At 42.0% G+C, this 72,089-nt stretch overlaps 1 pseudogene; it reads left to right on the forward strand.

The window, feature by feature from the left end:
- The first annotated feature begins 25,724 nt into the window (after positions 1-25,724).
- On the forward strand, positions 25,725-26,778 carry LOC100773368 (annotated as a pseudogene).
- The last annotated feature ends 45,311 nt before the right edge of the window (positions 26,779-72,089 follow it).

The raw sequence follows: 72,089 nt of genomic DNA on the forward strand, positions 1-72,089 counted from the left end.
TGTCTCTGTGTCTCCCTTTCCTACTTGTAAAGTAAGATGATAACAATAAGGGTTTCATCTGGTTGGTGTGGACATTAATTACATCCCTCCATGTATTTTTGCATAAAAAGTGACTCCTGACCTATTAATAAAATACATAAATGACTATTAGTAAGCAATGGAGAAGTGTTAGTTGCTATTATAATCACTTCTTTCTTAAATTACTGTTTTTATCCTGGCTTCTGAGGTCTTGCATGAACTCAGTTTTCATCTCAGCAAATTCAGTTTCTCAGGTGTCAGGCCGAAACCACTGTCTGTTTGAACCCAGTTCTGCTCTCTACCTGACCTCTGTTCTGGTCTTTTCACTGCAATGAGACCTGCAGATAATATTCCCCAGGATTTCTTACCATCCCTGGCTTTCAGTTTGATTCCGCCAATAGGAAGCTCAGGCTGCATACTAGAAGGCAGAAAGGATGGCTTCATTTCTCCCGAGCCTCGGCTCTTTTTTGAGCCTCTCTTCCCTTATGGCTTTACCTCCCTCCAGGGTGCCCCACCTTTCTGAGCTCCAATTCTATTTGGACAGCCTCTATTCCTGGCCTCTAGAGTGACCCTTCCTCTGACCTCCATCAGCCCATCCTCAGGTACAGTAGCTGCCTCATGTGGTACCCAATCTAAAGATGCCTAACTTGACTGCTCTGGGTCTTACAATTCCCAGTGCTTCTAGCCACCAGCTCATCACATGGAAATCCCATTTACAGATGGCCCAGCTGCAACCTTAACTGGTACAAAAGTAGTCTGTGGAGAGAAGTCTGAATGGCAAGAATGAAAGTGGGGCAGATCCAAATCAAGGAAGAAAAACAAAATTGAAGACCCTCCAGAAACAACACCAAAACCCAGTTATTACAAACTCAGAAGTTGGCTATGATCCCCAGTGATGGGGGGTCATGGACATCCTGCATCTCTTTCCAGGAAAGGAGTTCAGTTCCCAGTTCCCCAGGCAGGACTGAGTCTCCAGGCTCAGGTCAGTTTTGGTTACAAGGAAGAGAGGAAACTAGGCAGAGACTGTAGAGTTGGATGTTAACCACATTTTGGTTAATTTAATTACACTGTAAATGCTGTTGGAGAGCTCACAGTTTAAGGAATCCCTGTAGGGAATCCTTTTGTTCTGCAAATAATGACTCCCCTAATTTATTTGCTTATGTTTGGATTTCCATATATCGCACTTGTTTATTTATTTATTTATTTTACCCAAGAACAATAGGGCCCAACTCAGCTGGGGATGAACAGTTGCTTTGAATTAGGCACTGTTTGGAATAAACCACAATCAGTTTAGTCAAAATTTGATTATATTAGCCTTGCAAATAGGCTAGCCCAGAGTGAGCAGAAATGTATTCTGGGTAAACATGGGAGGCTCATGATTCTAGGACATATGAGATCTGGAAAGACCCTGGAACTGCCAGGAATAATCTAAAATGCCTGATTCTCAGACAGAGTTTAAAGCCCCTTTGCCTAGTGTGGACCAAATGCAGTTCTGAAAACTAACATTTGTCTAATGACAATTTCCACTTGCTGGTCATGGTCTCACCTGCTGGGACCACAGGAAACAAATTTGCTCCCCTCTCTCTACACATCCTATTTTTAGATATCTTTGCTCTTAAGCCCAACACTCCTAATTTCTTCAGCCTTCCTCCTGTGACACTTCTTGAAAGCTGAGGAATAATGAGTTACAATGTAGATGCCAGGTAGGGTAAAACAGAAGCACAAACACAGCCTCTCTGGAGGCAGAAAGAAACCTTAGTGCTAAGAGACCAGAGCAGATTATGATACTGGAAGGAGCTCATTTCCACATTGCTGAATCCTTAGATTTTTTTAAAGTGCTTTGGCATTTACTAATGGTATGAGTAATTTGGCAACAGTACAAAACATCTATGATATAGCAGAAAAAAAAAAAGTATCTCCAAGTCCCCAAGAGGCATTTGCCATACTGAATTAGATCTGAGTGAGAACTGCCTAAAGTCCGTCAGAACTGGAGATGCCTGCACCCTCTGTGACTTGTTGATTCTCCGAAGGTGAAGTCTGGGAGCCCCTCACTTCTCCTCTGCTTCCCATGAGGGTGGTGACCTGCAGTGGGGCAGGGACTCGGCCTCTTTCTCACAATAGCAGTGATGGTTTCTCAGTTTCCTTCTGGTCTGTTTTCTCTTGCGTTTGCTCAATTGCAATGACAGCGCTTGCTCGATTTTTAGACACACATCTTCTTGAACAGTGAAAACTGAGTGTCGTGTGAACCAAGCAAGGTGTGTGCTTAACACGGAAAGACATGTAAGCCTAGAGAAGAAGCAGGTCCCCGAGATTCCGACCATTGATAGAACACTTCATAGACTATTTTTATTTTGCTCATTTTCATTGGGATGATCATGGTGCAGTTTAATACTAAAATCCCTATTTTTATCTGAACAATGTGCTGGCATAATTTTTCCACACTATTACATAAGATTTGGTCACTGTCCTCTTTATTGTTAGTAATGACTCCACTCTCAAATAATTCTAGGATAAGCATCTCTGAAAGGCATTTTATATTGGAGTCATCCCTTACAAAACATGCCAAGAAACAGAGTTATTGGCTAAAAAACATATGAATATTTAAGACTTTCTTGTTTCAAAAGCGGATCAAGGCATCATCACTACCAGAAAGTTCTAGGAAGTAGGTCAGTGCACCCCTCAGCCTCACTATTTCTAGAATATTTAATTGTAGATGGACTAAACTAAAACTGGCCCTGAGAATGGAAACTGCTCAAGATCACCAACGTGTAAAGAAGCCTGCAAAGAGCCACACCAAAAGCTCATTATAGGCCGAGTCTGAGATATCCCGGTGGTGGCGCTGACAGGCCAGAGACACTTCGTAATGAGGGGCTCTCCATATTCCCACGCACCTCTGGTGGGTGGGTCTGTGACAAGGGCACCCCCCACTGCAGCCTGTTCCTTGTGAAGGAGAAAATCAGCTCTCCCATGCATCCACTTCCTGGTAAGGCCCTCCCCGAGTGGATGACAGGGTGGGAAAGATGGCACTGGCTCCCTGACAGAAAAAAAAAAGACACGCCGGAGTGAGCCCTCATTACTGGAGGTCTTGGATGCTCTTGGAGAAATAATGAGCATCAGCCGAGCACTGTGTGTTCCTCCAGGATGCTTCAGGAACAAAGCAAGCTAGGTTTGATGAGGCTGATTCAACAGCGGTAGTCCACAGTGGGAGGACAGAGGTTGAAAGACAGGGCTAGAAGGAGTGGGACGTTTCTTTGGCCGTGTGGGGTGGGGGAGGAAGGCATTGCAAAAATGTAAGAACATGGTGTACTTCAAATCCCTGCCATTCCATCACATGTTACATTAACAAATCATCTTACTTTCAAAGAAACTAGCTGACACGACTCTCTTCTGTGGCCCACCTCAGAGCCTTCCTGTTGCCTAGCCTTCAGTTTCCAGCAGACTGTTAGCATCCATTCCAAGTCTGTGTGTCACACTGTTCTTCTGCTGGGCTGTCTCCAACATCTCAGGGGTGGGACAGGAAAGCAGTGTTTGCTTGGTTACAGAACTTGGAGGATGTGAATCCCCCAGGATCAAACTTCAACCAATAGGGGATGAGGGCAGCTGTCAAGCTTCCAACTCATCTCTAGATAGTACATGAGGTCCATCCTTCAGGGCTCCTCAGATGAGGATCCAGCAAGGTTAGGACCATCTTGTCCACAGAAGCCTGTTACTAAATCACATAGTCTTGCCTTGTTTCTTTTCTCTGTCTTGCTTGCCCTATTCCCTCACTTCCATTTCCCAAGGACATCTCCCTAACAACCTGGGTAACCCAAGATCCTGTCAAGTGCCTAGCTACCAGACAATAGAACAACAGAGACTTTTTAATGCCCATTTGTCAGATTAGAAGATTGAATTCCGAAGAACCATCTCTGACTTTCCCAAGGTCACCCCTGTCTTACAAGGTCATCTATTTTTACAAATCAAATAATAATTTGTCATTGGGTCACAGTAGTCAATCTGTATATGCAGAGAGAGTTCCATGTCCTGTGAAAGGAGAAGAGAAAAATTATTCACAATGAGTCAATGTTTGAGTAGCAAACATCAACACCAGCCCCATTGTATATTATTCAGCATTGATTTAGTACCCACTGCATCCAGGGCCTGTGACCTAAAACAATGAGATAACCTGGTCTGTGTGCCTGAGAAATTCAGAATCTAGTGGTAGAATACATGAGGCGAAGGAGAATCATGGGCACAGATGCAGACACACCCCCGTGTACATGGATAGCTGGGGAGCATGGAGGGGATCCTCCAGGAGCAGAGAGAGTGACAGCTGACCTAGACCCAGGGATGGTTGTCTATAATAGTGTTTCCCCAGAGGAGACTCATTTGTTCCTGCAGGCAAGTAGTGTCCCAGGGTTTATTCTGCAGTCCAAATAGTATGCTGGAGCTTGGGTTACACTGGTGAATCAATCACACAGCTGATGTCCTTGCCTCAGGCCAGAGCTAAGTCTTGAGAGATGCTGGAAAGTTAGCCAGAGAGAGGGGAGCTGAGAAAATCCTTCCAGATGGTGGGAGAAGCATATGCAGTGCCTGGCAAGCATCAAGCAACATTTTGGGGGTGAGATGCGTTTCTTGCGAATATTTGTAGGCACTGAAACAGCACTGATCAATCACAAATACTGAGGGAGGGATAGTAGGAACCGAGCAGCAGGCTGGGCCATCTAAGAGAGGGCACAGGCTAACAGGACATGATGGTGAGCTCTGGAGACACAGAAGGGCATAATGCAGAGCATAACAGAGGCAACAGCTCGGGAGCGAGATTAAACAATGAAGAAATCTAGCTCCACGTGGAAGGCCCATTCTGCGGTGCAATTGCTGTCCACCAAGCACATGGCATCCATTCTAATAGTGTTCCTTCAGAGTGAAATTCAGCACAACTGCCCATGTCTGTGTAACACCCAACCCAGAGAGCAAAACCTGAGGTGGAAAGAAAGCCCTGACCTCACAAAAGATTGCACACACCCCTTCACTCAAGCCTCTAAGAGGTTTTCATGATTTTGATTGGAGCCAATTGTCTTCAACGAGTCTTAATAAAGGCAACTTCCAGGGCAGGAGCAGCCATGATACCTGACATCACAACCAGCTGTCAAAGGTTTAGAACCAATAGACCCAACTTAACTTCCCTCTTTTCTTCCCATGCCTGAAGTAATTTGCCCTCATCCATAGGTTTTCATAGTACAGCCAGGGGTTAAGCAGGAGAGAGGTCAGCAGGTTCTCCAGCAGCTGCTTCCCTGGCAACCACTAAGGAGTCCCTTGCTGATTTGTTCCTAGTCTTCAAATTCCCCTTGCAAGGTTCAACAGCCTGGGGGTTAGTCTACTTTCGATGTTGGCTGACAATATGTGTAGAAATTTCTTGACCACTTGGCTGTGGGTCTTGATCCACAGGAGATATCCATTCTTACCACTTATGTAAGCCAAGGATCTACTCATTGTGAGTTTCTAGAAGTTTCTATGGTGTCAGAGTCTGCCAGGATCTGTCTCAAGAGAAAAAGACAACATCTAGTCCTTCCTCTGTATTGCAAGCTTTTATGGGCATCTGCTCTGTGACAACCTATATGGCTGGCATCAGGAGCCTGCAGTTGGGTGAGTACGTAAGTGTGGTCTAGATGGGAAAGACTAGAGCTGAGCTAAAGAAGGAGAAAAAAAGATGAGGGAAAAAAAGATTTAGCCTCAGAGACTCTTTGAGTATTTTCTTAGCATTGTTCTGGTGGGGATGATAAAGATCTGATATAATGTTTTATTAAGCAAGTGCAGGTGTAGATACTCATATGCAATCAACCTTGTGAGTGATATTCCCAGAGAGGACCACGGTGGATCAGGCAATGGGTTGTGGATGCTTCCTTAGTTTTTTGACAAATTCCCCACCCAGAACATGTTTCTTGAGCTCCTCATTCTTAATTTTCCAGCAACAATACCACCCCCCCCATTCTTTGAGTACTCTTGTGGTGACTGTCTTAGTTAGGGTCTCTATTGCTATGATGAAACACCATGACCAAAAAGCAACTTGGGGAAGAAAGGGTTTATTACACTTACATTTTCAAAGCGTAGTTCAACACTGAAGGAAGTCATGGCAGGAATTAAGGAAGGGACCCAGAGCTGACACAGAAGCCATGGACCAATGCTGCTTACTAGCTTGCTCCTTTTGACTTCCTCAGCCCGCCTTTTGATTGCGTCCAAGACCATCTGCCAAGGGGCAACATCACTCACAGTGGGCTGGGCATCCCTCATCAATCCTCAGTCAAGAAAATGTACCACAGTCTTGCCTACAGGTCACTATGGTGGAAGGATTTCCTCAATTGAGATTCCTTCTTCCAAAATGACTATGTCTCATAGCAAGGTGACATAAAACTAACCAGCACAGTAACTGTGGTAGTTTGAGTAAAAATGGCCCCCATAGGAAGAATAGAGGAGAGCAAGATAAGAGATACCACAATACAGGGATTCATTATAGGTTTAAAGAGAAATCAGGTGCTAGGGAAAGGTCTAGAGATCTACAACAATGACACCAACTAACAATCTAAACAACAGAGGAGAGGCTACTTTAAATGCCCGTCCCTGATGATAAGATTAATGACTGACTTATATGCCATCCTATGGCCTTCACCCAGGAGCTGGTGGAAGTAGAAGCAGACACCCACAGCTAACCACTGAACTGAAATGGAATCCAGTTGCAGAGAAGGAGGAGAGATGAGCAAAGGGGTCAAGACCAGGCTGGTGAAACCCACAGAAACAGCTGACCTGAACAAGGGGGAACTCTTGGGTCCCAGACTGATAGTTGGGAAACCAGCATGGGACTTATCCAGACCCCATGAATGTGGGTGTCAGTGAGGAGACCTCGGCAATCTATGGGGCCTTTTGTAGTAGATCAGTACTTAACCCTAGCATAGGAATAGACTTTGGGAGCCCATTCCACATAGAGGGATACTCCCTGAACCTAGACACAAGGGGGTTGGCCTAGGCCCTATCCCAAAGGATGTGACAAACTCTGAAGACCCCTCATGGAAGGTCTCACCCTCCTTGAGGAGCAGAAAGGGTATGGGATAGGTAGGGTGTTAGTTGGGAGGGGGCAGGCGAGAAGGAGAGGCAGAAGGAATTGGGATTGACATGTAAAATAATCTTGTTTCTAATTTAAATTAAAAATGGAGAGAAAGAAAAAATGGGCCCCATGGACTCAGGGAGTGGCATTATTAGGGGTGTGGTCTTGTTGGAGTAGGTATGCCCCTGTTGGAGGAAGTGTATCGCAGGGGGTGGGCTTTGAGGTTTCAAAAGCTCAAGCCAAGCCCAGTGGCTCACTCTCTCTTCCTGCTTCTTGCCAATCTGAATGTGGAACTCTCAGCTACCACTTCAGCACCATGTCTGTCCTCCTGCAAACCATGCTTCTCACCATGACAATAATGGACAAAGCCAGTGCAATTAAATTCTTCCTTATAAGAGTTGCTGTGGTCAGGGTGTCTCTTCACAGTGAAAGAAACCCTAACTAAATAGTTACTAAAGGAGTTCACATACACATTGTGCTTAGAACACTGCCTGGCTCCCACCAAGAGTGGTGCCAAATATTATTTCTTACTTATTGCTCTTTTTTAGCCTTAGCTTCATCCTAGTTAAACCCAAGATCTTAACATGACTCTTTCCCAGGTCCTGACTCCAACTCTATGCTCTCTTCTGTGGGATTTTCTAGCACCGCCTCTTTAAATTAAGCTGACCCACTGATAGTTTATGCAAACAGAACCCAGTGAGGCAGAGCTTTGGAGATAAGCCCTGGAGCTACTGTATTGCTCAGGGAACCAGAAGAAGACAGATGGCACTATCAGTTAGGATAGCAAGACTATTTACAAAGCTGTGTGCAGAGCACAGGAAAATCATGGAGCAAGTGCAGCTTTCTTGTGCTGGGAATAGTAGGGTTCCTGACATCTCTAGGTCCACAGGGGCAAAAGGGAATGGTTGCCAGACACAGTGAGTTCTCATGCTTGCACAGCAAATGCTCTTCTCACTGAGCCACTTCCCCAGCACATATTTTTCCATCCTCTTTTCTGGCTTCTCACAGCCCCAACTCCTTGGCTTATCTCTATCCTAGTGTTAATCTTGATCTGTTGGCCTGATTAGAAACAAAGTGTTCTGTTCTTGGTAATGCCATCTTGTGTAGTATCTGCTCTACTCCATCCTTAAATTTTGCCTTTGTCCCATTGAGCACTCAAAGCAGCCCATAAGCCCATTGTCTGGTTACTCTCATTTGTAGCGTTCTAGTATTTGTCTATACACATAGTGGTTCTCTTCTTGCCATTTGGTGTGCTTTGCACTCTGATCAGCTGGCACTAAGGGTTGACTACCCACATGGCTCCTGAGATACCAGGATCCTCAGCTTTTATGCTTTCTACCATTTTAGAGGGAAACTCCCCAAAACTTTGACCTTCCTCACATCTGGGACAGATGCTATAGCCTCAAGATCCAGAAGCACAGTCTTTTGCATGTAACGGTTTTATTTACTATCAGAGAGACTTCTCCTGATCTCACTGGATCTTTAAAGCAATACTTGGAGATGTTATTTTTCCTCCAGTTTAGTAGAGTGTCTCTCTGTAGAGTGAGGTGATTTGCCAAATAGCACACATTTGGTAACTGTGGTAACTAGGCATCAGGCTACCTTTTTTGTAGATTATCTCACCAAAATTGAAGTACCATGACAACAGGGAGTTTTGCCTGTTTTGCTCATTATATTTTCTTCATTAAAAAATAGTTATGTGTCATAACTAGATAGAACACCATGAAAGCAAGAGGTTTTGAGAAATTGGGGCTGGAGGCACAGAGGGGAAAGGGTCACATATGACTGTAAAGTAGCAAACAGGATACTGGCAGTGCAAGCAAGGGCCTATGGGAGGGAAAGGAGGTAAGAAGTGGAGTGAATCAACAATAACAACAACAAAAATCAAAGCCTGTGTTTGATTTCACTATAATGAAATCTAATTCTTTGTAAGCTAATAAAATTTTTAAAATAAAATAAATTTCAAGAAAAGTATCTGTCACAGCAGAAGCTCAGAGCAAATGTACAATAACTAGAACCCTTTCATCCTCATCCCGACCCCATAAAGAAGGCACTGCTATTGTCCTAATATCACAGATAATAAAGCTTAGGAGGTTGAGAAGTTAAGCACCAACTTCCCCTACTCCATGTGCCTGTTGTTGTGAGTCTGAGCTCACAATCTAAAACAACACTGGTCTAGGAAGCCTGATCTAGATTATATACCATTTGTTTAGAAGCTGAGGGGAAGTTTCTAGAGATTCTTACATCAGTCTGGCAGTACGGTGATTTCCCAGCATGTGACCAGTGGCTTCGGCTCATTGTACAGGATACAGACTAATTAGGATTTCTGATACTCAGAGAACCAGGTTGTAATGGATGCAAAGTCTGTACTGTCACCAATCTTCAGTTGGTTAGAAAGATGCAAAGAATCCAGGAGTCACAATAACCCCACTCCATCTTTGCAACTGATTAACACTGGGCTCCCTGACAAGAACATGGAGAGTGGTGGCCTCCATTTTTGGTTCCTCATTGCATTCATACAAGTCTATAGAGCAACTTCCCCATGCTTGGTAGTGGGTGCAGGGTTCAAGATGAGTACAGTCAACTCTTGGAAGCATTTATGTGTAGTTCATATGTGCTTATGGAAATGTTCCATGGATGGAGTGTGAGCTGATGAAGCAACGGAAGCTGTCCCTACAAAGGAATTTCCGGTGAAATTCCTTTCCTGTCAGGAGGAAAAGACAATGGCCCTGAGATGAAGACATCAAAGAGGCAGGACATGAGCTGATACACAAAGGGAAACCAGTCTTCATTAAATCATGGAGACATTATGGTAAACCTGCAATGCAGAGATTCGGACATTCCCCAGAACATTGCTGGCGTGTGTCAGAGACTGTGGTTAAGTGGATGTAGTATAGATGGATAATCCTTGGGAAAGAATGAGGATAATCAGACCAAAGACAGCAAATGATCAAAGCATTGAACTTTCCACAAAGAGCCACAGTTTGGAATCAGCAGAGAATGGTTTTACTCCTAAGTCAGCGGTGGGCTAGTCCTATGTATGGCCCATTGTAAGAACTCAACTTCTATAAAAGACAGATTCCTTCTCTATAATGAAACAAACTCCCATTCTTTAGTGGCTTGGTAGGAACTGATGCTACAAATTCAACTGAAGAATTTGGCTACAGTGTTCAGTAAATGGTTGTAGCTTTTTCTTTCCTTACTGTTGTTAGAAATATAAGATACAAAACAGGGCAGGAAGGCCTAAGTTTTGTACTTAGCCTTGTCAAGTACATCAGACTAAGTTTGAATCTCGGTTCTGCTGCTCACTGGCATGTAGCAGGTGTTTATTCAAAACTAAATAGTGGGTTTGATCTTAACAAGGAATGATAATCTAAGTTCATTTACAGAGATATATTGTGAGTGGGGCATTGTGCTGGGCACTGGAGACACAAAGTGAACAGGGCTGGAGGAGACTCTGATCCCTCTAGAGCTAAAGAGGAATCCTGACACAAGGAGACAAAGCTTGTATTCATTAAAAAGAACCCACCCTTCAAAGATCACAGACACCCTCAGAGTAGCACTGCATGGTCCCAGATCTCACTGCATTTGTTGTGTTGCCTGTCTCTCAGTCTGTTGTCTATTTGTCCAACTGGAGTGGATCCCCATGAAACTGGAATCATCTGTTTCATCAAATCCTCCACCATCTCCCCCTGACCTCACACTTGCACTTGGTTTGTTCTTAATAAGTAAGTAAATGAGTGAATGAACATTCTAGCTCTCCTTGTAAGAGTTTTCCTATCTGGAGTTGTATAATAACATTAGCCAGGACATATTAATCATTTTGATGGTTCTATGCACTGATATCCAAACTTTCAGAGTGGGATGTTATTTCAATCATTCCAATAATATATAACCAATGAACTAATTCATCAAAAATTGTGTTTGGAAGCTGACAAATACGGCCCTAAATAGGTGCTGGGGAGAGAAGGCAGTGCTGTGTCTGCTTCAGGGCTCCTTCATGTGCCTCTTATGACAGTCTCCTCCCTGCTTTCTCTTCTGCTAAGGTTTGATTCATTCTTAGGAAATTCAGTCAGACTTCCTCTGCCAAGAAGCCTTCCAGGATTCCCCAGAAGCTGGGCATTTGCTTCATTGCTCTACTTTGGAAGGTCTATGCTCATACAGAATAGACATTTCTAAGAATGGCCCTCAAGAGCCCATAGCCTAAGCCCTGGACCCTATGACTATGGTAGGAGCTTATACCCAAGACTGTAAGGTAAAACACATGAGTGAGCTTGAGAAAAGATCAGGGTGCATTGGGTCAAAGCAGATGATCCCTTAAAGCCTCCACTCTTGTGTATTCCCAACACTCGGAAGGCTAAGACAGGAGGCTCCAGAGTCAAAGGTCAGCCTAAGCTATAGAACAAGACCCTAGTCCAAGAAATTAAATGAGTAAAAGGAAAAGTATACAATCACTGTTCTTTTTTAGGCCAGTGGAAGACTAATACAGGAGAAAGTCAAAGCATGAGAAGAAAGGATTTGGCCCTCTGTGACCATCTGTGGCCCTCTATGGCCAGCTGTGGTTAGCTGTGACCATAGGAAAAGGCATCAGGTGGGAAGGAGAACAGATGACTAGGGACACTGTGTAGCTCCTTACCTGAAAGCCAGGACAGGGAAAAGGAATGGATGTTGACAATCACCTGAGCAAACATGGAAGTAAAGTCTCCTCTAAGCCTACAAGGAAGAGCCCAAAACAAATGGATGCCTTGCTTCTGGCCTGATGAGTCCCCAAGAAAAGACTTCATCCAACTAGGAACTGTGGACTTGTTGTATGCTCATGATCAAATGTGTTTGAATCTGCATGTCTGTGATGCTGTATTGCCTAACAGAGAGATGGCATACATCTTAGTGTTTTCTGTATCCCTCTCCTAACTCCCAGCTTCACAGAATCAGGGACTATATCTCTTCATCTGCTCCAGGATGCTGGAAGACAGAAATTCCCAGTAAATATTTGCTCTTGAGCCTAGAGAAATGTAAGCAAAGTTAAAGGAACTATCTAGGCATACATAGAAAGAACCATTTCAAGCAGCTGCCTGACCTAATGCTAGGCTGTGTGGCTTAGACCAAATCTGCTCTAAGGAAATGAGTATAGGATTAAATCTTCATAAAGCCATTATCTTGTTTTATAGTCAATGAAAGACTTCCTTACTCCCATGTTTTGTCCTTCCTAATACTAGTGGAGCTGAGTGAAGTGTGCCATCTTGCTCCCTCCCTATAGCTTGAAAATAATTGGTTGGTGATCCTAAGTAAGGACATGCCCTTTCCAATTCCTCTATGAACTCCTCTGACCCACATGAATCCACACAGGTTTCCATGGCTCCCAAACCTTCTTTATTTGCAAGTATATTGCCTTACAATGATCTGCTCTTAAGTGATGAGAGAATTGTCCTGCTAGGACTAGGCCATTGCCATGGAAAGGTGCCAAGCAGCTGTTGGCTGCAGAGAGAATTACAGTCAGCACATCAAAAAGGAACAGAGATTTATAGCGTGTGCTTGGATTAGCTAAAATTTCATTTTCTCTGTCTTTCAGGTCTTAAATTTTGAGATGAGTTAAGATATGGATTCTCTAGCAAGGAATAAGAGCCTAGGACCATGAATCAGGCCAATGCTAGAAGGCAGTGATAGGCATAGAATGGAGATTTGGAAGTCAAAGCCTGGCTACAGGCCTAGCTAACCTGTGTTTTGAACCTTAGGCTACATTTCTTTTGTAAACTTGCCAATCAGTATACAAGGTCTGGTATTTGAGATTCTATGTAACTGAGCATGTCACAGAGGTCGGGAACATGGTCTAGGGCTGGGTCACAGTCTCTTGGGGTTATTTCACAAGGCTGTCCTTGTTTCCCTAGAGCAAGCCAATCAGTAGATTTGAGGGAAGACCATCCATGTTTCTTAGTCATGGCCAAAGGCTGTGCATCTGTGGGTTGCCACTCAAGATACAGCCTCAGCAAAGGCACAAAATGTGATGTCTTGAAGAACCCTCCAAGATGAGGAGGGTTATAAAGTATTGCTGTAAGCCATGATAGTGAAATCCATGAACAGAAGTGCAGCAAGGACAACCAAACTGGGAACTCAAATGTTCAACTACTCCCTCTCTCTACTGCTGTAGGTAAAACTGTGTGTGTCTTTATCTTCTTTTTATATCAGGAGAAAAGTGTGTCTGCTTTTGAGTCTTCCATCTTGCATTTTCAATCACTTCATAGGTTCTATTATAAAATTCTGCATGCCCATAATAGTTTTAGTTCCCACCTGGCAGGCAGGCTAGTTCTAGCTACACTCAGATGCATAATCTCATCCCTTAGGTAATCACACTTTCTCTTTCTATTTTGAACTGATATGGGCTGCCTGGTTTTAGTAGCCTCTCAGTCACCTCACTGTCTCCTTTGTCAAAGTCTCTATTATCAATGGAGCAAATTAAAATGTTCTCTAGTTTATATGCTGAGAATGTACATAGTTCTGGTTTCTAGTCTAGCTTTACTGATTCGCCCTCCTTCCCTGTGGTGGTTTGAATAAGATATTTCCTGTAACCTCAAGCATTTGACTGTTTGGTCCTCAATTAATGGTGATGTTTAGGGGGGGTTAAGAGGTCTTGCTAGAGGAAGTATGTTACTGGAGGCAGGCTTTGAGAGTTTAAAGACTTGCTCTATTTTGAGTTGGCTATCTGTTTCATGATTGCGGTTCACGATAAGAGCTCTCAGCTTTGTGCTTTTGACAACATGTCTTTTCTCTAATATCCATGTGCTCTAACCCTCTGGAGCCACAAGCCCAAATAAACTTTTTCTTCTATAAGATGCCTTGGTCAGTTTCATCACAGAAAATTAGTTAATAAATTCCCCTTCTCAGAATGGCAGTGTACTGACGAGTCATTTTATACTCATCATTATTTTTGCCCATTGTCACTATTTGATAGCAGATTAAAATCATCTCTCCAATGAATTTTAGAAGAATTAAAACTTTTGATTGCCTAAATTTTCAAGCATGCCTCATTGCCTGCCTTCCTTTTAGAAGTCTGCATCATAATATATATACATACACACATAAATAAACATACATATATATATATATATATACATAAACATATATGTGTGTATGTATGTATACATATATACACATACACACACACACACAATAAAATCACCAGGAAGATGTCTTATAAATTTCACTTTTCTGAGAAATGACCCTGCTTTGTCTCCAAAAGCCACCCTCATGCTGCACATCCCCACCAACAGTGCGTCAATGACAAGCTCTCTACGGCCCATCAAATGTGTAGCATGTATTCTGATGGGTAACTATGGTAGTTTCAATGAGAATGGCCCCCATTGGCTTGTATATCTGAATACTTGGTTCCCAGTTGGTGGAACTGTTTGGTTAGGATTAGAAGGTGTGACCTTCTTGGAGGAGATGTGTCACTGGGGACAGGCTTTGAGGTTTCAAAAGACTCACATCATTCCCAGAATGCCTCTCTGCTTGTTGTCTGTGGGTTCTTGAGGTGTGAACTCTCAGCTGCTGTTCCAGCCAACTTGTCTGCTGCTTGCTGCTGTGCAACCCCACAGTGATAGTCTGTTGACCTTCTGAAGCAGTAATCCCAATTAAACACTTTATTTTATAAGTTGTTTGGGTCAGGGTGTTTTATCGCAGTAATAGAAAAGTAACTAACGGGCTGGAGAGATGGCTCAGAGGTTAAGAACACTGACTGCTCTTCCAGAAGTCCTGAGTTCAATTCCCAGCAACCACATGGTGGCTCACAACCATCCGTTAAGAGATCTGGTGCCCTCTTCTGGTGTGCAGATATACATGGAAGCAGAATGTTGTATGCATAATAAATAAATAAAATCTTTAAAAAAAAAGAAAAGTAACTAACAATACCTGAGATCTTAGGATACGTATGACCTAGTTACACCTCTCAGGAACTTGACTGTTGAAATATTATTGGAAATTAGAACCAACAAAAAGTTTACTTTTCCAAATTGTAAAGATTTCTATTTTGTAGTACCAACATTTTACTTTCCATGAAGCCCTTTTACACAGCCTGCCAAGACGCTCAGAGCTAATCCCAATTATCTATCATAGTAACCATAGCATCCTATGTGTAACTATTTTTTGGCCTCTGCCTTCACCCAGATATTGTTTAATTATATTTTAACAGCCTTGTTTTACAAGTATTTTTGATGATGAATTCCCCTCAAATGTTTTCATTTGTAGATTGGGTGCCTATTGTATACAAAATACATAATTCTCCTTGAAGAGGACCCTGGTTTCCAGGTATATGTTAGAAGTCCAGTGAAGAACTGAGTTATTATCGAAATCAAATGGCAACATAGGTCACAATATATAATATAGAATCTCATGCAGATGCTGATGTATTCCTAACAATTGCTTGTACAACAACCTTCGGCCTCAGCTCATTGAGTTTTTCCTCATCATAGTAAAATAAAAGCCTTGTTTCTTGGTCCCACTTAAGCCGTCTCGATTGCCTCTCAAGAAGACTAATTGTCTCACTTTGTCCAACAGAGCACTCGGCAATTGGACCCCATGAGGCCAGCCCCAGGAGAGGGAGCATGATTTGAATCACCCTCATCAGTCTTGGGAAAGCATCCATTTTCCTGCCTCTACATATTCAACCCAGGGAAAAACTCAATTCAAAGGGTTTTGTTTTTCTAACTGAGCTTGTCTGTTCTCTGACACCTGCCTCTTCGTGGATCACTCCTAAATGTGAAGACGAAACAACTTAGAGTCCTGTGAAGAGAAGGGATGTGGCCGACTGCTGGGTGCCATACCTGTGCATGCTGGGGCCTCTGACAAAATTCAGCTGCTTCAGTCTGAGCCTCATTAGAAAAACACTCTTCCACATATTCCCCGCCCAAAGGATGACTGGGGGAACAGCTGGAATAATCAGAGTGGGAGGCAGGCTCAGCAGCTGCCACACAGACACCCCGTGTCACTATGCTGGGGCAAGCACAGATGCAGTGATTAGCCCGGCTTCACTCCTCCTGAGCCCCAACGAAACCTCTGAATCATTCCCCACCTGCAGGCCAGGCAGCCACCCCCAGTGGGCTTGGCATGTGAAAGCTAGTGACACATGGTTCTCACCTTGTATTGAGTTCCCTGACACCTGAGGAGAAAACCTGGGCCTCAGGGGTCACCTCAGAAAGCAGGGCAGACTGGGGACTCTGCACTTCAACCAGGGCTCCTTCTTACCCAAGAATCCTGTGTGACCTGAAGGCTCTTGGGATGTTATCACTATAAAATCAGAGCTAGTGTTTCTTCAGATTTTATTTCTCGGTACTCATTCTTCCTGGTTGTGAATCAGCCACCTCTACTGGGTGACTATGGAGGAATAAGCCAGGGCTCTTTTATCTTGAAAAATATCTACCTTCCATATCTCTATAAGATGATGAGACTGTCACTCGTGCAAATTAGCACAGTATAAGAATGAGCACCATAATCTCTGGGCCAGAAATACATACATCGACTAAGCTATGATCTGCCAATTTCTATTTATGAGACTTGAGAAAATCTCAGAAATTCTTAGGACCTCAGATTTGTCTGATGATGATGATGATGATGGTAACGCCATCATACTGACTTCATAGAGGCAGTCTAAAAATTAAACTGATGATGTATATTAAGGGCTTATCATATCCATGAGAAAAGTACTTCATGATTCTAGCTGCTATGATTATTTTGATACCTGGCTTCCAGCAAATGTGTTTCAAATTCTAGTTTCCCTTGGTTCAATTTCTCTTTAATCTCCTCTGTTAATTTACTCTTAGAATTAAAGTAGAGGGTGAAGTTCTGTTGATCTAAAAGGAAGTAATGGGCCTGATGTCAGAGCAATGACAGCCCCCACCCTCCTACTCTCCCCTGCCACCCTCACTCCCTCATCCCCCACCCCCTCCTAGAGGTGCAACATTGTGGCCTCTGCTGCTCCCTCTGAAGGTGACTGGCCTGTGACTAAGGGAATCTGCTCCCTCAGGAGTCTCCAGGAGACAATGTATTCAGCCTCCTAATTACATGCTTCTCCCCAATCACATAGCATTATACACCCCATCACCATGCTGCTGAAAAAAAAGCCCCAAATGCTAATTACTCCTCAAATTATCATTGATTTGATTTGATGTTGAATAAGCTTTGCCATTTATATTTAGGCAAGAGCTTCAGATTGGAGAAGCTCTCTCTGCGTTTGGGTTTTAAATAACTCCTTGGGGCCTGTCTTGCTTGTGCGGTGTGTTTATGTCAAGAAATCAGTCCCGCTGCTCTCCACGGCTGCAGATGAATTCTGGGATGATTGAGTTTGAGGGAGGCATTCTCCCCTCAGCCACGGTGCACAGTGCCAGAGACCCGGAACACAGAGGTCCCTACCTTGCGGGAGATTGGGGAGAAAGAAGATAGACTCTGGTCCTGAGCACTTTCGAACAGGAAGGAATGGAGTTTGTGAGTCATGTTCAGCAGATGTGTAAGTCGTTATCATCACAACAGACCTGCTCTTCACCACTCTCAGTTCTAACAACTGATAGCAGAAACCAGGGCTCTGCCACAAGAGACACAGGCAGTGATGGCACAGCGAGAAAGCCTACGCGAATATCCAGTTTCCTCTAGCCCTAAGCCCATGAAGGAATGTTCCACCTCCTTCCCCACCTCTCACCTCCCCTCTCATCCTCTCCCTTCCCTGCAGCCCACCTTCAAAGTCCCCCAGTCGTTTTCCCCATTCCACACACACTGTCAGCTCCCTGTCAGCAAAAATGTGCAAAAATCCCACTGTGGCTTTGTTTACAAAGCTGAATTGTTTACATGTTTGAAATTATCCCTGTGGAATTATCCTCAAAGTGATCAATTCAGTTAAGAAAAATAAAGAGTGTCTCAAACGTGAATGTACTAAGTGACAATCTAAGAACTGACCATTACTAAGCAGGGTCTCCAAAACCATGGATAAACTTTTTTAAACAATTTTTAAAATATGTAGCAGGGTACATTTTCTCTTAAGCTTGAGCTTATTTCCTTAATCCCTAGGCTGCGCTTTGATGGAGAAAGCAATATGTACTTCATGGAATTTTCATTTCCCTTTCAGGATGACCAATAGTGCATGAAAAACAAAAGAAAGAGAGGAGAAGAAAGGGGAAGTGAAGAAGAGGACAGAGGTGGTAAGAAGGCAAGCAGGCTAGAGATGGAGCTAAATGGTTCTGTGTTTATTCAGCATGCACGAGGCCCTAGCAGTCAATAAACACAGAGAAGAAAGGGAAAAAAAAGAGGAAGAGAGAGGAAGAGGAGAAGGAGGACAATACTCAAGTTCCAGGATGGCTCAACCTCATCACTGGCTCCAGACCCCACTCCCACTCTTGCTGACTCTGTCAGTGATGGGTGTGTGGATGTGATAAAGTCATGGGCACTAGAAGCAAACCTAGGTCTAATTCTGATTCTACTTCTTGCTAGTTGAATGACCTTGGGTGTAGGAATGGTAACAGTGCCACTGACATGGTAGAATAAAATGAGTAGCACAGAAGGGTTCTAGTAGACAACGTACCACTGTCACCTATTGTAGAGCCCATGATTGACTCTCTAGACAAGCCTCAAAGGAATGCTTGTCACCAACCCTAGTTGTCAGTACACTGAGAAATTACCCCCTCCCAGGTTGCCAGTGGCTGAGTGATCTGGGATAATGACTCAACAGACTGGACAGGCTTTATATATCTATATCTACATCTGTATCTGTATCTGTATCCGTATCTGTATCTGTATCTGTATCTATATCTATCTATATGTGTGTATACACATACATACATGCAATAGCAATTAATAAACAATGAGGACATGAATTTGAAAGAGAGGATGGCCTAGAAACTAGACATCACCAAACCAATTAAAATGGGGTACAGAGAAATCTCAACAGAGGAGTCTCAAATGGTTGAGAATCACTTAAAGAATAGTGCAACATCCTTAGCCATCAGAGAAATGCAAATCAAAATGACTCCAATATTCCATCCTACATCTGTCAGAATGGTTAAGATCAAAAACACAAGTGACAGCTCCTGATGGAGAGGATGTGGAACAAGAGGAACCCTCCTCCATTACTGGTGGGAGTGCACACTTGTACAGCCAGCCACTTTGGAAATCAATATGGCAGTTTCTCAGAAAATTGGCAACAAGACCCAGATTTCTTGGGCATATACCCAAAAGGTGATCTACCATAAGGAAACTTGCTCAACTATGTTGATGGCAGCTTTATTCATAATAGCCAGAAACTGGAAACAACCTAGATGCCTATCAACCAAAGAATGGATAAGAATGGTGCATTTACACAATGGAGTATTGCTCAGCTGTCAAAAACAACGAAATCATAAAATTTGCCACCAAATGGATAGAACTGAAAAGATCATCCTGAGTGAGGTAACCCAGACACAGAAAGACAAACAGTATATATTCACTAACAAGTAGATATTAGCCATAAAGTAAAGGACAACTCTGCTACAGTGTGCAAACCCAAAGAAGCTAAGTAGCCAGGAGAGCTCAAGGAGGGACACATGAGTTGTATTGTGAAGTGGAAATAGAATAGACATCACAAGTGGACAGGGAGAGAGTTCTGGATGGAGTGGGTGGGCATGGGAACAGGAAGGATTGAGCAGGGGGAGGATGGAGGGAGAGAGTACTGGAAGAGACAACTGGAATAAGGAACATCTCTGGGATGAGCTAGAAATCTAGTGCAATGAAAACTCCTACAAATCTATGAGGGTAAACCTAACTAAGACTCCTAGCAATAGGGGATATGGAGCCTGAACCAGCCATCTCCAGTAACCAGACAAGACTTCCAGGAGAGGGATTGGGAATCCCACCCCAGTCATATAACCTTTGAACTATAATTTGTCCTGGCTACAAGATGTCCTGGGTAAAGGAGGCACAGAAATGTGAATGGTCAACAAATAACTGGTCCAGCTTTAGAACCATACCATGAGAGAGAGCCCACCCCTGACATTGCCTAGATGGCTAGTACCTGAAGGCAAGATAACCCAGAGACATAGAACCAAACATGACTAACCAAAAAAAAAAGAAAAAAAAAAAAAGGTCAGTGAAAAGATTCCTAATGGTATTCTGCTATACTCATAGATTGTTGCCTAGCCCAACTGTCATCAGAGAGGCTTAGACAGATGCAGAGACCCAGAGCCAAACATTAGGCGGAGCTTGGGGAATCCTGCAGAAGAGGGGAAGGAAGGATTGTATAAGCCAGAAAACCACAGAATCAACTAACTTGAGCTCATAGGGTGCTCACAGACTGAACTACTATCCAGGGAGCCTTCCTGGCACTGACCTAGGCCCTCTGCACATATGTTACAGTTGCATAGTTTGGTCTTCTTGTGGAACTCCTAACAGTGAGATCAGGGGCTGTCTCTAACTCTGTTGCCTGCTTTTGGGACCCTTTCCTCCTACTGGGTTGCCTAGTCCAACCTCAGTAGGAAAGGAAGTGCCTATTCCTATCCCACCTTAATATGCCTTGGCTGACTGATATATATGGGAGACTTGCCCTTTTCTGAAGACATAGGAGGAAGAGTGGATGGAGCAGGGAGAGAAGGTCAGGGGGAAAAAATTGAAAGGAGAGGAGGGAGGGAGAGAAAACTGATCCAACTGGGAAAGATAACTAATTTGAAAAATAGAATAAATAGTCATAAATAACAAAAAAAGAAAGAGAGGAAGGAAGAATATATGGGAAGGTTTGGAGTGAGGAAAGGGAAAGGAGAAATGTGATTATATTATAATCTAAGAAAAAACCACTCAGCCATTTGGAGTCAGTGACATTTAGCATTGTGAGACCCTTGCTCCAGGGATCCAACTACTTTAGTCATGGCATGGCCAAGCCTCCCTCACAGGCCTTCCTTACAGGCCTCCCTCACAGTCTGAACTCTCTCTTTGCTAACTCTGTATATCACCCCAAGATCCTCCATGAGGAGCCACTGCTGACAAAGCTAAGCTGTGACAGCTACCCCTCTTATCTAAATGACTGGGTGAAGCCAGGATCCCAGCCCCTAGCTTAGGTCCTCAGCATTGCATGCCTGGACTTCTTCCCACACCAATCCAGCTGAGTCTCAGTGCATCCTCTCCAGCAGGCAGATAACCACCCACCCAGCTGGGACAGAGGCTCTAGGGACCTTTCCCGGGCAGCCGCACTCTTCTGTTCCTGCCCTTCTGCCTGAAGACTATTCAGCATTCCTTGTATAATTCATGCAGTTCCCTACTTGTGTTCATTTTCATCCTTTCTTTCTAATGCAATCACTTTTAAATATTTTTATTAATTTATTTCTTTTTTTTAACTCCGTGTATGTTTGTGCATTTATGTGGAGGTCAGAGGTCAAATTGCCAAAGTCAGCTCACATCTTCTATCCTGTGGGTCCCAGGAATGAAACTCGGGTCATCAGGCTTGGCAACAGGCATCTTTACCTACTGAGCCATCATCCCTCTGACCCTAATCAGATCATTTCTGCTCCTATCTCAGGGACTTGCTCAGATGTTACTTCCTCTGGGAAACATAACTCAAGCATCTACAGACAGCTGGGGCTAAAGGAAGTACAATCTTTCGTGTATTTTTTCTTGCTATAAAAGCAAAACCAATTAAGTGCAGAAATTTAGAAAAACGCAGACCAACAAAAGGATACAGTGAAAGTTTCTCATAATCTTGACACCAGTATTATGCACTACTTAAGTTGTCTGTGTATCTTTCTAGTCTTTTTGTATACATATCAAACTGGATATGCATAGTCAAAAAATGGCCTCTATATACATGCTAGTTTTCAACATTATTTTACAATTTTGATGAACTGCAACAGATTTTATTGTTTATCTAGTCCTCTGTGCTATCATTTAAAGATGCTAGTATTCAATTTTTGTGGTGGTATCATAATTTATTTAATCTTGCTTGTGTTTTATTCATATGTGTATTTTAATACCCAACATAGTTCGGAAAGGCAGTGTGTGTTCAGTAAATACTTACTGATCATATTTCTTCCATATTAAAAGAGAGGAATTCAAATTATTCACCACCAATGTATTTCTTCTAATACTAGCCCCATTTCTTGTCTTTATTGCCAAACATCATTCATACTCATGGGTTTTCAGAAATACTAGTTGCTGTCTAACCCATGTTTTCTGACTCTTGCATCCACACTTTCTGCATATCTTTAATGCTGAGAATATCAGCAGCCTCTGGCAGATCCATCTAGTGTGACTTTGGTCCCATCTTGCCTGATTACCTCAACAATGTGTGTGTGGTCCATGACCCCATCTCCACTTTGGGTCTCATATGTCTCATTTTACTATTGAGTCCAGACTCCTTCCTCTATCTACCCTTGAGATAGATATAGATAGATATAGATATAGATATAAATATAGATATAAATATAGATATAGATTTTTCTCTCAGGGTTCATTCTTTAGGACCTTTTTTTCCTACTTACAGTATTTTAAATGCCATTATGCTTTAAAGAATAACTTGTTTGCAAGAAGCAGAAATGCAACCCAAGCAACCTTCATCCAAAGAGGAAAGAATTAATTATTCACAGGATCCAAGAACTGGATTAATAATCAAGTACACTCAAGGCAGAAATGACTGGACATCAAGAGCAACCAGATGTGGGGCTTGAAAAAGGCTTATGGGTGACACATGCAATGTCTTAATCTGATTGTTTTGATAGGTCAATGTGATCGCCTCTCACCCAGGCTTTCTTCATTCTCATCAGAGGAAATACAGACACAGAGAATGCTGAGTCCCCCTCCCCTCCTTTCCTTTGTAGAATGGAGAATTGAAACATTTTCCTAGTCTGAATTCTAAGACAATAAAGCCAGAGCTTTTATTTATTAGGCTTAGATCAGATCAAATGTCCACTTGTGGGCCAATCAAGAATCATTAGACAAAATCATTCAAGAAGATAGTGACTCCTGTATATCATAGAGTTCAGTCAAGCAAAGGGGCATAGAATTCTAGAAATGTAATATAAGATCTAGTTCCAGAAAATTGAGAGGAGTTGTTGATAAACAAATAAAATTCTATCCACTAAAGCCTCTGTAGACAATATTAACTGGAGAGAAATTTTCCAGAGTTCAGAAGAAAAGATAAAAATAACAAATAGTAAAAACATCTCCAAAACTTGTACATGCTGTGTGTGTGTGTGTGTGTGTGTGTGTGTGTGTGTGTGTGTGTGTGTGTGTGTGTGTCTGTGTGTGTGTGTGTGTGTCTGTGTGTGTCTGTGTGTGTGTGTGTTTGGTTCCTTTTATTCCAATGCCTGTTCACCGAACCTAATTCAGCTTCCCAGGATGCAAAACAAAAAGATCTTCCAGACAGTATACCAAATATTTTGACTGCTGAAAAATGTGTAGTTCCAATTTTAAACGAATAATTTAACAGCTGGTTTTCACATCAGTCTTTTGTGAAGTTGACCTAAGTTTCCCTCCCCGGTGTCTCAGAGTCTTCACTGAATTAATGCATAAAAGAATGCATGAGTGAAGTCTCTCTGGAGTCATCCATTGCTCGTGGAGTAAAAATGATCTATCAACATTTGCCCAAATAAAGATGCACTATGAGTCATGGTGACTCTGCCTATAAAGACAGTGGGAGAAGTCTTTTACATTTTCACCCCATGAACCCCATTGTTTGGAGTATTTTCTCCTGTGGGAGACTGAGGTTATATTTGGGGTCTGTTCTCTATAATTCAATTATATATTCCCACCTATTATCATGGAATATGCTATACATATTGAGGAAGGAATATGCATGCCTGCCTTACTGACTTTGAACTTGATCATGTGGCAAGCTCTGACCTATGAAATATTAGGAATATGTTTGGTCAGGAATTCTGCATGTGCCTACATGGTTTGACCTGATTACTCTCATCACTGCTTCCACTGGAAAAATGCATATGTTAAATTTGGGCATTCCTTCCATTTCAACAAGCTGAGTTGCACTCAGATGAACCCTGCTAATCCACAGCCCTCATGTAATAGGAACAAGAAGTGAGGATATGAGTATCTGAGATATTGGGGTCCTATATTATTATAACAAAGTAGCTAATGTGCTATCCAAAATACACTGCATATGTTGTCATAATGTATACATTTCCCCCTTTTAAACTCTATAAACTGCCGTAATTAAACAATGGCTAGCTGGCCACTGGGTAAAATGGGTGATTACTTATGAGAGTGGGAGGTTTTTGGTTAGTGCAACCAGTCAGATAACCACCTTTGATAAGCCACACCTCAGCAGCTCAGTCTTCTTCACCACCAGGCTCTGTGAACATGGAAAGATGAGGACCACAGTCATATGGGATGAAACAAGATAATATTTGGAGGATGTCTGAACAGAGCAGTTTATTAGGGAGTGAGTGCTCAGTGAAGAAATCCATGAACCAATGGTTGAATTTTATAGTCTATTCATTTGGCTGTAATATTTATTGAGTGCTTCTACATGGTAGCACATGTAGGGAGTACGGCAATGAATCACACGGATAAAATCTCCTGCCCTTGCTAAAAGTAAGTATTTTTGAAAGAGAGACAGAGCAGCTAAGTAGACAGGTAAGTAAATAATGTAAGGTAGAATTAGTGTTATGAAGAAAAATAAAGTCAGATACATAAGGCACCAGCACATTAGCTAAACCATACACAATCAGGGAGTCTGTCTCTATGAGGGATGGTTCGGCATTTATTTGATAAAAATGAGAGTGTTTGCCATGGAAACACTTGAGGAAGGAACATCTCAGATAGAGACCAGTATAGTCAAGGAAAGGACTTGGGTTGGTTGAGAAGAAGTGAAGGTTGCTGACTGGGGGCAGTGAAAGGAAAACAAGAATTAAATGAAGGCAGAGATGTGAGCAGACCTGAGGCATCTGATAGAATTTTAGGTTTTACTCTCATAGATGGATGGGGGGGGTCAGGAAGGAGTTTCAGGGGATGTAGATGATCTAAATGTTTCTTATTCATAGATGAATTGTTTTAAAGAAAGACCTAGAGAACTCTAAGCAAAGCCAGGATTAACCTAGTCTGAAATTTAGCAGGCCTACACAGTGGAGGGTTGGCTGAGGATTCCTCACATTGTAGTCTCTGAGAATGGGGTCCCAGGGGTTATGCTAGAGCCATAAGCCTGGAGGCAAGGACTAGAATAGGAGACTAAACAAGGAAGTACTAGGGCAGACAAGAGATTGACATTAGAGTTGGTGGTACTAGACAGGTGACTGGTAGAAGTGGTTGGAATGGGGTGAGGATGGGACAGGGGTCATAGTGTACTCCAATTCCAGCCTGGAGAAGGGGAAATGGACAAGAAATCCAGAATAAATTGGGAGCACAGGGGAGGGGGAGGGGAGAGGGAGGGAGGAGAAAGAGGTGGGGGAGAAGAGTAGGGGAGAAGAGAACATGAGGATGAGGAAGATTGAGTTGGGGGACGAATAGAGGAGAGCAAGAAAAGAGATACCTTAATAGAGGGAGCCATTACAGCTTTAAAGAGAAATCTGGCACTAGGGAAATGTCCAAAAATACACAAAGATCACCCAAACTAAGAATCTAAGCGGCTCTCTGCTCCTCCCTGTTCTAGAGACAGCCGCATTTTTTCGTGCAGTGCCAGCCTCGCTCCGGAGATGCAATGGTGAAGGTCGGCTTGAACAGATTTGGCCGTATTGGACGCCTGGTTACCAGGGCTGCCTTCACTTCTGGCAAAGTGGACATTGTTGCCATCAATGACCCCTTCATTGACCTCAACTACATGGTCTACATGTTCCAGTATGACTCTACCCATGGCAAGTTCAAAGGCACAGTCAAGGCTGAGAAAGGGAAGCTTGTCCTCAATGGGAAGGCCATCACTATCTTCCAGGAGCGAGATCCCGCCAACATCAAAGGGGGTGATGCTGGCGCCGAGTATGTTGTGGAATCTACTGGCGTCTTCACCACCATGGAGAAGGCTGGGGCCCACTTGAAGGGCGGGGCCAAGAGGGTCATCATCTCTGCCCCTTCTGCTGATGCCCCCATGTTTGTGATGGGTGTGAACTAAGACAAGTATGACAACTCCCTCAAGATTGTCAGCAATGCGTCCTGCACCACCAACTGCTTAGCCTCCCCGGCCAAGGTCATCCATGACAACTTTGGCATTGTGGAAGGACTCATGGAAGGTCCATGCCATCACTGCCACCCAGAAGACTGTGGATGGCCCCTCCGGGAATCTGTGGCATGATGGCCGAGGGGCTGCCCAGAACATCATTCCTGCATCCACTGGCGCTGCCAAGGCTGTGGGCAAAGTCATCCCAGAGCTGAACGGGAAGCTGACTGGCATGGCCTTCAGTGTTCCTACCCCCAACATGTCCGTCATGGATCTGACATGTCGCCTGGAGAAACCTGCCAAGTATGAGGACATCAAGAAGGTGGTGAAGCAGGCATCCGAGGGCCCACTGAAGGGCATCCTGGGCTACACTGAGGACCGGGTTGTCTCCTGTGACTTCAACAGTGACTCCCACTCTTCCACCTTCGATGCTGGGACTGGCATTGCTCTCAATGACAACTCTGTAAAGCTCATTTCCTGGTATGACAATGAATTTGGCTACAGCAACAGGGTGGTGGACCTCATGGCCTACATGGCCTCCAAGGAGTAAGAAGCCCACCCTGGACCATCTACCCCCAGCAAGGACTCCAGCAAGAGAGAGGCCCTGGCTACTGAGCAGTCCCTGTCCAACAACCCCCACACTGATCATCTCCCTCACAGTTTCCATCCCAGACCCCCAGAATAAGGAGGGCTTAGGGAGCCCTACTCTCTTGAATGCGATCAATAAAGTTCACTGCACCCTTAAAAAAAAAAAAAGAATCTAAGCTATAGTGGAGGGGCTACATTAAATGCTCTTCCCCTATAATGAGACTGATGACTACCTTATTTGCCATCCTAGAGCCTTCATCCAGTAGCTGATAGAAGCAGAAGCAGAGATCCACAGCTACACACTGAGCCAAACTCCTGGAATCCAGTTGCAGAGAGGGAGCAGTGATGAGCAAAGGGATCAAGACCATTCTGAGGAAACCCACAGAAATAGCTGACCTGAGCAAGTGGGAGCTCATGGACCCCAGCCAGACAGCTGGGAACCCAGCATAGGACTGAACCAGGGCCCCTGAGCTTGGGTGACAGTCAGTAGTTCTGGGCAGTCTATGGGACTTCTTGTGGTGCAACCAGTATTTATTCCTAGTGCAAGAATGGACTTTGGGAGCCCATTCCCTCTTGGAGGGATACTCTCAGTCTAAATCCATGGGGGAGGGCCTAGGCCCTGCCCCAAATGATGTGACAGACTTTGATGATCCCCCACGGAAGGCTCACTCTCCCTGGGGAGTAGATGGGGAGTGGGAAGGGTATGGGACATGGGAGGATGGGAGGGAGAGGGAACTAGGATTGATATGTAAAATAAGATTGTTTGTAATTTAAATTTTAAAAAGTTAAAAAGAAAAAAGACTGTGGGCTGAAAAGAAACCCAATAATCAGTTCATTCATCTTCCTAGTTCCCACAGTAACCAGCACAGACATGGAGTCAATGCTCAAGAAATGGCTGTTCACTGCTTTGTGAAGTGGAAGTATCATGAGGTTTATCCGAGGCATGATTATTGCTAATTGAAAACTTTCCAAATGGCTGTTCACCTGAATGTAAAAACTTTGGGCCAGAATGAAAAACAAAACACAGGGTCAGATATCCTGAAACTACAAACAACCATGGAATTTAAGATATTTATTAACCATCACTCATATTCTACTACAATGTTTGAAGGTTATTTCCAAAGGACATTTTCAATACTGAGTGAGCATTTACCTACAGCAACTCTCTGAGCAACTGTGTCTCTTGATATGCAAGGTCAGGATTTTGAAATTTATACTAATATTTATTCTAGTAACAGTAGTTTATACCTATTAAGCACCTAACATTTTAAGAAAATTTCTGATTTCTCCACAAGCCACCTGTGAGATGAGTATTTTGCAATGTTCAAGCAAAGTCCATCCTAACCACAAGCAATGAGGAAGCAGATTGGCACTTATCTCTACCAGAAGTCAAACTCTGGGATCGTTGCACACATCTCAGATCTGAGAATTCAGTCCTTAACAAAACATTGACTCAGCTGGATGAACTATTCATTTTTTAATATTTTGGGATAATAACAACATCTGCCATTCATTGTTTGCAGTGGCTAATGGAAGCGTGCTAAGCAATTTTGATGCATTACTTCAATTGCTTCTCATTAGGACAGAATGAGGTAGGTGCTATTCTAATCACCATTTTACATATGGGGCCATTGAAACTCAGAGAGGTTAAATGACTCCTCCAAGGTCACCCAACTAATTTAGAAGCAAATCCAGAATGCAAGCCCAGATTTGGCTCCATACCTTAGCATTTATTGAATGCATTGGCTAAAACATGCATGTTAATGAAATTTAGAGTAATAAATAAAAATTTAAAAAATCTTAAATTGGGGAAAAGACAAAGACACATTAGATAGTGAATTTCCAAAGATGTTTTCAAACTAGAAACTAGCTTTGTTTTGAAGCGTCTTCCTCTTTTCCCAGAAAGCCAAAAGGCTGTGACAACCTCACCTGCACATGTTATCCTAGGTGAGTCAGTGGAAACACAATGCAGGGCAGAAGAATTTGTGTTCAGAAACTGAGTTCTTATCTGTGGTAGTGTGAAAAAAATGGCTTCCCAAAGGGAGTGGCGCCATTAGGAGGTATGGCCTTGTTGGAGGAAGTGTGTCACTGCAGGATCGGGCTTTCAGGTCTCTTTTCTTAAGCTTCACTCTGGGTGACAGTCAGCTTCCTGTTGCCTGAAAGATGCAGCACTCACAACTCCAACACCACATCTGCCTGCATGCCACCGTGCTCCTCATCATGATCATAATAGACTAAACCTCTGAAACTGTAAGAGAGTCATCCCAATTAAATGTTTTCTTTGTTAAGAGTTGCTGCGGTCATGGTGTCTCTTCACACCAATAAAAACCCTAACTAAGACAACATCTCAGTTTCATTCACTCTGTGTGACCTTAGATAAATCGCTATGTTCCTCTGACCTTGGTTTCTTCATTTATGAAATGACAATATAATAGCAATTTGGGAGAGGATCAAATAATGAAGTAGCACCCTGTAAACAAAATACAAAGAAAATTCATTGTAATAGAAAGAACATTATAAAAACACCTACACAAGTTACTATTTATGTAGGAAAATAGATAGTCTTGCTGGATTTAAATGGAGAAAGTTGTAGAATACCCAGTGGAAATGATTCTCAGTTGTAGAAGGCATAGGATTGTGTTAAAAAAAAATGTCGACCTAAATTCAGTGTATAGAGCTTCAGTTATAGAAGACGAGAGTTCTACAAGTCTGTTGTCCCATGCACATCTAGTATCCCATCTCTAATAAGTAGCTCTAGATTTAAAACTACAACCAGTCAAAATTTAAAGAACAACTAAATGAGAGGTAGCCAACCCCAACTGATAGATCTACAGTTCAACTCCAGTACCTAAGGCTCAGGGAACATTGCTAAACCACCAACCGTATGAGCCAGAGGGCCAGCAAGGCTGTTGTGAGATTGTTCCTAGAAACGCCAGGAAAGTTACACCCATGATATATCAACAACATGGCTACTCAAACAAGGCCTAAACAAGTATAATTTCAATGGGCATACTGACATAGAAACATAGAAGAGGAAATTCTCATGGGGCCCCAGCCCAGACAAGAACGATAGGAAACTAAAGAAGGCTGAGAAGAGAAGTAATAGTCTTCCCCAGGGCTGAGAACTCTAATTGGTTTTCCAAAACAAGTGGTCAGCCAGCCCTGAGATAATATACATACAAGTAATACTGAATGGATTCCTTAGGTTATATTTACTCTCTCTCTCTCTCTCTCTCTCTCTCTCTCTCTCTCTCTCTCTCTCTTTGTTTGTGTGTGTGTGTGTGTGTGTGTACTCTCATTAGCATGTATCAATAACAAGTAAAGAAAAAGAGACTATGAATTCAAGAGGAGAAAGGAAGAGTACACACGAGAAGTTGGAAAGAGAAAAGGGAAGGGGAAATGATGAAAATGTATTTTAATGTTTAAAAATAAAAATGGAAAGTAATTGAGGAAAGACACCCGATGTCAACATCAGGCCCACAAATACACAGATGCACATGCTTGTACACATGGAACTGTATACACTCATGCACATACCCACACTAATAATTACACACATGCCACATACAGACAGAAAAAATAAAATAAATCACTAATAAGATACATTTGTGCTATGTGTATCTTATTACCACTAACAAAAAATACAAGTAAAAAACAGTGATATCTGAGGACAACTCTATATTTTAGAAGTTTATTTTTTAAAGTCAAACTCAGTTTTGAGCATCTGGGGAACTACCTTCAGAATTCCACAAAAATGCCAACTTCTCTTTCAGAAGTAAACTTTGATGTTTGAAAATGAAATACAAAAAAGAAAAAGCTATTTCCTGGAGGCAGAGAGTGTGTCTCTGGGCTGCTTAAGTGGTTTCTGACAACTCTGTCCTTCACTGGAAGCCTGGCTGCTTCCCCGTCAGCTTCAGGCCCACCTCCCCACACTCTGCCCCCACTGTTGGCTTCCTTGCTCCTTCCCTCCCACAGTCCTTAACCCCTCTCACCACCACCCTGCAGCAGCCTTCCTAAGATCCTGCTACTCATTTTCATCTGTGGCAACCATTCCATTTTTTTACAGCCTCTGGTTCTGTGTTGCTCAAGAACTTTCAATCACTGATTTTAATTAGAATACCAAGAGACTTGAACGTTTTGTTCTCAGATATTCAGCAATAAGTTCTCTACGCTGTCTGGTAAGGAATATGCCAATGAACAAGATAAATTCAGTCCTTGCTCACAGGGAGTTCACAGTTCTGTGAGGAGGGCTAGATGAGAAAAGAGGACATTCTTGCGCACTTGGACAACTCTTCACAACAGTTCTGCTCTCAAGAGCCAGATGGTAGAACAACCCAAATGTCCAACAGCAGATTCATAAAGGAAATGTGCTTCATCATGCAGTGGAATATTACTAAATCACAGAGGGCCTGAAGTCCTAAGTCACTCAACAATACCGATAAACCTTGGAAACATTATCCTAGCTGAAAGAAGCCAGACACAAAGGACACATGTCAATTACATTACAGAAATTATCCAGAAAAAGCAAATCTATGGATTTGCAAGTTAGTGTAACAATAAGTCTTTACTCCAACCTCCCAAGCCCTTCCACCACGTGGGCACTTTCTGCCAGGCCACTCGAGTTCTGCCCCACCACCATGATAAGATCCCAAGTAACACAGAGAGACTTATATTCGGTACAAATGCTGCTTGGCCAATGACTAAGATTTCTCATCTGCTAGCTCAGTCTTAATTATCATAAATCTATATTTTATAAGACTTATCAGATGCCAACAGAAGCATCCTGTCTTCCCAGGCTCACATGGTGACTCTGTGCTTTCTCCTGCCTTTCCCAGAATCCTCCTTGACTCCTAGTCATACCTATCTTGTTTTCCTATTGGCCAAAGGTACTTTATTTATCAACCAATAAGACAATCATATACACAGAAGGACCTCCCCCATCAGGTCAGTGGTCAGGTTAGTGGTTGTCAGGTTCTAGGTATGGAAGAGTGAAGAATAACTGCTAGTTGGCTGCCAGTGTTCTTTGGGGTGATGAAAATGTTACAGAATTAGAAAGAAGCAGTGTTTGCCCAACATGGTAAGTGAAATAAATGCCACTAAATTGTACACTTTAAAACAGTTGATTTGGGTTGGAGAGATGGCTCAATGATTCAGAGTGTATCCTGCTCTTGCAGAGAGCCAAAGTTCAGTTCCTAGCACCCATATCAATAGCTCACACTGCCTATGATTTCAGCACCAGGGGATCAGATGCCATCTTCTGAATGCCACAGACACACACACTCATGTGCACATATATACACATAAATACACACACACACACACACACACACACACACACACACACACACACACACACATAAAACTGAAACTAATACTTTTAAAAATAAAATAAAATAGTTGCTTGTATTTTACATGGATTCACATAAAATATATAAATGTATGGTCTGAAAAGTGCTGTAGAATAGATGACACTCACTTAGCGTATGATTCATAGAGGAAATGACCTGTGCTGTCAGATTTTTCTTCATGCAAAAAAACATTATCAGGGTACCTCTGAACATCAGTCTCTCTTTTGAGTGCCAGGGGACAGCAGTGGGCATAGCAGGCATCTCTGTGCTCAGAGAATACACGCAAGAGGACAGGGAGACCAACAAAATTACAGCATCCTATATTATATGGGGATATGTGTAATGGAAAGCGTATGTAGAATAATGCTGTGGAGTCCAGAAAAAAAGTGGAAGATGGAAATACAGAGAGTCATGCTGTGTCATGACTTACTAAAATGTTCCTACTGACATATGGGTGACACATGATTGTCCCCCACACTCAGACAACCTATATTCATTCTTTTATTCCTAATCTCAATAGTATTGCTCTCAGACTAAAACTGTGTCCTTATTCTTAGCATATTCTTATCTGAAATACTTTAAATAATTTTCCAAACAAATTTTAGATACTTTCCTTGAAGATTTTATCTTAGTAATTCAGTTTATAAATACCCACCTAAAATTACCATTTTAAAACTTAAATTCAGGATTTTATAAAACATCCTGAAATCTAATCTCAGCAATGATCTCATTATATTGTAGGCCAATATTTTTCACACTGAATACCTCTACAATTTTATAATTGGAATAAAGAGGGAAAAGTGGCATTTGCTTTTAGAAATTCTAATCACAGCCAATCTTTCAAGAATATGTCTACTCCATAAAATAAAATAACATTGATTGTTATTAAGTAGAGGCTGTGGAAAATGAGAGATCAATCAAAGAACCATGTTCCTAACCAAATGTAGCCTCATGCATTTGTTAGAAGCCCTTTAAAAAAGGGTTCCCTGACCCCTTTCTTTTCCTCTCTGCCCTCCCTCCCAAATCCCAAAGCTTTCCTATAGTTCTCTGTTAAAGCTAGGAACACTTGCCTCTCTGAGGTACTAAGACAATAACAGAAGAATAGAAATAAATATTCAGCCTGGATTCTTGAAGAAAAAGTCTCTGGTTCAGGAGTCTCTGTCTTCTTCTCTGCTGGATCCTGCCCTTTTCTCTTGCCCATCTGACTCCCACCCTCTCTAGAGGATGCTTATGGTGAGGTCCTTGGAGCAGCCATGCCATGGGAATCTCAGGCTCTAGAGGGATGCAGCTGAGTTAGAATGGAGTCAGGACTTGACTTTTTCTTTTTATTAATGAAGCTTCATTTGACAATGGAAATATTGTATTCTGGTTACTCACCCCCCCCTCACATCTTCCCCTCACACCTGTTATCCTCTCTCCCTGTAACCCTTCTCCCACATTTATATCATTGTGATTTTCTATGTGACCCACTGAGTTTAACCAAGGCCATCTAAATAACCACGAATTTAGAATCAGAGCCTGATGAGCTCGTCAGTGGATACACAATTAAAAGCAGTGCCTTCCCCTCTCTCAGAATCTACCAGTAAACAACAGTCCAGAGAGGAAAGGCTGGACCCCCTGAGACCCTCCCCAATCCAGGCTATGGATAGGTCAAGTCTTGTGCAGGCCACCATGGCCATTGTGAGACCATGATTGTATTGGCTGTGTCTGAGAAGGTAACACTTCAAAGATCTTCCTCTGCTTGTTCTTTCCTTCTGCCCTCTCTTCTGTGATGTCCCAGAGCCTTGGAGCACTGTTATAAATGTCCGGTTTAAGGCTCAACTGTCACTCTTAGCACCTCCGAGAAGTCATCAATCTCTGCATTCTCATTCGCTAGAGAGAGATTTCTCAGCCTCGGGCTGTGAGGCGCGTTTGTCTTTGAAGGGATTTTGGTAACATCATAAATTTTAATTTTTTCATTGACTAATATATTGGCTATAAATTAGTCACCATAGCTGCTCCCTCATCTAAAGCAGATACAACAAAAATCAGCTGAAAGGGGTGGTGGAAGGTTCCAACCTCCCCAGTCAAAGTTTTATGATAAATGCCTGCTCAGATGTGGTCGTGTCTACTCCAGTTGGAAACACAGACATAAAGATCCTCCAAGAACAGAACAAGGTTTTATATTAAAATTTTGAATTGGATTCCATCACTGTTTGTATCTCTTGATGTAACCTCAGTCAGCTCACATCCTGTCCAGGTGTAGGTAGGTAAATGAATGCCTACCTCCCAGACAAGTGTCCCATGTGTTCTAGAGAATCCTGCACCTCAACAGATGTGAGCTGAAACCTGCCTTCTTCCATTTGCAACCCCAAAGGGCTATATGACAGGTATATTGTATAGCAATGCATAGTGTCCCATAATTTCAATTTCCATCCAGATATTCTGCACTTACACAGACCTAGGCAATTCTATCGAATTCCTCATATACAATTTATTGAATTACAACAATGTTTGCAATTAGAAGCATAAAAATTAAGGGTTGCTATGAAGAGGGAAAATGTCACATGAAAGTCAAGAATAATTTTTTACAACTTGCTCTTTCTGATGTATAAAATAAGAACTTACCTTCTTTTAGAAAAGTATGCTAAAAAATGAATCATAGACATTGTGTGATCTGAACACGCCACTAACATTGGTATGCGGGAAACCTGTGATTCTGAAGTCACACACCTGAAAATGACAGCTACATGGAAGCAAATCTTATACTACTACTCAAGTATCCTAATTCCCGGTCACATGCTCTGCAAGTCTACCCCATCATGCCCCTTATCAGGAAGCAGGTAGAGACTACTTTATAATTTGAACCAGAAAACCCTTAAAGCTTACCTAAGCTTGGATAAAAATAAGAAATGTTTATTTACATATACATTCTATCAACTACTGGGGTACTCAGATGGGTGGACTAATTTACCCATGATGGTCAAGGGGACCAGTGAAGGTTGAGATTTGCAACAGACAGCCTAACTCTCAGGCCCTAACTCCTCAATGATAACATCAGCAAATTCTGTTGCCTTCTGGTAAAGAAGGTATCTTAGTTAGGGTTTCCACTGATGCAAAGAGACATCATGACCATGGCAACTCTTATAAATGAAAACATTTAACTGAGGCTGGCTTACAGTTCGGAGGTTTAGTCCATTTATCATCATGGTTGGAAGCAGGGCAGCATGCAAGCAGACATGGTACTGAAGAAGGAGCTGAGAGTCCTACATCTGGATCAGTAGGCATCAGAGAGAGAGAGAGAGAGAGAGAGAGAGAGAGAGAGAGAGAGAGAGAGAGAGAGTGTTTGTGTGTGTGTGATGCAAGACAGGGCTTGAGCATCTGAAACTGCAAAGCCCACTGCTTCCAACAAAGCCACACCTACTCCAACAAGGCCACATAGCCTAATAGGGCCACTCCCTATGAGCCTAAAGAAGCCATTTTCATTAAAATTATCACAGAAGGCCACACGATATATGAAAAAAGGCTCATAATTAAGGTCAGTCACATCTGATTTTATGACTTTTGTATTACTACATGCTATCTATGCACCAGATGAAAATTCTTTATCTGGGGTGTACCTATTTGTACCTTGGTTACCACTTTATAGTCTCCTCTGTCTTTGGAGACTATAAAGACTGAAGCAGTCTATAACTTTCATTTTTGCCTATTTCAAGCAAGAGGTGTTCTGGGCAAATAGCACATGCCCCGTAAATGAATGTTTTCTGCATGGAAGGGAGTGTTAGTAAGTTATTCCTTAACCTTGGGCTTACCATTTCCTGTGATAAAATAGAAAGACTGTGGTTGATCCACAAGACCTCATTCTACCTCCATACCCCCTTTATTCTTTATGTCCAGAGAAATAATGTGAATTCTTCAGTTTGGATTGGATATTGGATTATCAAATCAAGACTTCTTAAACTTTTCTATTTGTTTTCCCTTGTCACTCAAGAAACTTTTGCATGATTACAGATGGCCAGGCTTACAAGATAACTACACAAGTCAAACATTTACTGATAATAAATCACAAATAATTTATTTTAAAACAAGGCACTTATATGCATATAATTTTACCACCTATTGAAGACAAAAGCAGAGTCACATACTAGTGAGGTGGCCATGCTTGTTTAGTTTTACACACACACACACACACACACACACACACACACATTCACAAATTAATCTTGGCTGATTATTCTATGCTGCAGGACATAGAGCACCTCAATGTTTTAAAGTTACTTGACACTTTGATTTTATTATCATGATTTCGGAGAATGCTACTTTGCATAAATATGCAGTATAAAATGATAGAAGCATGTTTAGGGCCATTTCAGAAATTGTTGGAAATTCTGTCCTAATCAATTCATTTAATGATTTTTTAAATGAAACGTATCATCAATTCACATATTAGTTTTTTTCTAAATCACTCTTTCCAACACAATGCAATCCAGGGAGACACTAATTCAATATTTCCAAACTGAAGAATGATAGTGAGAAAACATAAAGTCTTTATTTTTCTCTGACTAAACCATTATATTTCTATTTTTTTAAAAGATAACTTTGTAGGTACAGTAAACAAGCTGAAAACTGTAGCATTCAGTAGTCTAGAATCATAGCTAAGCCATTTCAGGCATGTTCATTGGCACTGGGTGGTATGGGATAGAGGGCATAGTATTGTAAGATACACATGTATATTCAGAACCAAGTCTACAGTGAAATCACATGATGTAACATAGGTGAGTGATGCTCAAATACCTTGGATTTCTTGTGCTTTTGATTTTAAATTTTTGGCCATTGTCTATTCAGAAGTCTCTTCCTGTAGCCAAGCTTTTTCACAAGCTCCACATTCAATCACAGAGCCCCCTATGGGGTTGTGACACAGAGTTTATGAACTTCAGCTCCAGATACATACATCTCCTTAAAGACACTTATACTTGAGTTTCTAGCAAACTAAGTCATGAAGATAATGTGCTTGTAAACAGCAGCGGCTAGGCCTCTGGAGGGAGCTACACAAATGGCTCGGTGGTTTGAAAGCATTTGCTGCACAATTGTGAGGACCAGAGTCCAAGTCCTATCATCCATATAACAAGCTAAACATCCTGCAAATGTCTATAACTCTAGCTCCGAGGTATCCAAAGCCCTGTCCTGGCTTCCATTTGCACATAGAGTAGCACACCACATGCATAGAAATACACTCTGGCAGATACATACTCACATAAAAAAAGAATTAAAAGTAAATATTTAAAATAGATGATAAATTGAAAAAACTGATGAATATTTGGAGAACTTAGAGGCAACTGATCTTGGGAAAGTCTGTAGGATGTGTCTCCATGGTCAGCTTGACTTTATGACCTCAGATTGCAATTGCACAGACTTACCATTGTGAAGAAAAGCCCCTGGGCTCTAGTGATTCATGGAATACTAATGAAAATGGGAATGGATCAATAATTAGGGTCTGAGCTAGATTAGCGAAATAAAGCAGATATTCCTTCTGTGTTCCCTAAAAATTGCCTTCTCTCTGATTGTCAGCCCCGTCTTAACTGGACATTTCCACCCAGAGGTCACTCTGACTGTAAAAGCTCAATAGTTTAAAACTAAACCCAACATCATTAGCCTTTTGGTGGCATTATTTCTCCCAGTTTACTCTCTATCAAAGCTCACAGCCAGAACAGAAAGCCTGGTGCATCCTGCACCTTCCTGAATCTTCTCCCATCAAGATACATTGATTCCATTCCCTAATTATCATCTCCTTCCTTCTTTCATTATCCCCACATATACCCCACTGGGGCCTCTGTATTGGATTGTTTAAACTGCTATGATTCTCTCTTATGCATTCTCTCAGATATTAATAGTAGCTGCTCAAATTCTGTCTGCACAGATCCTCTAAGATTAAAAACTGGTCATATCATTTCCAGCATGAAACTTATCCATATTTCCTTCACTGTTTTGTTCAAGCCTACCCTTCTAACCCTGACATTCAGGACATAGGCCCCACCCAGCTTTCACCACCACCCACCCACAGTGTTCCAGTTGCAGGAAATCTCTCCTAGGGGCCTGGTGGAACCTGAATGTTGGGGTGGCTGTCCATGGTTCATCTAATTTTTCTTTCTTTCTTCTAGAATTTTTCTCTAACACTAGGCAGCTGGCCTTGTTTTCTAAAAGAGCTTAGAAATCCACACATTCTTTGTTTTTTTTTATTTTCTAGAAAATGTCTAGTTATTACATAATAAGGACCATTTCAGCTTCATGTTTGCAAACGTGGAATGTTGTCTACCTTTCATTTGTATTTTTAATATTCAGAAAATAAAGAGAGCATAGGCATTTGTGTATCTTCATTCCAATATGTTTTAGTTGATTTCTAAAAACATTTATTGATTATCTGTCAGGATACTGACTGCACTGAGTCACACACTAGGCAAAGATGGGGAAAAGAGTTTATTCCCTCTGAGAGCTCTTAGTAATGAGAAGAATGAATATGTAAATAATAGTTTAGACTGTGGTGTGACTAAGAGATAGAGAAAGTGTGCAGATGGAGTTCACAGAGAATGAAAGACTATGGTCAGGGATGCTTACTAATATCTAACACTATAGTAAACGACTTAACATTGTCTCACAAAGCCCTTAGAAAAACCTCAAAAGATAAATGCAGTTATAGCCCTTGTTCAGAAGATTACACGTTGAGGCTTAGATCACCAAAGTGAGCTTGCCAAAGTCACATGATGGCTGCATGCTGTAAACAGAATTTAAACTTAGGCTTTAAGATTCTAGAAATGTTAGTCAATTCCTTCTCATTCTGCCTTACTTTTGCCCCAGGAGCATCCAGTCATATCTGAGGCTTGGGTAATGAAAGCTATCACTGAAAAGATGGAGGCTACTGGTGAGGTCAAGGCTGTTTTAGCCCTTGTGAAGGGAATCATCATCTAATGGGTGTTTTGTTTTTACATTTTTGTTTACTAGTATAAGGGTGTTTAGCTCACATGTATGTCTGTGCATCACATGTATGCAATGTCCACAAAGGCTAGAAGACAGCATCAGATCCCCTGAGTTAGAGATGGTTGTGAGCCACCATGTGGGCACTGGGAATTGAACTCAGGTCCTCTGGAAGAGCAGACATTGTTCTTCACTACAACTATCTCTTCAGGCATGAGTATTTGGTTTTAGACGGCCCATCAGTGTCTTCTAGTTCCAAAGTCTCCAGGTGGAGGAATGATGCCTAGAGCCTCTGTGAAGAGCTGGATGAATATGTGGCTTTTCCAAACACAGAGTTCACATCTGCTGTTAGGTTTCCTGACTCTAGCTCTTATCCCCTTTCAATCTCACTGCACTGGAGGCACACCCAAGGATTAATGGAAATGGCTGGACTGAAAATCAAACCAAAACAATGGGTGGGTGGGTGGAATAATACTTTATTCATCTCAATGTTCTGCATTGGCCTGGTTCATGCCAATCAATAATATTAAAAACAGGTTTTAAAACATGCCAGGTGGTGGTGGCACATGCCTTTAATCCCAGCAGTTGGGAGGTAGAGGCAGGCTGATTTCTGTGAGTTCAAGGCCAGCCTTGAACAGAGTGAATTCTGGGACAGCAAGGGCTATTACACAGAGAAAGGGAATCTATGTGAAGAAAGTACAGTCTTTCCCCATTTCTAATGTATGCCCCCATTAAAACAAAGACTATTCACTGAGCAATTATCAGCTATCAGTCAATATGTTAAGCATTTTATGCACATGTAATCACACTTAAATATCAACTATTTTTAACAAACTTGTGAGCTAAAGAATTAATACCTTGCTCTTATGTAGAAGAAACTAGAGGCTAAAAAGACTATGAATCCTTTAGGCAGAGGCTATAGGAGAGAGGTGACTTTTTAAGCCTATTCTGACTGACTACAGAACCCATGGTCCCTGGATGATACTCTCATCAAACTCACTTCATTGAATGTAAGAGAACTTGTTCTCCCTATACCCAGCCTGGGAAAGTGGACACACATTGACCAGTATAGCAATGTTGATTCAGAAAACCAGAGAGTAAAGGTCGAATGTGGGAGAGATCTGAGTGGAGGTTACTTGAGGAGGGTCCAGTTGGCACTGATCTTCAAGGCCACCTTTTTCTTCCAAGGTCTGCCTACAAAGGTTCAATGCCCTCCTGATGACCTCAATGATTCCAGAGTATATGGACTCCACCAGCTGATATTACTTTGTCACTACATGTATCCTGTCCCTAATTATTTCCTTTGCCCAGAAACCCATAATGAATGGTAAGAGATGGTTCTAGAATCTCATTTTAGCAAGCTAACTGAGACTTGTTTCTTCCTGGACCAAACAGATAAGGGAGGAGAACTTTTGTATTTCCTTATTAACCCTCAGGCTTTCAGACTGGAGCTCAGAAATCTTGAGGTCACAAGATTCTTGTAAGGGGGATAAAGCCCTTTATCCATCCTTCAGCTTCAATCAGGTCTCTTCAGGGAAGGATGAAGTCTCTGGACCAGATGACATGGATCTGAACCTAGTTTTGTCACTTCCTGGTTGTGAAACTTGAGCAAGCTACAGTGGGCCTTGTCTCCTTTGCCTAAACATAAAAGTAATCATAGCACTCAACTGAGCTCATCACTAAATTCTTGTGAAATTAGAAAAGGTGTTGCATGTAAAGCCGTTAGAAAACATGACAAATATATGACAAAATAATAACTCAGAGTAAACGTTAACATTATTTCCCATATTGGACTTCTGTGTCACTTCAAAATTCCATAACTACAGTGTCTTTGAGATAACCAAATTTTGCATGGGAAAGTGAGTTGTGTGTATGCAGAAAAAAAGTGCCCATGGAGTCGATCAGAATTCAGTCTCATTTCACTATGAGCTTTCCTTCAGACCATCCATGTGATCTCTGATAGCCATGTCTAATGGCTGTGTGCACATTTGGGTCTTTTGTTGCCTTATCCTGAAATGAAACTGAGCGTGTTATTTTGTTTTGTCAATTTCACACAGACTGGATTCATTTGGGAAGAGGGGATGTCAACCAAGTAAATGCTTCCCCAATATTAGATTGAGAGCAAACCTAGGAGGCATTTTCCTGACTGATGATTGATGTGTAATGGCTATCCCAGTGTGAGCGTTGTCATATTCATGCAGGTGGCCCTGGGGTGTATAAGAAAGCAAACTGAATAATCCTGGAGGAGCAAGCCAGTGACCAGTGTTCCTTCATGACTTCTGAGTCAATTCTTGCCCCTCCTCAATTCTTGGCTTCCTTCAAGGACTGTGACCTTCAACATGTAAGCCAAATAATTCCCTTTCTTCCCAATTTACTTTTGGTCATGGCATTTTATGACAGCAATAGAAACTTAACTAAGACACTGAGTCACCAAAAACCCTTCATTTGTTCCAGTATTAAGAATATCATTACCAATTGTGGTGACATATACCTGTAATCCTAGTACTCAAGTGGCTAAAGTAAGAGGATGACAAGCCTGAGGCTAGCGTGAGCTATGTGGCCCCTGTCTGTAAAAGAAACAGGGAGGGAAGCAGAGAGAGGAGTAAACAGAAGAAGGAAGGGAAGGGTGCAGGAAGGAAGGAAAACTTGGAAAAGAACATGAAGCTCAATTCAGTGAGATGCAAGTATGAAAGGCCAGAACACTGTCTATGTGATTCTTATCCCTTCTACCTAGATTATTTTCCAGAATCTTCAAAGTACATACTGCAGTTCAGATGCTGCTGAACCTAAAAGGCCTTCCTTGACCACTCAAAATTAAAACAGCATCTATAGTCAGAGATTTATTTTATTAATTGCAATTACTATTCTCTAAAATTATTTTTTGTTTTTTCATATATATTCTCCTTCCTCAACTGTATGTGTAAGAAGAAGGAATGTATATGTCTTGATCTTTTCTGTGTCAATATTTTTGATGGTGTCTTATGCTTATTGGATTCTCAATATATAATGGATAGATGGATGGATGGATGGATGGATGGGTATATGGAGATGGATGGGTGGATGGATGGATAAAGTGGAAGAATGATGAGTAAATGGAGAAAAGGAAGGCAACGGACACCTTTGTGCACAGAAGGGCCTGCTCTAGTTTCTTAGGCTTACATTTTGAAATACAGATGAATGTTATTAAGAGCCGTAAGAAACCACTGAATCAAAGAATGAAAGGCACAGGAACTCACAAGTCTGAAAAGTATAAATACAGCCCTAGCTTAGAGAAAGAGCTCACCATCAGAAGGTGGCAGCAGAAGGTACTGTGGAGATAGTTTCAGCACTGACAGACAGAAGAGTTGAGTGTGGCCGCCGGGAATGATATGGTTTCTAGAGAGATTCTTGGGTATAGGACAATAACAAGTACAAAATGCCTTGTGACTTGTCAAGTGCTGAGGGGACATGGGTTCCAGCCACTACTAACATAATTGTCTTCATATGCAGCTCTCAATGACAACATAGAAACCTCACTCACCTGCTGAGGAATCCTGGTGCTTATCAGTGTGACATGTGGACACTCAGAAACTTCTGGTTAACAGAAATGGATACTCTAAAAGAAGAGAACCTCTTTCCATGAAGGCGATGTGGGATGAGGCCAGCCTCAGTCACCACTTCCTAGTAGAGTGACTCTCAGCAAGTTGCTCACCCTTTCTCATCATCCTCGATTGTCAAAACAAAAGTGCTGCTTAGTTCACATGGCTGTGGTGAGGACTGAGGTGACTCGAGAGGAAGAAAAGGAGCCTCTGAACACAAAGCAGATGACCCGCATGACCCCTGTGACAGCAAAAAGGGGAAGGTGGCTGATCATTGAGGATTTGTAGTGTCACAGTAGGGGATAATATGGCATGATCCCCAACCTACCTGCCATCTTGAACTACTCCAAGATGGAGGTGGAACTAGCTCACCCTCAGAATATAAAACATATCAACACTGACAAGTCACAAGAGAAGGACTGGATGGAAAGCTGCACCATGTGGCTAAAAGGAAGGACTTTATCTTACTCACTGGAAGATGAAATTGTATGCCACCTTCTTGGTTAAAGTCACACTGAGGGGTTGATAGGACCATGTCTTTCATCTGAAACAGGGACACAGTAATAACTTTCAGGACTGTTACCAGCTGTTCAGTGAGGTGATGTACATAAAGTGTTGGACATATAGAGGAGCATTAAATACAAAGACATGACCCATCCCACTCCTCTCCCTCCTTGCCCTTTTCCAAGTTTGGCTGGGTCTCCCAGCCTCACAGCCATGTTATTGCTGTGGCATCCCTGCTGAATGACCACGGTGTACATTTGCTCATCAATGCAGCCTCGTGGCCCTTTCACAATCCACTGTGCTGCCAGGATTGCTCTCCATAGCCCAGCTCTGATCTTGTCACTTCCTGTTCAAATGCTTTTCATGGTCTTCTATCACCCCAAATAGCAACATTTGTCAGCTTTGAATGAAACCCTCCCAGGTCTCCACCTAGCTTGGAAGTCCCATTGCACAACAACTTGGAACAGCCTATTTCCCAACTGAACAAGGCTAGTCAACAGGCTCCTGTGCCTGCCACCCTCTCCCTGGCCACCTATAACATCCTCTAAAGGCGAATGATGCCTGATTTGGGATACTAGGAGCCACGCAGGCACATTTCATCCAGTGTGGTTCCAATCAGAATCTGTGGAATCAACAGTGGGGGGTTTTCACCATTGTGTGTGCTTCTTGTGAAAACGGGGCTCCCCTGGCAATGCGGTCAGCAGGGGCTTCTCCATTACCAGTCTCAAAGGTTCCCCTAACAAAACCATGCTTAATTTCTTCCATTTCTTCTCCTCTAACAGGGCTGTCAGGTACCCTCCTTCTGGCAGCCTGGCAGAGTGTGCAGAAATCTGATTGGGGCTCTGCTTCACTCTCACCTTTCATTTGAATCAGCAGTGCAATGCCTTCCCTGTTCCATCTTTATCTGAGGGACCTGAGATAGACACATCCCACTCTATCACACCTGAGAGACCTTCCTGCCACCATCCTCTCCTCCCCATCCCACTCACCACCCAAGTTGTGGGCTTCTGCTCACAACTTCCTTTCATCTGCATCCAGCTTCACCTCTGATCTTAGCTTCCCCGGAGTTGGCAATCTGCCCTCTTCTCTCCCCCTCCCAGGTCAATGCCATAGATTTTTTTTCTGCTGCCAAGTGCAGCTTCCAGAGACATCAAAGATCGCCTGTCTGGCTACAATGAAGCCATAGATGGTAAATGGCTCTTTTCACTGGTGCAGCACAGGAATGAGAAGGTAATAGGTGGCCCACCATTGCTTGGGCCCCATTCACTATCCTGGTAACATGGAAAACATTTTGATTAGGCCAAACTGGATGATAAATCTGGGAGTTCAGCCCATAAGGACACCAAATCCAGTTTCTGCAGCAGATGAATGGGCAGGCAGCCATGCAGCCTGATCAACATTTTCCTTGGCTAGAAGTGGAAACAGAGGTCCCTGTGCCATCATCTACGGCATTTGCAAATGCTCGTTATTGGTTCACAAGACCACCCAGTCCTCCACAAAGGCCCTTCTGAAGCTTCAGTCATGCTCTGTGGTAGTGTTCATTTTAATCTGTTATTCCATGATATTATAGACTCAGAGCTGGAAGGCAGTCTTTGGCGGTACTTAGGGTTCAACTTGTTTAGTTTCATAGTGTTGGAATCACTGTTACAAATGATATTTTTACATGATAACTCGATGCAGGAGACAGACAGAAATGGGGTTCCTCTGGGTAACCTTCTTCAGAAACTTGAGATTTCAGAAGAGCCCTTTAAATGCAATGATTTATTCCAATCACCACGCATGTGCAAGCCCCAGGTCTATTGTGTACAGGGAAGTGAACACAGACCTGATTAGCTCTGCTCATGAGGTCACTAAGTTCACCGATCCAGACCTGTTACCATGGCTTATGTGATAAAGGGAAAGTTATTTAGCCACACTGGACTCAATCTTCTTCACTAGAAATGAGGGGAAATAACACGAACTGCCTATCAGAAGCAAAAGATGGAAGACATGCATGATGTATTTGAACTCAGGAACCCGTGGGGACATTAGCTGAGCAGGAATACCTACAGGTGAAAAACAAATCAGATTTCACACTCCATTTGACTCTGCCATATCTTAGCTGTTTGACCTTGGTGAACTTACCTAGCATTCCCATCCCTGGATTTTAGGATCCAATTCAACCTACAACTCCTTGAATAGTTTTGAGTATTAAGCACATGACAGGAAAGACATTTTATAAAACTGAGAATGATGGTGATGGTGGCGTGGGTACATGTTGAAGTTAGCCCCAGTCACCTTAATCTTGGTAGGAGGCTGGTAACCAACCTGGAGTTTGGTTACTACAACCAAACTACCAAACTAAAAGCCTCCCAAGCCAGCTAGTAAGGGCAAGCCCCTAATGTTTACGAACCTAGTAATGATTACAGCTGAGGTAAGAGAACCATCTCTGTATACTGTACTAGGATGTTGGTGTTCTCTCCATCTCCATCTCCGTATCCATCTCTCTCACCCCTGTAGCTTTACAAAGAATCTTCAGCACTGGCTACATCTGCCTTCAGGCTCCAGCTTCCAACAGTCAGCCTCTAAAATCATGATCTGTGATCCTAACAGGCATCCTCATAAACAAATCCAGGGCCCTAGCTAGCTAAATCCCCTGGAATGGCCATCTCCAAGGTTCCAGGTCCCACTGGGTTCTGAATCAGGGTTCTGTAGTACCACCTCCATTTTGTCCCCCAGCTCTAGGGTAGACAGTGCCTTCCTACAGCTGCTACTCCTGGGATGCTTTACCTGTGTTCATTCCCCCATTGGTCCTTCTTACTTGTTGTGATCAACTCCTTGTAGAGGTTCCATTTTTTAATCACCCAGCATGTGTTCTATCTCAAACAAAGCCTGACAAATACACTTCCTATCAACTCTGGGAAAATGTTGTTTATGTATCTATTCATTGAATTAAATGAGCTTTGGAGAGGCTGAATAATATACCCAAGATTGTAAAACTGAGGAGAAAGCTGAGTGTCTAAACTCAACCCAAGATCTGACTTCTAGATCAATCTGGAATTTTTACACCAAACCAGACAATGTGAAGCTACCTGTTCCTAGATACTGGAGAAATCCATTGTAGCCATTATTTTAGAAACTGCTGATTTTATTTCAGTTCCCTTAGTGTTGATAGCCAATCATGTATGTTTGAAGCTAAAATTTGTTTTTTACAAGCAGGCAGTGATAAAGTTAAAAGAAAATTAAAGATTAAATAGATTACAGGTTAGGTCTGCCCTTGAGTTTCGGGGTTCAATAATCTACTATTCTGAGTGCAGTTTTGCGATGATTTTTGTTCCCTCCACAATGACACCTTGCTTACACATATTGAAATATTTTTTGGCACAGAAAGCCTTAGAGTGAATAAATGAAGTCTTTGGTAAACCACTCCTGAAGGACTTTCAGAGTCTGAATTGGAATGAACAGCAGAAGACTTGGCAAACACAGCAGAAAGGTATGTGACCCTGATTGAGATGGCCCAGGTGCCATTGGGGAGTTTGGAATGCTGGGGGCTGATTGTAGTTGATATGAGGAGATGGCATGGAAAATGTAATGGCAGAAAAGGGTTCTGGGTGAGGGCAGTACCTTGCTGCTTGGCCAATTTTCTTACCAACTTGTAACATTAGGAGGCTGGCTGTACTTGGGCTTTGATCTTAGACTTGGCAGAAAGTCTGACTTCTGGAATGCTCCCCACCCAGGGCCTCTACTTTTAACTTAGTTTGATAAAGTAGCCCCCAACCCTTTTCTTCAGTGCCTGCATCACTGCTCCAGCATCCAAAACACATTCCCAACCTCCCAGGATGCAGTTGACCAGGTATGATCCAGTGGCCAGTGGAGAAAGAGACAGCCTCCGCTATAGGCTGTGGTGTTGAGTCTTGTCTAGCTCACCATCTGCCCTTTGAGGGAACAAATATCCGTTTAAGGAAATGGCCTCATACCACAGGCACAAGCCCATGCATAACTTTGGCCTTGGCTGTCTGTCAAAAGAAAGAAAGGGAAGCCTGGCCTGGTGAGCACACCTATAACCAGAGCAGTTTGAAATATGATACAGGGCATTGCTTCAAGTTTGAGGTCAGAGAACAAAAGAAAGGAAGAGAAGAAACAGCCAAAAAGGTCAGAAGTGTTCTCTAGGCTCCCATATTTCTTGGCTTTCTGGTTCTCATCCATGAGCAGATACCCTGGGACAGTACGATCCTAGAATTCAAGACCTTTCCATTTTATATCCTGATAGTCAGTGCAAGGGAGGAAGGGAGAGAGAGACAGAGAGAATGTACCTTAAACACACTGTGTTTTTTGAGCCCTAGCTAAAGAAGGATCCGAGGGTGACAAAAGAATAAGTCTAACCCTCGGAGTCTTAGCTCCCCATGCGTAAGCCAAAGACTATCACACACTCTGTGTAGAGGAATCAGGCAGACAGCACCACTCTATAAAACGTGGTAAGTCTTCACCAGAGGGCCAGAACATCACTGAGAATGTAGCAAATGGGAGTGAGTGTCTTTTATCTGCTAGGATTTCTCTAAGAAGGTCACATTTAATCTCTGGGGTGAGAGAGAGACAGAATTGACAGCAAGATGTTGGGCAGGGTGGCTAGAAGCATGCTAAATAAAGCATCCTTTTAGGGAAGGGGCTGACAGTTTCCCAGGGTGGATCATGGTGGGCACACAAATGAGTGGTGGAACGGAATGATGGAAGGCTCTGAAGGAGGAGCTTCTTCTCTTTCTCCCCTCAACTTCACTGCTCCAGCCTCTCCATCAGCTTGAAGGGAAGCTGTATGGCTGGCCTGCCCTTGTGTCTCATTTCAGACATGTTTCAATCTTATCTGCAAAGCTCACCTATGCTGTACACATGATGCAAGGGGCTTGAGGTTCAAGGGCATGTGTCTGTGTCCCCGTCACTATACTGTACTTGAATTGCATCTGCAACTCAGCCTTCCAGTGAGCACTAGCAGGCATAATTACTAAACACTGAAAATGTTGATAAAGAAGTGATATTAAGCAGCTACTGATATGCTTAGAGTCTGAGTCAACAGACATCTAAGAAACAGCTGCCACTTTGGGATGTATAGTTTACAGATATGATCAAGGGTGACAGGCAATGTGTGCTGGGTCTAACGCTCCACTTTTTTTTTCTTTCTAAAGTGTGTCTAATCAAGACCAACATACCACCCAATTTACCACCATTCACACCATAGTTGGTGCATTCCCCAAGAATTTTACACTGAGATCCTAGCTCCCCCAAGAATAGTATTGGGATAGTAGAGCTGGGGGAGATTAGGTCACGGGGGTGGAGCCCTCTTAAATTGGGATTGCTCCCTCACAGAAGTGCTCTCAGAGAGCCCTTATCCTCTCCTGCCATGTGGTCTGCACAGCAAAACTGCAGCCACATACAAACTATGACTCAGGTCCTCACCAGACACTGAATCTGCCAGTGCCAGCCTTGCAACCTGGAGGTCTGTTGTTTACAGGCCACATAGTCTCTTAACCAAACAGACTGAGACATCTGTGTAATCACCACTGTCTAGAGTTATACAATGTTGCAAATTAGACCTTATACCAGGAACACCAATTTCTCTCCCTCCCAAAGCCCTTCTCTATATTTATTGCTGTAATAAACCCCATGCTTTGAAATACACAGATTAACAAATATGATGCATTATTAAGGTGCAACTAAATTACATCCCTATTGTTCTAAAACATTCATTAACATTTTGATCACAAGGAGATAACCAAGTTACTATTTTCAGCTCACTGTGTTCCAGCCACACACAGGTAGACTTGACATTTGAGTTAGCATGTGATACCTGCAAACAGGTGTCTCTTTTCCCTGTGGCTTTCTGACACATTAAAAATAACTAGAGCCCTGCTACCGTGACATTAGTGTCATTACAGACTTCTGTCGTCTGTAAAATTCTACATAAGGAACCTCAGCTCTCCCCCTACCAAAAGGACAATGCAATACATTGTTTATTGAAAGTGGTGAATAGGAAGTAGGGAAAAAATAGCAGCTAAAGCATTTTTTAAAAAGCCCACATATTCAAAAAGATTACCTTCATTTTAACTAGATTTAACATGGACAGAATGGAATGAAAGTAGCAAACCTTAACAACTCTTTGGTGTCCCTCCTTAATCCAAAAGGACCAAGTAAAGGAAATGGAATTATAATGCATTTTATCTTCTGTGTGCCAAGAACTGTAAAAAGATAATTATCACAAGTATTCCCCAAATTTAGTAATAATAAGAAAAAACAAAAATTCACTTCACTAAATAAATTGTTACACATTTAGACATTTAGTAAGTAATAAAACCAGGATTCGAATTCAAGATTTCCTGGCATAAAGTCTATGTGCCTTTATTTATTTTTTTCCACTATGTCATTTCCATTTCCTGAGAGGGAAACAATTCAATGAGCAATTTCCAAGCTCTGTTTCAGAGAGTCATTTTCTCTCATTCTGCAAGTACCCATTGAGCCCCCTTGTACTTCCCAAGCCCTGTGCCTGACACATAGAGGCCTGGGGTCCAATGACAAGGTAGGCATGCTGCTCACACAGCTGCTGCATGTCCTAGAAACAAACCGATGGAGACATGCAGAACAGAGGGCTGTCTGACTGTGGATAGCTCAGTGTTCCCGGATCTACAGCAAAGCGTGGGTAGGGCATCAGGCACAGTCAAGTTCAGCAGAGGGATGACACTTGAGATGTATCAGCACAGCCAAAGATCCCCCTGCTTGTAACATATTATAAAACATGGAACTTGTAGACTTGCCCATCAAGGGAGCTAGTGTAATTGGTGCACCTTCTCTCGTAGCATTTAAGGTGTTATCTCTATAAATACAGTGCATTTTGCTTTAATAAAAGATGAATTTTCCAGAACAGTGACAGTATTGACCTTACATATTATCCAAATAGAAACTGTAATGAAACAAGTCCAACAGTGAGTAGTTATAATAGATATGCAAATATTGGTCTTTTCTTAAAGGTCTTTCGGCCTACTCACACGTGTCTCTTATGTGTCTGAGGGCGAATTCAGCCTGCATTTATAATCTCAGAGGATGTAGGGGAGGAAGAAAGAAGGGGGGTGGGAGAAGTGTACATAACAATCTTGGAAGGTAGAATTCAGGAAGGCTACACTAAGTCTCCAGCTCTGAGAACACATTAGGAGTAACTGCTATGCATTAACTGTGTTTTATAGGTGCTTCATTTGATCAACACCAATATGGACATTGCTATTTTATAGAAAAGATGACTGCTGCTCAGAAAGTCTGTACGTGTTCATAGCCACACAGCTCACAAACAGCACCCTAGTCTCAGCACTCTGATACCTCTACCCGAAGGTGACTTCTGGTTCAGCTAAAACCAGCTTAGTCAGGGTCTAGCTGTAACAGTTGAACTGAACTTATGAATTAATTTTCTTACATTCAAGTAATAGGTAGCTATCAAATGTCTACTGTTTACTGCTGTTGGTATAACAGGAAGTGACTTATAATCTAAAGATGTTAAAATTGCATCAAGATGCTATGGGGTGTCCAGCCAGCTCCAATCAAAACTTCCACAATACAACCCCTGCCCTTAAGGCTCAGTGAGCAGCTCAAAAAAGTGCATCAAGCCAGGCGTTGGTGGCGCACGCATTTAATCCCAGCACTCAGGAGGCAGAGGCAGGTGGATCTCTGTGAGTTCAAGGCCAGCCTGGTCTCCAGAGAGAGTGCCAGGATAGGCTCCAAAGCTACATAGAGAAACCCTGTCTCGAAAAACCAAAAAAAAAAAAAAAAAAGAAAAAAAGTGCATCAAAAGATTGTAAGAGCCAGAAACCAACAAGTCTACCATAAGATTGTGCCTGTCTTCTATATGTGACAGGAAAGTTATATCCACAAAATATCAATAAGATGGCTGTCCACACAAGGCTTGAGCAATGACAACACCAGTTGACATGCCATGGATGAGAGAAATATTATGGATCTTCACCCCTAGATGAAAAGTTACAGGCAATTAACACTGCTGAGAGAAGGAGAATTAGTCTTCCCTAGGGATGAGTCCCCTAATTGATTATCCAATACCAAGTAGTTGCCCTAAAAGGTATCTATAAGGGCAATCCTAAATGAACTCAGCAGGTTGTATTCATTCGTGTGTGTGTGTGTGTGTGTGTGTGTGTGTGTGTGTGTGTGTGTGTGGTATGTGTGTGTGTAAATGGTATGTGTGTGTGTAAATGATGTAAATGATGTGTGTAAATGATGCTGCTACAAGCAGCACACGGCTGAGGCCTCTAGGCTTCTCTAAGTAGTGTCTAATTTTTTTGGTTCTTCATTTCCCCTTGTCAGCTGTGAGTTCTAATCGTCTTTTGGAAATTTTCCGTTCAACTATCTATTGGTAAAATGATATTATTAGCCTATATTATCTGAAGCCAGCAGGAACCTTGCCTGTTTGTGCACTGCAATGGCATAAGCATCTGTGGCAAAGTCTATTCACAAGAAACCTGCATTCCAGGAGCGAGAGGTACAAATCTACCCCATGTACAAACCCCACAGTCAGAAGTATGGACTGTGAAGACTACTTTCATTGAACACATTAAGGAAATTTAAAGTGTGCAATAAGGAAAGGCTAGCTTAAGGAGGTGACTTGGGCTAGAATTGCAATGAAAAGGAAAGAGATATTGTCTTGATTCCAGACAGTGAGGATATCTTATAGAAAGGCCCTGAGGTGAAGGCCTCAAGAGCAGAGTAAGGAAGGGCCAAGAAGAAGCTGAAGTCACAGACATGAGCAGGTGATAGGTTTATATGAGAATTATCCCCTAAAGTAAGGATTAATTAAGATGAAATACAAAGCCATTGGAAGATTTTTAAACAGGAAAATGATATGATGCAGGTTTGAAAATGATTATTTCCACCAGTTTTTCTGACAAATGGATCATTGGAGGCAAAGGAAGTGGATAGTATGCAAACAAAATATGATGAGCAGCATGGACTTGGAATGCATATACTTAGAGGACTAAGGGCTAGAGAGATGGCTCAGCGGTTAAGAGAGCTTGATATGTGATCATGAGGACCTGGGTTCAAATTCCCATCATCCACAGAAAATCCAGGCATGGCCATGCGTGCTGGTAACCCCAGTGGTAGGGAGAGGAGACAGGGGAATCCTCGGGACTCCCTAGTCAGCCAGCCTAGCTGAAACAGCAAAGTTTGGGTTCAATGAAAAGCAGAAAATAATGTCAGGGTGATAGAACAGGATACTTACACCCTCCTCCAGACTCCACACCCACACGTGCATATATAATATATATGTACATACACAAAAAATAGAAATAATAACATAGCTAGCCAATAAATTGCATGCTTGGGGGGGAAGGAGAAGTAAAAATACAGAGTATACGTTTGAGCTTGAAGAATCACCTGAGGGATAATGCCATTTCTTGGAAAGAAAAATATTATAGTTATATTGCTTTTATGCATATGAAATACAAGCTATCCTATTGATTTTCAAGTGAGAGTCCAGTAGGCAATGGGCATTTACATTTCTGAATCTAAAGCTCCTGCATGGGTCAGGCTTAAAGAAGCATTTGGAGACCCCCAACATTTAGAAGGCACTTTATACATATTAGAGGAGATGAGATTTTTCTGAAACAGAACTCAACTCACATGGGGATCCAGCTGCAACGCAGATTATATTGTGGAGGGTCTGGCAGTTGGCGGCTAGTGGCATACCTAGAAAGCTCCTAGATGATAAATACCTCTGCGCTGGAGACATGGCTCCCCACAGCAGGGGTCAAGAGATGAGCTTAGGTGGAAAAGGTGGCTGGGGACTGATGCCTCTGATAACCAGAATGTCTAGCAAGCAAGGGTGAGGTGAACAATGGTGATATTCTTGCTTGCCTCTTGGAGCCTTTTCATTCCCTTCCCTTCCTTCTACCCATAAGAATTTATGGGCCCAATTTTGCATCAAGAGCTATGTTTAACTGTTGCCTGTGTTCCTCTGCTGACTAAAGTTTGCCAAACCTTAATTCAGACTTTTATTCTGCAGGTAAATGTCTCACTCCCTGCTGATAAGGCCTTTCTTCTGAATTCAACGTCTGTTTGCCTGTTTCTGGAAATATCCAGATTAGAAATTTAAGAATGTAAACACCTGTTTGATAGGTTCCCTCAGGGGCCTTTACTACCTCTCTGCAGATGGTATAAAGGGAACAGGGAAAAGCAACCATAGGATGTTTCCCTTGACCTTGGAGACCAAAGCAACCGGAAATTTAGAAGTTTGGCCATTTTTCCAAACTGTACCCACATGTAGAGTAGCCTCCTCTAATTTGGGAGATGAAAAAAAAAAAAAAGATTATATCTTCCAAAGCTTATGTTCCACCAGAACTCATTATAATTGCATTGATGGGGAGAAAATGAAGCAAAACAGAGGAATAAGAACCCTCACACACCATCTTCTACTTAAGGGAAACAACCCAGGCTGAGTCTGACTCATCCACAAGCAAACAAGTCAGATAAACCAATGGTGCCCCAAAGCAGTCAGGTCCCTAGTCTAACCCAACTATTAAATTGTGTCATGCTTCCTCCACAGCTCAAAGACAGGGAAGAAAACAGAAGGTGGAAATGGGGGAGAACTTTCCTTTGAAGAAAACAATGGCGATAAGAGATGGGACATTAAAAAGCAGAGTTACCAACCCTCCAACAGAGAACTGCTTCCAAAAGCACCAACCCAGTAAGAGATGTCCACCTACCAGTGAGGTCAGAAAAACCCCTTTAGATATGACTTTCACAATGCTACCATAATGTGGAGTGATGTGGCTCGGCCTTATCCTCCCAACACAAAGCATTAAAAATGCTGGGGTTTAGAACAGGTCTAAAGAAAAGAGAAAGAGTATGGGCCCTAGGATTTACCCAAATATTGGAGAGAAGAGGATGTACTATTTCCTCAGCTCATACTTCTATCTCCTCATCTAACAGCATGAATGCCTTGTCTATGTGGAGGGTGTCTTGTTGTGAAGAGCAATATCACAAACATGATCCCATATGAGGCTCTGTAACACTGAGAAGGAAGTCAGAAATGTCACTCTTTTTGTTTCCATGTGTGTAGAAGCTAAGACATGGAGATATAATGGGATTTGTCTAAAATTACGTCCCAAGTCTACAGAGCTTTAAGGAATCAAGGAACTAGTGCTTCTCACTCACTCTAGAGTGGGATGGAGATGTGAAGGCTACACCATCATTCTCACCATGTGACCCCTCTGAAGTGTGCTCAGTTCTCAGCTAAGGGACATTCCCTCATTCCAAGACTTTGAAGGCTACCAAATCAAGCTTATTGCTCAGAGTATGATTCATGTTGATTGTGAACTTGGCAGGACCTACAATCACCCAGAAGTCAAGCCTCTGAGTATACCTGTGAGGAATTACCTAGACTAGGTTAATAGAGTGGGAAGACCCAGACTAAACAGAGGCAGCAGCATCCTATGGGCTCCAGTTTTGGACTGAACAAAAGGGAGCAAAAGAATGAAGCACCATTGTTCATCTCTTTCTGCAATGTGAATGTGGATATTACGTAGCCAACTCCCTCTCCTCCTGCCATGACGTCCCTGCCATGATGGACTGCATCCCAGAAGTGTGAGCCCAAGTAACCATTTTCTTCCTTAGTTGCTTTTCTTGGGTATTTGTTTATAGCAATAGAAAGTATACACTAAGCATTAATGTGTCAAAACTGTATGAGACAGCTGGAATTGTTTTAAATCCTAAGATGTTCTAACACATGTTCCGGCATGGCCTACACATCTTGAGTTGAGGAAGGAAGTATGGGAGAGGAGTTGTGCTAGCAATGGCAAGGGAAAGAGGGACAATAATGGCAGTGGAGCTTTTATTCATGCATCCAGTGTTTGTGCTCCTTAGCCAATGCCAGGTGGAGGTGGTGGCGGTGGTGGTGATGTCTGTCTTCACTGATCATGATGGTTGGTGATTTAGATGATTATGATGATGATGGTGGTGGTAGTGGGGTGGTGGTGGTGGTGGTGGTGGTGGTGGTGGTGGTGGTGATGGTTTCTCTGGTTATGATGGTGATGATGATACAGGTGACTGCCAATCACAGTGTTGAAAGGGCACAAGTTTAAACATGAAACTGACCTAGATATTGAAGCTTTATCACATACTAGCTGACTCTTCTCCCAAACAGAAGTGATGTTAAACTACCTTGTTTGGCCTTGAACATGAACTCTTTCCCTGCACCTTGCTGATAAATGTCTAGTGCATATGAATAAACGAAATTCCACCCTTAACCTTGAGAAGGTCATGGCAAAGCAGAGCTTTTGTTATAATCTAATACATACCATAAACTTCTCATAAAAATGGCAGGAAGTACAGATAAAGGGTTGTTTAATTCTATATACATTCAATTCTAAGGAAGACTTCACCCAGGAGGCACTTAAGCCCCCAAAATACTTTACAGGTAGGGTAGGGGACTGTAAATGCAAAAACATAGGGACTTGAGTCCTGGTTGCCTCTGGGAACAGCAAGCTCTGTGCTCTGAAGCTTGTATGTTGATAGGAAGGCATTCTCACAGCATCTCCGCACACTTGAGGACACTCTACAGTGATGTGGACCCATGGCCAGCATGAAGCACGAAGGCTAAGTCCTATCCTCAGCCCTTTCATCTTCACATCTACTTCTAGCCTGCTTTCTTCTGCAGGGTCAAGACAGCACAGCCTTCCCTCCCACAGCTCCAGGGCTGGACTCACTCAATCAAAGAAAACAGAGAACATAAAGCATCTGTAAAAAGATTCAGGGGATCACTCAGAGACTCACTGTGAGTCAGGATGCTACTCATATGGCTGGCGAGAGCAATCAGGTGCATTTTCACCAAGTCAAATGCTGTGCTAATGAGAGGGCTTCAGGCTAATCATATTAGGACCAATTATAACTCATTAGCCCACATAAAATAATGCATGGACTGGATAGAACACTGGAAAATAAAGCAAGGATGAAAAGGAAACTCATAATCTCACTACTTAGATAAATAACTGATATTTTTAACTTTTCTTTTTCACAAAATTGAAATTAATGTAAAATAGATTGTTCTGTTAACAAGCCTTATTTCAAAGGAAAATATTCTGCAGGTATTTTCTCCATGTCATGGAATTTTCCACAGCATTTTAATTTTGAAATGTTTTAGCTTTAAAACATGATTTTAAGAAACACACAGCACAAGAAATAAAATACTCACTCACTGAATTCTATCTGGTGGTCAGGGATCTGGGAAGAGGTAAACATGGAACCTCTGACCCTGCCACAGACCAGCACTCCAGTCCTCAGTCTGGCTTCCTGTCTGCTAGTCACTCACTGTCAGGAGCCTGCCACACTGGCTCAAGCAAGGTGTGTAGTTAGAGAGCGCTTATGGCTCACTCAGCAGACTAGATCTACAGCCTACAGCAACAATGTGCTTTTTGTTCTTTGCATACTGAACCATAATGAGAAGCCCTCATCATGTTTACTGGCTCCCATCACAGTGCTCTGTCCCAAGTGATTGTTTTTGTCTGTTTCGGTTATCTTCCTTGTTCATCCCAGGGCTCATCATGGTTCATGCTGAGTGATTATAAAGAAAGAGTGGCTCAAATATTCCGAGCCTGGGACAGATGAGCGAGATGTTAAGAAAATGAGTTCCAGGGTTAGACTTACTCTAAAGCTACCATATATTTATTACTTAACTCTCTAAGCCTCAGTTATTTCACCAATAAGAGGGAGAAACCCAATCCTGCTTCCCATCCTCAATCTGGGATGCTGACGGCCCCATGACTATGGTCCCTTTATTCTGATATAGAATTCCACCATCAAGACCACATCCTTTTATGACAGTCATCTTCCTGAAGGATGTGAACTAGCTGCATACCTGTCTCCATGGATACTCAGATTCTATGTCGAAATTCCCTTGAGCTCTGACCATAGCTGATCCAAAAGTAGCATAGGTGCCAATTGGGTTAATGCTGCTCTTCTGTTGGATTTTAAACATTTATCCTCAGTGTCATGGCCTGTCCCTCCTCATAGCAAATGGTAGGATATATGTGACACTCAAGATTTTTCCCATCATGTCTCTGCTGTGGCTTGGAAATGCTTTAAGATTGTCCCCAAGAGTTTATGAGTTCATGTGAAGAGGTGGGGCTTCCTCCCACACTCCTCCTCTTGGGAAGGAATGATTGTTCTGGAGGGATCTCTCAGAGTTATTTTAAAGAGTAAGCCCCTCTGAATCACTATTTCTGAATCAGGCTCTCAGTCTGATGTTGTGACCCCTCCCTCCCCAAGGTATTTCCATTACCTCCCCAACATGTTTCTATTACCATGGCAATGCCCATTACAGTGTCCTACAGGAGGCAAGCAGAAGTCAGCACTCAGGCTCTAAGGCCCCAGAATTGTTAGCTAACTAAACCTATTCTTGTAAAGATACCCATAGTAGGCATTCCATTGTAGCGGTGAAAAACTGACTCTTAAGATTTCCCCTCCTGGGGCTGAAGTGTTGGCTCAAAGGTTAAGAGTGCCTGCTGCTCTCGAAGAGGATCCAGGCTTGTTGGGAAGCTCACAAGTACCTATAACTCCAGCTCCAGGGGACATGACACCCTATAATGTGGCTTCCTCACATATTGCACTCAAATGCACAAACCCACTCACAGACAACGTCCTCCGAGGGCACTTACACACATGTAGTGCATACACACAGACACAGACAAACATGCATACACCTAAATAAAAATAAATCTTTTAATTAAAAAATGCCACCAGAAGGGTTAAGATGTAGGACTGGAAATGCCTTTAAAGGTGACATAGTCAAAATTCCTTGTTTGCAGGTAGTGACAAAATGAAAGCCAAGAACACACCAAGGTTTTATGAGGCCCATGGTAACTTCCTGATTTGTCCTGCCAGATGATTCTTCTCTAGGCTGAAATTATCGAAGGGGTAACAAGCAGTATGGGAAGCTGCATGCATGGAGGAGGCTACTGGAGTGGCCTTGTCGTGGGAGGTAATGGTAAAGACAATGAAATTTGGTCAGTTCTGTATAGTTACAGTTTTCTTGCGGGAAGATGGTCAGCATCAATTCTGTACAGTTACACTCCTATGCTTGTACATCTTAAATCACCTTTAGATGACTTAAAATTCCCAACACCAAATTTCTATACAAATACTTATCATAATGTATCGTTTGGGGAATAGTGACAAGACAACAGACATCCATACAGATTCAGCGATGCTATTCTCCTGAATCCTTCCAACCCAGGCTTGTTTTACCCCACAGATGCAGGCCCCGAGGATGCAGAATTTCCACCATATACAGGTTAGAGGACATTGCAAGCTTATCCATCTTTTTCTTTCTTCTGTAGCCAACCATTGAGCTGAAATTATTCATACGCTTCACAGCCCTGAGTATTTGGCTATGCAAATCAACTGTGTCCGTGCATAATTAAGACAGACACTGTGGAAAGTTTCATTTTCCAGGGAAAAGGCTGCCAGGCAGTTAGAGAGAAAGGTCAGAGAGGATGGCCACTTCATAGTTTTGTCTCAGACTGTTGGTTGAAGATAATAGAATTGAATTTATCCTGCCCTTTTGTTCTATTGCCTGCACTGGGGAGTCTCTGGGGAAGCCTTGTCTCCCTTCTAGGCCTGGAGAGACCCTGGGGCTTTCCAGAGAACATACTGGAATGGAGTATGTTCTGCCCGAAGTAAGAACAGAGGCAGGTAGCTATATGCCCAGAGGCGGAAGTTCGCCCTCCTTCTAGAGTAACCAGGTTCTCTTTATGATCCAGGAGGGAGTTATTTCTGAAGGAAAACATTGGGGAATATTTACTGAAGTAGAGTGTGCAACTTACTAAACCCTTGGTGGCTAACCCCAAGCACTCCTACTGCATGTGATCCTGGCACCAGACTCACGCCTCTGAGTGGGGACTGCTGTCTTGTTCAGATCTGGTGCCTCTGAGGTGTGTGAAGATGCTGGCTCTGAGATAAGGAAGAGAGGCTGGAAACCAAACCCAACTACTGTTGGAAGCAACTCCTGACTCTAGGATAAGGCATTACTGTGAAAAAAACAGACAGAATGGCAGGTGAACTGCGAGCAGAAAGCTCTTCAGCTTTGCAGCCTGGGAGACAGTAGAAAGCCTGCTATAGACAGAATGCATTTCTATACTCCCAGCCACTGCCTGTCAGAAAACAACAAAATAAATGGTTTACTCACTAGCCCCACCCATGCCTTTATTTAGCATCCATGCATACTCTTCCTCATATATGCAAACAGAGCCACCAAAGTTGCTAAGTTATCCCTGAATATTATGCAGTGCTAATGACCAATAGTCACCTTATGTAAAATAAAATGAAAAGAAGAAAGAGGGACACCAAAGTCTGCATTTATACACAAATTGTGTGTGAATGTATGGATAAGCTATCCACAACAAACAAGGAAGAGATTCCCACAGCCGTTCCCATCCTTGTTTCTGTGGCTGATGGTGGCATCTTCAATTTCCTTCTAGTATTCCTTATTTCCCTTGTCCCTGGCTGTCATCTCTCTGGCTGTGTTCTCCATGACAATGTGCTATAAAACGTCGTTCTTGAGGAATCCAGGTCATTTGAGTAGCCTTACTTTTTTTTGTAGTCATTCCACTTCCTGTTTACTCTTGTGAATGCATTTACCTAAGGGAGCACTCCCTGACTCCGGTCCCTGGCCTCATCATCCTCCCTACACTGGATGTGCACCTATCACCCATTTATCTTTGGAAATTGGGTTCCTGATGCCCATTACTACATTAACCCCCTCCTGTTCTTGGTAATCTCAACTTCCAAATCAATGATACTGTGTTGTCCCCTGGAAGAACTTGTTTGCCAATGGAAACAAGGACATCCAAATCAACAGAGCTCCTGTGAGGTTTCCTAAACACCCTTCAAGGGAGACCAGAGTGTGAGGAGTGGAGTCTGCAGGGTCTGCTGGCTACTTTAGCAGTCCCACGGCTGCAAAGAATCACTTCACCAAAGTTGCAGGCTTCCAGGGCTACAGCTCTCTGACAATGATTGAGGCAAGACTATAAAGATCTAGTCATCTCAGGGAAAGCAGGAAACTTTGGATGACTGATACTTGCTTTAGAGTTTCCTGCCTGGTCAGCTAAGACTTTCCCATGCCTACACTGCAGCTTAAATTCTGCCTTTTCTCAACCCTGCCCCCTCTTACTTCTTTTTATAGATGTTGATCTGATAATCTAAACCCCATCTTAGTATCAACTTCTAGAAAACCCAGTTTCAAGGCCCTGGACTAGAATGGGGAGAAAGGAATGCTACCTAGGTCACCAGTTTTAAGGAAGTGTTCACAACACTTCCACAGATGACATCAAGTGCCTCCTTTTGTCTCAAACCCCAGTTCCATCTCCTTTTCTCCCTTGTCCTGATTCTGTAATTTGTAAAGCTGGCATTAGAGTATCTCAGACTGTAGGAGGTAAGTTGGGTTTGGTAAACATTGTTTTTCACTGCCTAACTGGTAATGATGTCCCCATTACAGAGGGTAGGTACAGCACACTGCCCATTGCCAAAGCTAGGAGAGACAACCAGCAACACATGTTCAACCTGTCGGTAATAGATTAATTCTGAGTTCTCAACATAGTACTGTTCCTTATGAAAAACAGCAAACCATCTGATGGATGACAAGATGACTACACCGGACAATTTTCATCCTCAGAGGGGTAGACAGTTTATTCTGCACATGAATTTGATTTGTTAATATTACATACCATAAACATAATCTACAAAACAGTGACTAACTAGTTGTTTGTCCCACTAATATGGGTAGGTGGTAAAAACTAGGTTCAATGTTTTAGAGGTTTTGCTAGACCAAAAGAACCACTTTAGAATAAAGATAAGGGAGAAGGTCCATAAATAAGGAATCCACTATCCCTATCACATACCAGAATCTTCTGGGATTATAGGATATTACAATGCTACACTAACACTGCAACTAAAATACAAGCTCAGAGGCAATATTCTGTGGATATGAAGCAGATCATAAAGATTATATCATCAGCCTCAAACATTTGTTTATTTTCTTAGAGGAAGAATACATGCATGGACCCACAAACCCAAGAGTGAAACAGGAATAGCTATGCTTCCCATTATGTCCAGTGTTTTATGGATAGGTTTTGAGTTTCCCATGACCTCAGCTCTGGGCTTTCAGGATTAGGAAACTTCTCTCCCAAAGAGGCAACTCCCTGCCCACACACCAGGAGATACAGCAAGCATCTCAAAGTGTAGCTATGGCTGCTGCTTTGAAGATTTGGGTCCTGCCACCAAAGGTAAGTAGGCAAGGTATGGACTTAAGATATACATTTGAGAGACACAATAGTCCACATTTAGAAAGTTAAAGCAAGCTGAACAGCAAGATTTCCTCCACTAATGAATGCTCCCCATAAAATGGGAGGTGATCCTTACAAATCTGTCAAACCTGTCACATCACTGAAAAGTCCAAGGGACACAGTTGAATCTCATACAAAAACATACATTTGTTCCAATATGTTTGATCTATCTAAGGGAATGTTAAACTTAATGGGAATTTTATGTTTCCTTATGGAAGCCTTTATCTTTTAAGAAATACTAGCTGAACTACAAAAAATACTTTGGTGAACCAAGTCACATATAAGTAAACAAAAATATACATAAACAGACCTCAAATATCTACCAGCCACCTCATTTCACTACTGCTGTTATGAATCACACCCACCCATAACTGGTCAATGGATGTATCTTAGTCCATTTTCTCTGACTATTGCAGGATGCCCAAGGCTGGGTCATTTGTAGAGGGAAGTTCATTTAGGCTCCCAGTTCTGCAGACTGGGAAGTCCAAGGTCAGGAGGCTGTATCTGGTGACTTCCTAGTATATTGCTTCACAATGTGGCAGTGTCAGGAGGAAAGAGAAGACACTCAAGTGTGAAAGGAAAGGGAACCAAACTCAAACACAGTGGTTCTCAACCTATGGGTTACCACCCCTTTGTCAGACCTCTACTCTAAAAGCATTTACATTACAATTCATAAGAGTAGCAAAATTACAGTTATGAAGTAGCAATGAAAATAATTTTGTGATTGGGGTTGGCACAATATGAGGAATGTATTAAAGGGTTACAACATTAGGAAGGTTGAGAACCACTGCTCTAACACATGAACTTTTGAAGGCCATATACAAACTATAGCAAACTTTATGTCCAATTTCAATTAACTGTACTACTTCTACCACTTTACAATTCAGAGGTTGCAACTTTTTAAATTGTGTGTGTGTGTGTGTGTGTGTGTGTGTGTGTGTGTGTGTGTGTTGCATGTACATGAATGTACACACTTGGAGGCCAGAGAATGATGCTGGTGTTATCTTCTATTATCCTCTGCCTTACTGCCTTGAGATAGAGTCCCTTACTGAACCTGAAGTCCGTAATTTTGATCCCTGCATCAACAGTCAATTTTATATCATTTCCATGGTGACAATTCATGTTTACCTTAGTAATTTTGTCACCTACGATGGCTATACTAACACTTCTTCCTCTATTTCATTTATGGTTTTCTAGGGATTTCCCATGACTAACACAGCAAAATTTTTCAAATGCTGGCATGTTCAATATATGGCCAGCTCCATCTGTTGGTGTAGCCGAAACATAGTGCTTCTGAATGCAGATGCCCCATATCAATGTTCACAAAAAATCTTCCCCACTGAAATTACACAAAGCCACCAATAGGACATAGCAGTCAACCCAGGAGGGCAGCTGGCTTTGGTGTTCAGCCAGCCTAGTGCTTCCCCAGCAGATTCACAAATCAAGTGTCTATATGTAGTTCAGGCCATACCTCCCAAGGTCTCTACAATAGAATAACAATCTATTTTCAGTCCCCTTCCATCCGGGAGGTTGAGGGTTTTTGTTCTCATCAGGATCCATATATATTCTAGATATGTGTTTGCCTTCTGACCCCATGGTATTTAAGCAGCTCCACTCTTCAGGGAAGCTGTGGGATCCTTCACAAAATCGTGTTGAATCCAGGGACTCATTTCATGTTGGTCTAAGTAAAACATTACTCATGTGACCAGGAGTTCCAGTTCACCATGTAACATCCAAAGCTGCTAGCCTGATAAAGAGCCAGAAAGGGAAAAATGGATAATGGACCAGCTTGGGGTGCAGAGCACTGTCTATGATATGTACTTTGAGCCAATGGCCTGTTGTGTGGTGCCATTTGCCTGTTAGAAAACACAGATTCAAGAATAAGAATAAAATGGTGTGTCACCATCACTTCCAATGATACACATGAGGAACACAAGATAAGTGTTTGTTTCTGGATATTTTTAACTCCATCTGACAGATTGTAAAGGGGACTTACTATGCTAGCAGGAGTACCACGGTTGCAGCTACACATTAGGGTTACAGGTGAGTACATCAGAAATTCACATGGTTTAATGGGGACTCCTCTGAGTACCTTCATGCCCAGTAAAAACAAATCAGCAGTGACAGAATCCCCAGCCTAACCAAGTATGGTAACCAAGAGTTTTGACAGCTTGGGTTTAAGAATCTGGGCAATCTCACTAGGTAAGTTCCTTGATCCACAGAAGTGCTGGGCCATGGTAAATGAAATGCAGAACAGTCACCTCACAGAGAGGGGAGAAATCTGGGGAACTGTTACTGCAGTTCTCAAGTCAGCCCACAAACAAGACCTAACAAAAGTCAACACATGAATACGCTGGCTAGCTCCCTAGCACTGTGGGGGATTGGAAATGTAAGGCCAACATTCAAACAGAATTTCTCAGTGGAATTATGATCTGATTCCTCAGAAAAGTAATTTATTTGATAAAGCACCTGTTATTGGCTTTCTTTCCTTCTCTGTTTTACATCCTCTCTCTCCTACCAATGTGCTCTATATTGCCTCTCAAAGAATTAGCTCCTGCATCTGTCTCAGGGTTTACTTGCAGTGCATCCAAACAGACAACAGTGTGTTTGATTGGTTTTAAGACACAGGTTTTCCAAGTCCCATTTTAACATCTCAGTAATTCTGACCAGCCTTACAATTGATATTTCACAGCTCAATCAACGGGCAGCTTTTTTTTCCCTAAAAGTCACAGTAGACAATGGTGGACCTTATAACCTGCAACATATTAATTAGAGCAAATGAGTTGCACATATTATTGCATATACCACAAACTGCCAGCATTATTCAGATTCTTATATGAAGAGATCAAATGTTTATCTGTCCAGCCATGTGCCCAGCAAAGTCCAGGAGCTTTTGCTAATAGTCTAAAATAGTATTCAATATGAGTCTTCTGTATGACCTTGCTAAGATATAGATGTTCCCTCCGTTTCATAGACTAAGAGACCAGGGTGAAATGAATACCATAGCTTATGTACCCTAAAATATGATGAACCCAGTGTTCTTTCACTTCCTTCAGCTGTTTAGAAAGTCTGTTTTTGTGGATAGTTTATGAATGGGAAGAGATGGGTGTTTCTTGGTTTTCCCTTTCCTTGGCTAAAACACTAACAAATTACTGTTAAAATATGATCAAATATTATAATGAGATGGGAAATAAGATGCCACCACACTGCCAACAAGTAGATTCATTGGCATAGCCCCTTTAGAAATCACCGAACAGCAGTCAGTAAAACATGTTTTTCAATGTTCAGAAGACCCAGTAATGCCACTTTTAAGGGTATGCTCCAGGTAAATAGGGTTGTGGGTGCACAAGAAGGATGCTTCCTGCATCATTGCCTATAAAGCAAGAGTGTGATAACCTTCAAACATATGTCAATGGGAACAGATGTCTTAGATGAGTTCCTTTCTTATGAAAGAACAGCATGGTTGGCAAGCAAGATAGCTTAATGGGTAAAGTGCTTGTTGCCAAGATAGACAACCGGTCTTCCATCCCTGGGATCCATATGATAGGAGAATCAATTCATACATGTTTTCCTTTGACTTCCCCCAGACACAGTGTGACATACTCTTGCATATATGTACATATAAAAAAATGAAAAGGAAATGGAGAGGTGGCTCAGTGGTACAGAGCTCTTACTGCTCTTGCAAAGGACCCAAATTCAGTTCCCAGCACTCGTATCAGGCACTCACAACTACCTACAATTGTAGCTTTAGTAGCTCTGATATTCTCTAGCCTCGGTGGAAACCTGCCCACACATGTGTTACTTGTAAACTCCAGCAGGCACACACATACACATAGATTAAATAACTCTAAAAATATTTTCAAAGAAAGGAACTATGTACCAATTAACATAGTTAAATCTACACTCATCAGTCTTGATAGAGTCTCAAAACACGAATTAAAAAGGAAGTTACAGCATGGGAAGGGAAGCCAAGTTGTTCTTAAAGAAAACTTTACAAGATCAAAAGATATTGCACACTATGTACGAATACATATGTCTATTTTTGTAAAGGTACTTTAGGAAATTGACCGGCAGACTCGAGATAAGTCTAGACAGTGGCTATCTTGGGAGAACACAGGGAGAAATCAGAGTCAGTAAGAAGTTAAAAGGGGCTGTTGATACATTTTGTATACTTTTCCCAATGAGAATCTATGTGAATATCATTGCACACATTCACACGGGGGGGGAATGCAAAAGCAAACAGATATGATATTAATTCTTATTTACTAGTAGATAAGACACGAATATGTGCTTTTCATGATCTGCTCTCTTCCTTCCTTGCTTCCTTCCTTCCTTTCTCCTCCTCCTCTTCTTCTTCTTTCTGTGTAGGAGGTGGGTATTACATGTGAGTGTGGTTGTCGTGGAGGCAGAAGAGGGAGTCAGGGTCCCTGGAAGTGGGGTTTCAGTGGTTATGAACCTAACATGGAGCTGGGAACCAAACTTGGTCTTCTGCAAGAACAGCGTGCATTCTGAGTCATGCAGCCCCTTTGACTTCCTCACTCCAGTTTCTCCCCATGCTCTCCCAAGACATCCTTTGTCTTCTCTAGAGTCTGCCAGTCAGTTTCCTAAAAGTACCTTTACACAGATATGTGTATTCATAAGCAGTTGTGCAGTGTCATTTGATCTTGTAAAGTTTTCTTTAAGAAAAACTGGGCTCTCCTTCCCATGCTGTAACTTCCTTTTTTAATTCATGTTTTGAGACTCTATCAAGACCAATGAGTGTGGATTTAACTATTTTAATTGGTACATTGTTCTTTTCTTTGAAAAATATTTTTAGAGTTATTTAAACTCCAGACCCTTCAGTTTCTTAAAATAGAAATTAATAAAGCTAGCTAATGTTATTCTAACCAAAGTATTCCAGCTATTTTTCTTCAAGGTTGTGATATCTTGGAAGTAGCAATAAGCTTTTATATTATATGTGAAATATAATGAGCATTTGAGTTGTTTGCATCAATAATGTTAAGGTACCCAACATGTGTACCAAAACAGCATGCTGCTACCAAAAGGCTCTGTGAAATATGAAACTCATTTGGTACTAACACCTTCTCAATAGACAAATAGATACATAGAGATAGATAGATAGACAGACAGACAGACAGACAGACAGACAGATCCTATAGTCATGAACTCAGCCCACTAAAATATATTAATACCTGCTGGAGGTATTCCAATTGGGAGCTTAATTAGGTACCTTTTATGACAAGATAATAGGTTAACCTAAAATTCAAAGTTAACACTGCTTCTTATAACTGCCCACTAATAAATGGAAATCAGCTCAATCTTTTATTATTCATTCACTTATAAACATAGTTTGAACATATTCATGCCACTTACCTAGGCTTTCTAAATGCAATAGTCAAAATACAGTTTTCCTCATTAAGCTAATACTCTATATAATTGAAATCATAAGAAATTAACAAAGAAGCAAAAAAAAAACCAAATAAAGGCCTAACCCATGGCAAATACTGTGAAATATGAGAAAAGGCATAAGGAGAAGCTGACATACTTGCCTTCCACATTTTCCTCATCTTCTTTTTAGTACAAAACCTCTGGGTTTAATTAACTAAGCTACCCAAACAGAGATGATATTTCCCAGACACTCTTGCAGCTAAGTGCATATATGTTCAGGTAATATAGAGTGTGACAATGAGCTCCATATCACCCTGCTAACCACAAAATCATTTGTCTTGAATTTCTCATCCCCATTGAGTTTCTCTTCCTAAGAAGTGAAAACCATTAGATCACCCTCAGAGGCTACCTGTGGGGGATGTCAGAGATGCTCCCATGAAAAGTAAACATATGCTTATTTTTGCTTCTCTTTGATACTTTTTTTTTGTCCCTTTACTGAGACAGCAAAGATGAGTGTTTTTACTGAGCCATCAGGGAAGGCCTCTCTGAAAGGGCAGGCACTGGAACAGAGAATTAATTAATTAATTAATTAAAATGAGGGAGTCACACAAAGATGCAGCAGGAAAGCATCTCCTGAAGAAGACATAGAAATTCAAGGTTCAAAGGCTGGAATGAGCTCAGCCTGTGTAACATTGAAAAGGCCACCATGACTGGTGTAGAGTGGGATAAAGCATCAATGGGCTAGGAACTAACATGAGAGCAGTAGGCAAGATTCCATCATATGGCCTTTACGATTATGTTGAGCATTTAAATTTTGTCATCATGGGAATAGTTTATGACATGTTGGTACAAAGTTTTAAAGGGTCATTTATCTGTAAGGAGAGTAAATTGCTGTAGCAAGGATGGAGGAAGCAGATTAGGTGAGAACTATGGTAAACCATTCAGGGAGGGAACAACAGTGTCCCCAAGCAGAGAGGCAGATGCAGAAGGTTCCATGTGCATTGAGAAGACCAAGTCACAGGGTGGGCTTGAGACTTTGGGTCTAATAAACTTGGTGTTTATTAAGACGAGAAAGAAATAGATAAGGAGGTGAAGTGATACTTCTTGATTCTCATTTGGATGTACTAGATGTGAGGTACCAGTGCAATGAAGATGTTAATTAGGCAATCAGATAACACAAGTCTGAACTTAAGCAAAAGCCAAGGCTGGGAATATAAGTCCAAGAGCTACTAGTACGTGCATGGTATTTAAGGCAGTGGGATTGCTATTAAAGAAAAAGGAGCAGCAGATAATTGGGGAGTAATGGGGAGAGAGGGACAGTCCAATAACTATTGCATTTGCACTGCTGACTTTGAGTCTCTGGAAAGATTTGTCTCCAAGGTATAGACTGATGGAAAGATCATGTAGCAGAGGAGATGGGTGTGGGGTGCTGCATCTTTCAAGTCTTAGAGATGCCCCTACTGCATGTTGTTCTTCTGGAGTTGGGCACTGCTTTAGAATACTATCCTGGTAAGGAAAGGAAATTCCAGAAGTTTCTCTTTGTCATTTTCTTCTATAATTACCCTCAATTTTTACATCAGAGAACCAAAGTAGGCACTCTGCTGGTCCTTGGGTGCAAATGTCCAGGATCTTGAAAATAACCATGACATGAGTCACAGTTGTTTCAAACCCTGCCTTCCAGAATCTTCCACTATGCTAAGGACAAATATCCTAAATTAACCTACTCAAAACCATCCTAAGTGTCCCCAAGTGCTACCACAGATGGCAGTGTGGTTGTGACTATTGACACACTGCAGGCTGAGGAGCAACGAAGACTAAATCCACTCCTCTTCCACCCACTGAGGTATATCAGAGACTGTGGGACTCTTCCAAAGCTGCTGGAAGACAAAATAGGAATTGGTCAACAAACAACTGGAAACCTTCAGTACTTTTAAAATCCACTATGAACCTGCTAGGGACTGAAAGACAATTTTAAAGAGGCAGACATATTAGGTTGTCCCTCATTTGGCAGATGAGCTATTTGGCAAATTGTCTTCAGGGAAATGACCTTGAGTTGCATAATATACATTAATCACATTTACCTTTCAAAAATTATAGTGCGATGCTGGTGTACAGGAATGACATAGGTTAGGACAACACAGACCTCAGTCATAGCCATCTCTGTCTTGAACCACAGCCACCCAAATGAACACAACCTTCCCTTAGCATTCAGTTCTTCATATATACAGTCAGGGTAAGGATACTTGCTACCTGGTTGGTCATTTGTAAGAATTTGCAATAATGTGTATGGAAGGCTTGTTGAGTACCTAAATGCACAGGAAGTATATAATAAAGAAAACAGAAATGAGACAAATATTTTAACTATATGCAAATTATCAATGGTCCCTGTTTTATTTTTGCATTTAATCTCACCTTAGCCCTACTCATGAGCACAGTCTTCTGCCCTTCTTGTACAGGTGAAGAAACTGAAAGTACAGGAAGCTATTTTAAAAGGTCATGGCAGAGTCGAGATATAAACACGTACCTTCTAACTCAAGAAAATGTATGCTCATGAGAGCCAGCACATCCCTGCCAAAGTACATCCTCCCAAATCCTTCTCAACCCTCATGCTGGCCCTATATGAATCATCACACAGAATTCTACCCTCTTCTGTTCTATATGCCCATGATGAAGTTAGCCCTCTTTTTCTAATGTTTATCTATAAAAACTGACAATGAAAACAGTGTTTTACTAACAGCACTGCTGTGAGCATTGCCTGCATGTAAATGTTTAGTACAGTGCCTGAGGCACAATGCCAACAATGCTGTTGTCAACTGCTAACAACTACTACCTGTTAAAGCAACTACTCATATTCAGTCTTGGCTCAGATATTTCTCTTTTCTAAGCCTCCCCTGATTCTATACTCATATACACCTTTAAATTAAACTCAGCCTTCCCATTGGTCTGTCAGTGTTTATTGAGTTGTTTCTGTATCTTGGATGTTGTAAATAATGTTGCCTATGAGCATAGAGTGTGCTATATGATTGAGATCTTGCTGTCAACTCTTCCATATATGCATGTAGGAGATAGAGACAAGGCTCAGTGGTTAAGAGCACATACTGCTCTTGCAGAGGACCTGAGTTTGGTTCCCAATATCCATATTGGGCAGCTCACAACTACCTTTAACTCCAGTTCTAGAGAATCCAACTCCCTCTTCCAGACTCCAAAGGTACATTCACTGACATGTACACACACATTACACATGATTTTAAAATAAATATTAATATAGAGAGAAATATTATACACATGGGATTGCTTATCATAGAGAATTTCTGTTTTAATTTTTGAGGAACCTCCATATTAATTTCTGTAGCAGCTGTGCCATCTCATATTCCTACCAATTATGAACAAGAATTTCAACCTATTCACAACTTGTTATATTTTTATATGTTACCCTAACAAGTATGAGTGACATCTCACTAGCTATGATTTGTCTTTCCCTAATGGTTAGCAATGTTGAACATAGGTTTGTATACCTGTTGCCTGTCTACCTACTATAGATCACTATTAAATCCTTAAAAAGAAGGATATTATACTTTTATAACCACATAGAACAGTGGTTCTCAACCTGTAGGTCATGATCCCTTTGGCAAACTCCAAAATAATTACATTATGATTCATAATGGTAGCAAAAATTACAATTATGAAGTAGCAATAATTTTATGGTTGGGGTCACCACAATATGAGGAACTGTATTAAAGGTCCCCAGCACTAGGAAGGTTGAGAACCACTGTCATAGATATATGTGGACCAGTTGCCAATGTTCTCTAGAGAGCACTTCTCTAGTTCTCTAGTCAGGCTTCTGTAGAGAAATATATATATATATATATATATATATATATATATATATATATATATATATATGGGATTTATTAGAGTGGCATAAAGCTGTGGTCCAGGTATCCCAATAATGATTGTCTTCTGATAGGAAGTCCAAGAATTCAATAGTGGTGTGATCTACAAGGCTAGATGTCTCAGTGGTCTTTGGTTTTATAACAGAATGCCCAAGAGTAGGGTCTAATACCAGTGAAGGAATGAACTTGCCATTTAGAGTAGGGTAAGCAGGCAAATAAAAGAGCTTCCTTCTTCCATGTCCTTTACATAGGCAGCCACCAGAAGGTGTGGCCCTGATTTAACTTGGGTCTTCCCACCTATGATGATCCAAGCAAGAAAAATCTCTCACAAATGTATGCATAATCTTGAGTTTTAGTTAATTCCAGAGGTAGTCAAGTTGACAATCAAGAACAGCCATCACACTAAGTAAGACTCTGGTCATACAAGATCAGCTGTTGCATGATCATGGTTCTTTTTATAAGAGATACCAAATAAATACACAGAAGTTGACAATAGTGACCAAGTGTTCTTAACTTTAAAAATAAAAATTAAAAAAAACGCACACAAGGACACAAAGAGTCTTTCAGAAAGTTCTCTGTCTTCATGAACTTTTCTATGGTGATGGTAGCATGAATGGATACAACTCTCTAAACTCTCCAAGTCATATGCACCCATACAGGGAGTTTTGTCTCCCTATTTTACCTCAACAAGCAGGAAGGAACTATAGATTTCTGCTTTCACTGCAGGTGGCTACTAGTTCTGGCCTGCTGCCTTCTCCTTGAGTACTCTTGCGTGGGTATGCCTCCCAATAGACACTTGCTGACCATGTTCTACCCATCTCTCCAAATTACTTAACATGGATTGGCCAGTCATTTTTAGGACATATATTGTTCCTTTTGTTTTATCAATACTTTTCCTTCAACAGACTCATAATACTTCCCGAGGAGAATATAGTTTATTAAAGGCCAAGACTATCCCACTTAGCAACAAGCAGATTTTACTAAACCCATAACAGTATCAGCGACTTCTGAACTTCTAATAGAATTTTAAAATGCAGAAGATCCATTCACCTTCACCATGCACCTTAACATTCGTTTTTTGAGACACGCCCACACACACCTGTCACCTTGTGCCAGGAATGCAAAGCAGACAGAAAGTCACCATCCTTGTTACTGAATGCTACTCTGAGATGACAATCAGACCCTTTTATTCCTCAATTCTTGTCATGGCTTGAAGGTGAAATTTGTTCCCCACCCCCTGGGCTCATGGGCTTGGATACTTGCTTCCTACCTGTGACCTCTTTTGAATGTCTATCGA

Source organism: Cricetulus griseus, chromosome 2, assembly GCF_003668045.3.
Source record: "Cricetulus griseus strain 17A/GY chromosome 2, alternate assembly CriGri-PICRH-1.0, whole genome shotgun sequence".
Classification (NCBI taxonomy): domain Eukaryota; kingdom Metazoa; phylum Chordata; class Mammalia; order Rodentia; family Cricetidae; genus Cricetulus; species Cricetulus griseus.